At 35.7% G+C, this 70,706-nt stretch overlaps 1 protein-coding gene across 1 annotated transcript; it reads right to left on the bottom strand.

Moving 5' to 3' along the window:
* Positions 1-17,723: 17,723 nt before the first annotated feature.
* IGF1 (insulin like growth factor 1) lies at positions 17,724-66,473 on the bottom strand. The gene is made up of 4 exons (XM_050324655.1): positions 66,165-66,473; positions 61,763-61,919; positions 26,661-26,842; positions 17,724-19,857 (listed from the first exon to the last, which is right to left on the bottom strand). Exons 1-4 carry the CDS (start codon positions 66,225-66,227, stop codon positions 19,798-19,800), a joined length of 462 nt encoding a protein of 153 aa, XP_050180612.1. The 5' UTR covers positions 66,228-66,473; the 3' UTR covers positions 17,724-19,797.
* Between the last annotated feature and the right edge of the window lie 4,233 nt (positions 66,474-70,706).

Genomic DNA, 70,706 nt, shown 5'->3' with positions numbered 1-70,706 from the left:
GTATTTTGATTTCTGCCACTAGAAGGTATGTGTCCTTTCCCATAATAAGCTCTAGAAAAATCTTGTTTTGGTTCACCCTGTTCATAAGACCATTTCCCCTTGGTTCAATACTCTGTTCTTCACTCCCTCAAAATGGCCTAAAAGCATTTCCTCACTCTGGCTTTTCTTGCATTTCTGCATTACTTTAGAAAATAGTAATAATAATTAAATCTCCAGCCTAACCTTTCTAAATTACAAAACCACTGACAGAAGCTATCTATGTTTTTCCTTAACCTTTTTTTTCAGTAGCACCTATCATATTTCTGACTAGCCCTCCTTATTCAAAATTTCATTCCCCTGAATTAATTTGCAACTTATAAGGATAAATATTCTCTAATTGCAAGTTTGCACAGATATCTAGTCTCCTCTATGCACTGAATGAAACAAAAAAAATCAATAGTTGAACACTTAATTTTTTTTAATTTCAATATGACTTAAAAAACAACCACTATTTCATACAAATTGCAGGATATAAAAATAAGTAATAAACACATTACTCTGAAATAAATCAAGGTGTTGATCAAATACTCAGGATTAAGGGTACCCCATCTCCCGTTGAAATACACATTGATTTCAAAATGAAGATATATGAACTCCATTTAGATGTTAAGAAGAAATTTTTCACTGTGAGGGTGGTGAGGCACTGGAACAGGTTGTCCAGAGACGCTGTGGATGTTGCACACCTGGAAGTGTTCAAGGTAAGGTTGGATGAGCCCCTGATAAACATGGTCTAGTGGAAAGCATCCCTGCTCATTGCAGGGGTGTTGGAACTAGATCTTCCTTAAGGTCCATTCCAACTTAAACCTTTCCATGTTTGGCTATGGAAATAGAGGGGTTTTTTTCTATCTTACTGGTTTGTCCCATGTGCTGTTCTCCATGTTAACCTTTTCATTTATCGAATAGAGCTTCATTTAGAAACTCTCTTAAGATAATGGTTAAAATCCTAACATCCTTTATTCCCCCCTTTCCCTTTCCCCTTCCCTATGTGTTTATGAGCTTTGCTATTGTGGGGAATGTTACATTATCCATACAATATTTTTCAGTAACTGCACGATACTGCAGATCTTGTCTTGCATCAATCATACCAAGCCAAAATCTATGATTTATAATCAATAAATTTCTTGACTATAGTGGGAGTTTTGCTCAATTTAAGACCTGCAGCATTTGGTCTGTAGTTTTTCCTGTACTAAAAGAACTTGATCATGTTTTCATGAAATAAACCTAGTGTTCTTTTCTATTGGTTTTTCCTTTCCAGGATCTCGTTTCCTCTAAGACATCTGGCATGTAAAATTGGCTGACAGGAATGTTGCCTGGTGCATGAGCCTTGGAATGTTAGCACTCTAAAGCTCAGTGCCATATCATGAGCGTGTTTTTCATAATGTTGGGGAGGATAAGTTTCCAGTTTATTCTTGTGCACAGACTCAGGATTTTTCTTCTAACAATGTCTTCACCAGTTATATGTAGGAGCTAAACCTGTAGTTGGTAATGTACAGAGAGCCACTATGTGTTCAGTTAGCCACTCTCAAGACATCAGAGCTGAAAGGCTTGATTTCCTATCTGAATTGAATCCCATGAATACATTCAAAATTATTTTAGATGATTTTCCCCCAACTTGTGTTTTTACTTATCTGTTACAAAGTTGATGGACTGTAAAAATGTTTGCTTTGCAGAATAGTCATGCTCTATGTCTTTCTAGCAAAACAAACAAAACCAAACACCAGCTGACCTGAAATCATTCTTTGCTTCCATTAATATGAGAGATTTCCATTGATCATACTATGTCTTGGATGGGGCTCTTAGGCAGGCTTATAACTGAACTGTTTTTAGTTTTCTAATATAAAGAATATATAATTGAAATATTCCGAGCTTCTGTCATCTGCTGCACATATATGAGTGGTGTTCCATTAGTCGGACTTGCATCGTATATGAGCTGTCTTTCAGATGTACTGAAGTCAGAGAGCTGCAGCTTCTCTCAAAACCCTCTAAAGGTTCTGTGTCTGTCATATTAGATGGTCAAGTGAGTGCCAGGTTCACTGAAGCTCACTGAAATGAGTACACTCAGGTTAAAATGGCTGCAAAAATTTAGAAAAGTAAAGCTACGGAGCAAACAGCGGCAGAGGAATAAAAAAACAGGGCTGAAATCAAGCAAACAGAAAAGGACTTGCTAAAAGGAGGAAAGAAACCAAATGTGCACTGCTTAAGCTTCCTCAGAGGTAGTCTGGTCAGTCATCCCTGGTATACTTTCTTATGCACCAATTTCTCAGGCTCTGCTCTCCTTGGTATCATCACTCTTTTTTCTTGCTCTTAGCAGGCTGATGCTTTCTCACGTGTAGGTTCCCACTCTGCTTGCATATTTGATTTTCCTTTCCCGTATGGCTTTCCTTGATTCTGCATCATGCAAAGATTTGTCACTTTTGGCTGCTTTACCTCTGTGGAATTCCAAGGGGAGAAGTCAGATTTTTTTTTTTTTCCCAGTCAACAACTAATATAACAGTGAAGCATACTCTACTAGCTGTAAATATCTTCACACTGCCTCTGCAATAAGTGTTTAAACTTCTGGTATTTCCATTGCTATGAAGGTAGGGGACTTGATATGTGTGTTAATGAAAGATAGCAAGTCACCAAATTATGCACTTTTTAAAAAAGTCTTATTTTAGAGAGCTGAACATTTAGCATACCAAGCATAGCCCTGAGTCTCTGCTGAGAATTTGCTCCAGAGACAGAACCTAAAATAATATAGCCACAGAAAGGATACTGCATGAATCTGAAATCTCTGTCTGCTTCATATTTCAGCTACTGATTTTACACAAAGGAAATAGTTTCCTATTTGTCAGGTATAAAATAAGGCTTACTATATTACAGACGTGTACAGTTTAGTGGAACATCTTTTAAAAATTTGAAGGTAGGTTATTTATAATTTCCAGTAAATTACATAGTTTTTCCGAGTGCTGTGTACATAATGGATTTCCAAATTTACAGTAAAAGCACATTTCAACAACTTCTCTGCAGAATTAAAAAGAAATGTGAAGAATATGAATTTTGACCTCAAGTATGCATATCTATAATATTCTGCTAAATTTTTAATATTTCTTCAGCACTGTTCATTATTATCATTCATTAATATCACTTGCCTGTCAGACAATGCAGTTAATGGGATGCAACAATCTTTTTAATGTGTTTTGTTTACTCTACCATCTCTTTCCAAGACTGAAGAAACCCCAAGCTGTTCATGTTTTCTTGTATGTCATGTTTCCTAGACCAACAGTCATTTTTGCATCTGTTTGGTATTTTCCATTCAACACCATATATGGACCTTGATGCAAAAACTGAGTACAGCACTCCAGTGGAAGCCTAATGCTTCTGAAATTGCTATATTTTCTTTCCGTCTTCCACTCCTCCTCCCCTACTTTCAAAAATGCATTTTACTGTGAACTAGCTCCATCAGAAATTAAAAAAATAGTTAAGTAAATTTAATTTGTGTAAAGATGGTTATTTCTTCTCATACAATTAAATTTATGTGCAAAATATAAGAGCCTTTTGTTTTCTTCACTGTGATCTTTTAGTATTAGAATGTGAGAAATTCATCACACAGGGGTTGTAATTTTGAATCTAGAACATGATGTTACATGAGTGAAAGTTGTTCTTTGAAGCTGATAAATAAGAAGGCTTATTAAAATTTCTCACTCCTTGATTTTGGACTGGTAGAGAGGTGAAGCATTAATATTTAAAATGGCTCATCCTCTATAGCAGGATAAATTTATGACACTTTCAGAGGGCAATTTTCTCCACTGTTTAAGAGTAAGGCTTGAAAACTGAAATTTTCAGTAGTTACAAGTAGTTGTGATGAATGAGTGCAAATTCACAGTGGAGAAAGATAGAAATTTCTTGGAAATTCCTCTTGCTTTTTTTTCTCCAGTGAATCAAGCAGATGCTAAGCTAAAGTTGGAAGTTAAAGTTAGCAGAAGTGACATGTAATAAAGAAATCAGAAATCACTTGTTCAGTGTTTCTCTATGTCTAGATATCTACAGAGAGATAGATGTTCATTTGTTTATATGGATGACCTAATTTAATACTTTAACCCCAAAGATGTAACTGGGTCAGCTGGCATTCTTTTTCAAGTTTCTACTGTGGATTAACTCCTCTGTATGCCCCAGAACAACAAAATGAGAACGTTGAAACAAATGTTTTCATCTCAAAATGCTGCTTCGCCAATACAGCATAAGCTACGCACATAATCTTCTATATAAAAACTTTTTTTCAAGGACAAGTTTAAATTCTTGAAATGTTCCATAGTATATTTTCCAAATATAAGTTTGAGGCAGTCATCTGAAAACCTGGTCTATAATTTCTTTTGTCTTCAGATCCTGAACTAAAGTGAGATGAATGGCTTTAAACTGAAATAGGGTAGGTTTAGATTAGATATTAGGAAGCAATTCTTTACTTGAGGATGGTGAAGCACTGGAAGGTTGCCCAGAGAAGCTGTGGATAACCCATCCCTGGAAGTGTCCAAGGCCAGGTTGGATGGAACTTTGAGCAACTTGGTCTAGTGAAAGGTGTCCCTGCCCATGGCAGAGGAGTTGGGACTAGATCAATAAGTTACCTTCCAACCCAAACCATTTTATGATTCTATGAACGTTTCTTTTCAATCAGTGAGGTGCTTCCATGCCTTTACTGCTTTCTTCTTGACACAGTATATAAACAGAGATGTCATTACTAAGCCCATAAAACAACCAAAATCTTAGTCCTCTCCAGACCAAAGAGCATGACAAATAATTGGCATGTGAATTTAATGTATTGACATTTCCATATTTAAAAACTTCCCAAATCTCATTTGATTAAGCACGAAAAACCTCTGTGAATGCTATTAATGGTGTTAATGAATATTCAAATCTTCGTTGTCTCCATTTGGTTTTGATAAGTCATTTTTAAGTTGCATGTTAGTCTTTCCTCTTATAAGAATACATTTTTATTCTACAGAGACTGAAGGTATTGCATTCACAGTGAGATTTTATTTAAGTACTCCCTTTTTCAACTGAAGTTGAAAACTTTAATCAGCTAGTAAATGAGAGACTACTGTGACAGCTTGTTTGTCTGAAGATCTTGCATCCCTCGTAAGTACATTACAAGACCTTTAAATCTTGCTGGGGTCTCAGTACTGATTCAAAACATATTGGTTGAGTATTTTCTTGAACTAGCTCATTTTTCTTATTTGTCTGTTTTGAAGTTTTTGCCCTTTTGACAAAGAGTAATGTCTGTTGTGCAGCCCTGTGACAAAGCAAGGGTTGAAACATATGTACCCATTGCTGATTCCTTCCAATTCAATTTCACTTAATTCCTGACATGATTTAAGTTCTTGTTTTGATCTCAAAGATTTCTCAAGAGATTTTTAGGGAGAGAGACAAAATCCTCTCACCATCTCTTTTGACAGCTGAATTTCTATCTGTGTTTTTTTCAGGAGACCAATGAGACTATGTTTTGACAGAGGAATAACAAAAATAAACCTGTTATGGGTACATATATAGTTCAGATTGTAATTGAAACTGGTACATGGTAAGTGTTTACACTGACTGTAGAAACCTATATCTGTTTTTGTTTACAATCCTATTCAGAAGTCTATGAGGTCCAGTCGGAGGACTGTACTGTATAGTATTTTCAGTAAGATTTCTATGTTGATGTCAGGATGCCTTGCTGTCTTTTGCCTTCTTAATTTGCAGCCTGGTAGATTCTGATGTCTGAGACTTAACTTTTAGGATGTTGCGTTACAAGTGGGATAAACATATTCCTCATATATATACATATATATTCCTTATAAATATATATATACACCTTTTATATTTATCTACCATTATGTTCAAATGAATGTAATAGCTTAATTTTTCTTCCAAGTTACTCTGAAAAGTCTGGGTTAACTTCATATATATATTTTACCACATGAGTTAATTTTTTCAACAAATAAAGAATTTGAAACAGAGATTAGGAATGATTAAAAGGCAAACTTAAAGACATAGGCGACAAACTTAAACATATGATGTAACATTGCCCCATGACATAAAGATAGATAATATTTTTGTAACTGGGTAAGGACATCATAAAAATTTTGAAGGCCTTGACAGTACTTCCTCTTGGTTTCAGTACCTTTCTCATCAAGTCTATCCTATACTGATGCTCTACCAAATCCAGAATAATAGAATGGCTGCAACAAAATATTTGATTTTAAGAGTGAATATGAAACCAGAGTTGGACTTCTTGAGTGCTACTCTTGGTTTTCTTACGGTTTAACTGTGTGTTTTTTAGCAAGTTAGCTATAAGAATTTGGTCTTTCCATTTTGTTGGATGCAAAATGAAGATAACTTGGCTTCATTTTCTTCTGAAAAACACTGTAAGATGTTCCAGAAGTAGAAAGAATTATTCATTCATGATCTCATAACATAATTACCTGTTCTAGTGACTGTCAACTTTTTTGTTATGTTCAAATTATCTGGCTTACCACCTTGATAATGTGTTCAGGCTTCAGTAATCTGTGGTACCACATGACACATTTCTAAACCGAGAGTTTTAGAGGGACCTTCACCACTGAGGATTATATATTAACTATTATATTTCAACTTTTACATTTTTACTTCTGCCTTTCAGTTTCCTGAAACTTTTTAGATAAAAATTTTGCAGATTTATTTACCTGAGTAGTATCTGTAATTGTATGAACACTTTGAAATTGGGCAAGTAATAGACATCTCTGCATAAGGGGGCAAACTGGGTAGGAAAGAACCCACTGTATTATTATAAACTATTGAGGATTGTTTTTAGCCAAATATTGAACAAAATTTTTTTGAATGGAAGAGACATTCCAAATAAAAATTGTCTTTGTTTATTCCACTGTTTGTGTTGAGAGATTGGGAACCCTTTTAAAATTGTATATTGTGGTTGGGAGAGTTTAAGAAATGAATATAACAGGTCAGGAAGAAATCACAAGATACTGGAGAGGCACTGTGATGTCATTGGTTAAATTCTGATTTTTTAATCAGAGTGACAGGGAGAATTTACCTCTATCTGGCACTAGTGTGCTGAGTGATATTGGAAGTTATTCTGTCCAATCTGTAATGAAATGAAAACAATGTGATTAATCTTCTACATTTTGGAATGTTAGAGGCATAATGAAGGTGGTTTTGTAATGTTCTTTGGAACTTTATCTACTGCTGCAAAAGCTGAAGGAGTAATAAGCACTACAAAGAGGAATACAAAAGTTCTTCCTTGTGGCCTAGAGTTACTCTCACATGGAAGAGAGATAACATGGAAAATGCTTTCTGAGGTATCCTCTGGATGTATAATTACTAGAACATGAGGGATGGAGAACAAACATTTAGCACCGATATTTTTGTACAAAGGAACTTGTTCACACAGAACACAACAGCATGTATTTATGTACTGATTCAAATACCTTCCTGAGTCTTGGCCAAAGACTTGGATGGCATTTTAGTACTGCTAATTCTGCTGCTAAACTGCACTGGTGCTTAAAACAAATAAGTTTTAATATTAACTGGTACAGTTTTTCTGGCTGGCATGGCAGAGAACTTGTAGTATTTGAATGAAGATTGAAAGATGGGTAAAAAATTATAAATGCTGTTTAAACAGGATAAGAACAGCAGGAAGTATGTTTGATAGTAAGTTTTATTTGCAGAAAAGGCTAGTTGAAGTGTTTTCTCTGAAGTCAATTGCTTATTTATTGATTACTAAAACAACAAGGAAATGTGCTTGAAGCAGTACAGGGTTGTTTTCATCATGTTAAACTACCACAAAATTTACTGACTGATTTGGCTCTAGTATTGTACAAAAAAATATTTGAAGCTGGGAAGTACCAGCAATGATAACAATATCCAGATGAAGATCTGCAGAAAAGGCAATAATATGAAGCATTTTTTGAAAAGCAGGGATTTGAAAAATGTGAAATGGAAAAAACTCTGTCTTGCACAGTATGAATACTCATTCTGGTAGGGATTCTGCAGTCAGGTAATTTTAATAAAATCTGTATGAATCCAGACACAGGTAACAAATTGATTATCTGTAATGTGTACTGGAGTGCAAATTATGAATGTGACAGAAACATAAATTATTTGAAAGAATTAAGGAAAGTGATATCTGAAATATCAATGCCTAGGCCAAAACAGAACAAAACTTGGCAACTTCTCTGCGGTCTGTTAATGGTGGAAATAACTGATTTTCCCTGCTCCATCTGCTTGTGAACCTAAAAGATCTTCAAGTGATTACAGTTGTGTAGCATGTTTCGTGCCCAGAGCCATACCATGAGAGGCTGAGAACATGCTTCATGGTGTAGTACTAGACACCCAAAAAATGCTGGCGCTGTGGCTATCACCTTTCCCCTCACACACACCATTTTAAGCTAATTTCATGCTAATTATGTGTAGAATCAGTGGGAGATCTGGCTTGATTTTCATGTTTAGCCTGGTGGCATTCATACCTTTTTCTCTCACTTCTTGACAGCGTGCCCAAATAAGTAGACTTACCAGCTTTTTTGGTTGCAAGGACTGGGAAGGCATTTGCTGCTTTTCCGATGGCACTGGGTTGCGATGTAGCAAGAGTAGGTGATATATGGAACAGAAGGAAAAAGCAAACAAAAAGAGTGAAAACATTACTTAGTAGAGAGAGCACACGCTGAGAAGTGAGTCCTGGAGAGCTTGGAGTCTGATCCAAAGACAGTGCATTTTAATCTAAATGGTCCAAGCGCTCCCCAAACAAACAAAACCAGCCCAGTGGTAATCTGGAAATCCCGCTTTAATCTTTGTTTTATCTCAGTTTGACTAACACTTTTCTTCCTGTTCTGTTCAATTTCTTCTCAGCGTTTTGGTTGTCAAAATACAGAGATGACAAATGACTTCTTTGCAGAAAGCCAGCAGAAAATCTGTGTACTTCTGATGCATCGCACAACATGTGAAAACTGTTATGAATGTTAATAACTCTGTCACCCTCTCACTTGGTAAAACATACTTCTCCGAGGTAACTCCTTTTAGCAGAGATGAAAGACTGGCTTAAAATGAGCACTAATTGACTTTATCTAAAAAGTATGTACAAAACATAAAAGTAAAAATATAAGGTTGTAATCCAAAATTAAGGCAATAATGTGTGAATAAGGGTATTTTTAACCAAGTGTAAAGCAGTATGAAAATACAGGACAAAACCAAACATAGCTAAATGAAGTTACCCATATATAAAAAAAAAAAAAATCAGTTTAGTTCTCCACACACAGTGTAAACTTTGCACTAATAAAATAAGAACATCTTCCATTAATTAATTAATAGATATAATTAACATCTTATGTTGATAGTCCTAATTTTTAATAAATTTCCACAAGTCCTCTGGCTTTCAAGTAGCAATGGATTTCTAGACTGATTTTTGTCTTTAGTTGTGATCCAAAAACTGTTCCAACTTAGGGCAATAAAGACTATTATTTCCAAGTAAGTCAATATCCAGACTTGGTTAATCTGCAGCAACTCTCCCATAAATTAAATTCTTTGTATCTGAGGAAGTGCACAATTGAAGAAAGAAGGTGACTACTGAAGTTTTTATTTTTCTTAACTATTAGTAATTTCTTAGATATTTCCTCAATCTCTGTGGAGTGCTTTTATTTTGCTTGTGCTACCATAGCTTACCATACAGACTTACATATTTATTAAGAAGTAGATGTTCTTCAAGCAGAATTAAAAACTTGTTGTAATGTATTCAGTGATGATAAAATGCAATATGATAATGTATGCAATATGATAAAAACTTTAAAAAGTTGTGATTAAGATTACAAACTAATGACTTTTTAAAATTTTCTTTGGCCATATTGCCAAAACCACAAGTTGTGGTCTCTGTTAACTGCTCCTCATGAGAAAGTAAGAATGAAAATATGTCTATTATTGTTGAGTGATTATTTTTAAACGGAAATCTCCATAAATTGCTCAAGTAGTGTGATAAGACAGTGTGGGTTTATGCATTATTGCCTGTGAATTTTTAAATACAGAGAATTTTGTGTGAAGAGTATTACTTCAGGGACTGTGCGCTTAGAGATTGTGCATTTGGAGTCTAGAAGGTCTACTGTGCCAGCAGGATAAAAACACAAGAACGTAAAGATAAGATAGGGAAACCAGTCCAGGAAACTGTTTTGCCCTGTAGCCAAAATCAATATCTAAGGAACAATGCCAGAACAAAGCAACATGTAATAAAACTCCTACCCTCCCCTGATGTACAATTTAGGGGCTTCCTCAGCCAGAGACCTTTTTTTGTCTGTTTTTTTCAGTGCTAAGGCTGTCCTCAAGCCTCCCAGAACCACGAGTTCAATGGCAGAGAGGAGCACTTCCCACTACAAAAGGAGATGGAATTATGAAGCACTTCAGACAAATGGAGACACACAAGTGTTTAGGACCACGTGGGAAACACAGGAATCTGGTAAGGGAGCTATGCACCATTGTTGTGAGGCTGTTCTCTATCATATTAGAAAGATTATGGCAAATATGTGAGTTTAGTGACTAAAAAAGGGAAATACTGCACCTGTAAGAGAGGGCCAGGATCTGTGGAGATGTAAGCTGGCCTCAGTACCTGGAAAATTGTAGAAAAAACCTTCCTGGAAGTTGTCTTGAAGCACATGAAGGACAACATGACAAAAGGGAAGAGTCAACATAGATTTACCAAGGCATCATCATGCCTGATCAATCTGATTGCTTTAATGTCACCTATAACCTTTGAGTTCTTACCTTCCACTCCTTCTTCTGCTCATTTAGGAAAAGGTTGAACAGGATGGGTGCTAGAACAGACTGAAGCAAGATTTCACATACAGTGCCCCTCCACTATCAACTGACCATTCTTACTGATTTATCTCTTCTGCTTTTTAATCAGCAGTGTGGAGGTATGAAGAACTTGCCTCTCATTCCATGACAGTTTAGTTTTTTTAAGCACTTTGGGTGAGGGACCTAATTTACAAGAATTTACAAAATCCAAGATCACCCTGATCTTCCTTGACTACGTACTTATCCCTTCTTCCAAAGAACTCCCAACACGTTTCTGAGGCTTGACTTCACAACAACCATCTGCCTTTTCCTGCAAGATATTCATTGTATAGTATTTATTCACATACCCACCTATTCTGTTCTTGAGAACAGAATAGAAGAGATTAAAGGCATAGCAGTTTGTAGTTCCTTCAATGATTCCTTGAATATTTTTGAAATAATCTGTATACATTAGCTACCATCGAGTTCTAATTGAGCAAGGAGCTTTTGGGTGAGTGGCTGTATACCAGAGTTCAGTTTTCTTCACCTGTGGGTGAATACAGTTCCTGGTCATTCATTTCTATTAATTTTATCTATAGGTTCCACAATTTCATCTGCTGATACTTCATCTCATTGAGGCTCTGGAGCCGCTAGTTAACTTTCTATGTCGGTTCTATTTTAGGATGAATGAAGCCTGCTCATCCTGTTAAGGTATGTCCTGATTTTGGTGTATTTTGAGAATTGAAATGTATATGCCAGGGGAGAGAAAGGAAGAATGCAAATTGCTGCAAAATCTATGTGGATGAGGAATTTTCAACGCATTTTTTATTAACCATAATCCTTTATTAGACCTCACAGAGGTGTAAACTATACATACAAATACATTAGAAAGATACCCTCTTAACAGTAATGCTTCACATTTTGGACCTGATACCAAGAGGGTTGCAAACATTTCAGTACATTCTACAAACCAAAGGGTGCATTAGCCTTTATGTATACAGAGTGACAAAGCCCTTTACTGAAATCAAAGTAGATAAAAGTGAAAATCAGTCAACTACCTCTTCCAGCCTTTACCTACCATAAATGCGTATAAAAGCCTTTAAAAGCATGAATACACTATTATTTATGGAGCAAAGTTTACTGTTCTAGACAGCTCATAGAGAGAGGGGAAGAGAATGGTCAAGATGGCATTACATGAACTGCAAACTATCAAAACTTCTTGATTTTTTTTTTTAATATTTGTACATATCAGCTCCATTTTTGTGATTTATTGGTTGTTACTAGAAAAGCTTATAAGTGCTAAATGGGGACAATAGCGCAACAAAGACATTGTTGAGGTATTTGGGGGATTCTGCAACACAATGATGTTACATACACAGTATGAAATATTATTTGTCATCAAGTAGTGACATTGTATTATGAGTAAGCACAAGAAGATAAAAAAGAAAGAATAAATCCAGTTAGAACTTTAATAGAGAGTTTAAATGGTTTTTAGCGAATGAACATTTAACACTTGCCACTGTTCGGTTATAATGACTTGAAATGTTAATAGTAGCATTATTCAGTAGTGAAATCAGAAATTCATGTATCCACATTCATGCTTTGCATCATGGAACCCCAGTGTTAGTCAGGATACCAACTGAACTCCAACACTGAAGAAAGGGAGGACAGTTATTCCTATTGGAAAGGCTGTCCTCCTGAAAACCAAGTGCTGTTGATCTCTTCATTTAGCATTCTGAGTGGCTTTGCAGATAATTTTGAAAGAGAGAAAGGTCATATACAATTTGATCCCCGAATCACAGAATATGCTGAGTTGGAAGGGACCTGCAAGGTTCAGAGTCCAACTCTTAGCCCTGCACAGGGCCATCCCCAAGAGTCACACCACGATTATTGGCAGCAGGTGGTGCTGCTTCTTCTACTTTAACTTTGTTTCCTATAATCCTTAGGCTTGATAAGTATGTTTAATATTCACCCAAAGACTCCAAGGATTAAGAAACTATGAAACAGAACTATCAAATTTTGATAAATGCAACGTGAAGTGACAGACTATAGGTGAAGCTGTTCAGATGCTTTCAGTGGAGCATTTTATGACTCATGTTTGATGAGGCTTAGTTTAATCAGGCAACTATTATCATTATACACTTTTGACAATTATTTTTTCACCTTGCACAGAATTTCTATAGAATTCTGTTGAATTAATTCCTTAGAAATGGCAATAAATGAAAAAGCACAATTTATATACTATATCGTGCAGCGTTGTTTGCATGTGCTTTATTTGAACTGTAATTCTTATGCAGTATTTATACCAATTTCATTTGAAATTCTAAACTGAAAAAAGAAATTAAGCTAGAATTCGTCTCTGATGCATAAAATAAGGAGATTTCACCTCTTTATTGGTAACACTTTAATCTGTTGGTCTTGGATCCTTTGTCTTTGACCATTGTTAAAGTGAGCTTTTTTTCATACCACAAGCCAGGTTAATGGCAGTAAACCAGGAAGAGTGAAACATTATTTTGATTTTAAATTTTAAGAAGTTAAATATTTCACTAAAAAATATGTATTTCATTTAATCAGTTGTATATATAGTTATCTGGTTAAACCTTTTTCTTTAACATGAGTACATGAAGCATGATCCTATTTGTCATGATAGAGTCCTTTTTGTTCCTTAGGTATTTCGATATTGTTTTAGAGGAATGAGATGATACTAATAAATGAAAAATGCAGTAACTTGAAATGTCTCTGATTTAGTCCAAAAATGGATCATACATTTAAAATACCAACTGTATTTGTTTTGTTTCTTAAGAGTATTAATCAAGTGTGAATATGTAAGTATTTCAGGTGGGTGTAAGTATGTTAAATACTTGTGGGAAAGGATGTTTAGCAGCAGAAGTCTCATGTTGATGCTTTGTATGACTTAAGTGAGCCAAGCTGGCAAAATAAAAAGTTACTGAAGAGCACAGAAAAATCAAGAATTATCATAAATAATTTGGGATATAAGAATTTACAGTGCTAAGTCTTTTCCACTTCTGAAATAGCTAAGGGTGCTGTAGAGAAATATGAATTATTCTTGCAAAACCCATATAATTAACAAATTAATAGTTGAGGTGATGACAGAAATTTTCATTCTGCTCTGTTTATATTACCCATTATTCTTTCCTTGAAGAGATGCTTACACTTAAAAAATCTCACTTAACAGAAGTTATCTGGAGAAAAATGAAATAAAAGATACAAATTTAATTTATGTTTTCAAAATGTGGCTCTCAGAGTTAGTATTTTATATCTGTACTTAAACAGATAAATATGTTTGCCTGATGACAGCAAAGAAGTGTCTTATGGTTCAAATATCAGGTCATTTCTTTAGGTGTGAAAAACAAAGAGAGGATCTAAATTGTGACACCCATATTATACAATGTTCTTCTAAAATTAGATTCCAGTTGGATTACTGAATATAATCCATGAGATTTGAAGAGTAAAAAGCAAGAATTTTAAATTTTACTTGACACGAAAAAGAAGAAAAGCATAATATACACGTGCACAAACACACATGCACATAGACATGCACACATTATAACAATATGCATATATATACAGACATATGTCTATATATGTGTGTATATATATACATTTACACACCTACACACACCCTTTATGCAACTAGAATAAGATTTCCTAATGTAAGCATCAGGGAGGTCCTCATTTTGATTTCTACTAGAATGGTATCTCTATACTCTACTACATGTAATCAAGCTTCAGACATTCCCATAACACCCTTCATGTAAAAAATCAAAAGTTTATATATGTCAGATACTGTGTGTTTGGACATTTATAGTCCAGCTACAATATTCCAATGCTGTGAGAAGCAAAATGTGTAGTGCAGGATTAGAATGGGTAAAAACTTTGTGTTAATTTTTTTTTTCCTTCTTTCAAGATAACTTTAGTCTAGTTGCTTTACTTAAGGCTACTTCCACACACGAATTAGATAATTAGTAATCTCATTAAGAAAAATTCTTTATTTTACGTGGATTGTGCCCGAGAGGAAAAAAATCTCAATCACTTGAAAACTTTATCTCCTCCTCCTTACCCCTCCCCCCTGGAATCAAAACAAAGTGAATCAACACAAAACATCCCCCCCCAAACAAATAGACAAACAATAAAATTATGTTGCAATAGTTTTAACTCAGTTTGCGTGGGGGAGGGAGGAATAAATATTGGGTTTGAATAGAAGTTGGGTGTTTGGAAGACTTATTTGCACTGAACAGTATCCTTAAAAGAGGGACCAGTATAGGTAGAGTCCCCCAATAAATTATTACTATTCCTTTTCAGACTAAAAATAAAACATTTTAAATATATTGATTATACCTTCATCAAAACGTAAGTATTCTATCTGGCCTATAGGTTCCAAGAATCTCTATTTGGGCTTAACTTACCATAATTTCAAAACAAAACAATGAAATGTGAAATTTTGCACATTAGGATGTTCATAGTGACCACATAAAGTAATAAAAAAAAAATAATTCACAGACTCTTAGCCATATATTTCAACTTTTTCTCACAGTTTGAAACTGATGAAAATAATTAAAAAAATCAATTTCCTGTTAGGAATATTTTTTTTTAATTATTATTATTCCCTGTTAAAATCAGATGTGTTTATGTCCTTTGGGGCTTTTTGAAGAATATTAACTTTTAGGGAGCATGTCATGAGTGAGAAAGTAATCAGGTAAAAATTAAAATGTATTCTCAATGAAAATCTCAGTCATATCATACCACTGACTAAGCCACACTCTCCACTGATTTCAGGCTAGAGTGTGGCTTGAAAATCTCTGGTATGACATAGGACTCTCATTGATCTGAACAGGCTTTCAGTCATATCCATTGTTCCCTGACTTCTGATGCTTTTCTTCATCTGTATTTCTTACTTGTAATAAAGATTCAGAATCGCATTTAAAGTCTATGAATTTTCGGGTCATTTTGACTCTTATTCCAGCCCCACCTCCATTGATACAAGATTTTTTTTGCTGTTTTCCGAGTGACAAAAAGTTGAAAAGTTATGGCTAGTTTTATTTCTATTTTAATAACCATACCTATATAATTGTCATTTTCATACATTAAAAAAATATTTATGCTTTCTTTTATATTTTAGTCAAGTACTTTCTTAAACAAAACAATAGCACCACTTTGGCATTGTTGGCCAAATCAGTAACAGGTAAAGCAAATATGCATACACTTTTCTGCTCTTGTCGTTTCCTGAACTTGATAATTAAAGGGAGAGCCAAGAAGACACAGTGCTTGGCCTGAAGTCCCCATTAATCAATTTTAAATATTGATACTGAGAGAACAACAAGCTCATGGGGCAACTGAACATAACCACTAGTTGTGTGTGAAATTCACTTCTGGAAAGTCCACCACTAATTTATTTACTCTTTAATCTTACAGAAGGAATTGACACTGTAAACTGCCTTGGAAAAAAGGAGCCTATTTTGATGTGTCTACAAGGACTGGATGCAACAACCCATAGTTTGATTTTCTTCTCTCTCTTGTCTGAATGGCACAATTGAGCCTCATACAATTCTTTCACAGAAATGTAAGTGTAGGTTTGTAAGTACATTTTGAGCAAAATAAAGAATTTATTCATTTTCTATTTAAACTCTTAATGATTAATTATGTTTACTGTGGAGATAAGGCTCAACTTTTGCCACCTTGATGAAAGAGATATATTGACTTCAGTGGGTTTAAATCTGCAGTGCTTTTTGAACTGACTGAAAATAATGAGGCTTAATTAACTTTTTCTTATGCATTTCAGTGACATTCCATGTAATAATTGGAGTTTTAAGTCTACTCTAGAATGCAAAAATCTGTTACCTCTCTCATGTGACTTAGACGATAGGGAAGGATGGGGAGTGGGCTTTTCTGTACCACTTAAGTGATTTATGAGAATCAATGGCATCCAGTGGGAGCCTTGTTCCTAAATATCTGGAGTGCTTTTGAAAATCCAACTGAACCTTTCAATTTCTCTAATTAGTTTTTCGAGTCAGACTGCTTTGTACTTTTGGGAGGGAGATGTTTTGGCTCATGCTTCAACTTCTTTAAGTAGAGGATTTATTAAGATTATTAAGCTAATACAGCCCTTTATCTTTCACACTAACTGGTATATCATGTGCTCCTGGCCATATGACTGGATATTTCTTATACAAAATGCATTTCCCATCCATGTATTTCTCACCTCTGTGGGGCTGGAGCTACTTTCCGTTTTGTGATACCATTTGTTTGCTAGTAAAGCAAAATGTTGCCTTTGAAGTTTGTAGCTAGTCATTATTTATTTTAGTTTCTTCCAAGAATTGTTTTAATTTGTTTAGACAGTTGTCGGGTTGTGATGTTAGATACTGCTGTGTCTGAGTGACATTTTCTAATTATGATTCCTCAAAAGGAGAAATATGGTGGCATGAATGTGTGTGAATCTCAAGATAAGACAAAAAATTTGAATTAATTCACAGGAATTAATGCAAAGTGATGTATAATTATTCAGTTATGTTAACAGTGCATCAGTAAAAAAGTTATCTGCAAAGAAACTTGCCACTACAGCTATCTGCAAATTGTTTTCTACATTCACATCTTTCTTCCTTCCTCCTCTTAGAACTTCAGAGGATATAGGGGACAGAAAGGGTCATGGGACATGAAATGGAAATATGTATTATGCCTGTGACATAATAATGGCTTATTCTTTGATTGTATTTCAGAATTCTTACAGCCATTAAAGTAAAAGTACTTCCCTCTCCATCCCCCCGCCAAAAAAAAATGCCTGTAGGAGCTGTGGCAGGTATCAGAATTGCTAACTCTGTCTATTGAATTGGTGGTAAATAATTCAGGCTAGTTTTCACACCTGTTTCTCTTTACTCCCTTTTTCAACATAACTATCTCAGTCAGTGTCAGCTGTGACATATTCTTTTTATTCATTTACTGTTCTACTTTTACATTGCTATGGCAGCTTATTGTGCATATAGATATCCATCTCACAGAAAGCCGAGGGTTTAAGGAATTGCATAGGAATACATTGCACTTGTTAAAAATACAAACCACAAATTTTCTATGGGAATAAAAAAGGAACTATAATAATTTGTTAGACTTTAAAGACCTACCTTGTTTCACAAGGAACTATTGAGGAGCTGTATGTATGCAGTCTGCAGAGAACCTTTTCTTGTGTTTTAGTCAACACTTCAGTTATCTACTCCCCTGGATGTGGTAGAAAGGAAGGCAGATTTGAGCCCTGTAAAAAGGGATGCTTCCTTTACATGTCTAATCTAACATCTCCCTAACTGCTCACTTCAAACAGTATTGTCCAGGTTCTGAGTTCACCACATGCAGGAAGGTGAGGAGAAGTCAAGTGGAACCACATTAGAGTTCTTGGACAGAGTGGGACAGTGCATTCCCCCCCCAAGGCCCCTTTCACTCCACCCATCTAGTCTTCCATTCTCTCACAGAGAAGTTTATTGCTCACCTTGGTCACTGTTGGCTACCCATCCCCCTTCACTGCATGGCCAATCTGGCATTCAGTTGATGAACAAAAATGGAGCATAGGACACAGTGTTATTCAAGGTAGAACCAGTGCAGTGCCTAACAAAGTTATGTAACAGGGGATTATAAGTAAGGAAGTAAGGATTTTATGGTTAATCTCTTCTTGGGGACTCTTTCTACACTGTAATTTGGTGATTAGATCAGCTTTTCTGATTTGCAGAGAGATGCAGAAGCCCAGTGAACAGTCATTTAAGTCACATCTGATTGTGAGAAGAATTAGAATAGAGGGGAACTTGAGTACCTCTCTATTATGTTTGAATAGAATGATGACATTTCAGGAAGTTTCAGGCACTGATGGACTAACCCTTGAAATCATTTGAGGGCTGGTTTTCAAATTGTTTTCTTTGGGCCTAGACATCTATGAATTTGTGTTCCACATAACCATAAGTGAAAAAACGTTTTCTTTTGGAGATGAGAAAGTTATTACCATATTGAAATCTGAAGCCATTTCAGTTGATTTAAGCTGAATAGTTTTGAAACTATTTTGTTATTTAATCTTTGGCTTGGTCCTTCCACATTTGCTTTTACCTATTACCGTTTTGGCCAGACCCTTTCATGTAACAAACTATAAAATAGCACCGTTGTACTATAAAACAGAGATTTTTACATACTGTTTGATATATGTGTATTATTGATATGCTAAATTTTACATACTGCATTATATGGAGGAAGAAAGAAGTTACCTATACTGTTGCAAAATAATTACCTGGAAGAATCATTACTGGTTTGAGAGCCTATGTATGCTTTAACTGCTTTAAAAAATCTTTTGTCTCACAAATTGCAATAAATTGCATGTTTGTAAGAGAAGGAAGAATAAAACTGTTTTAAAACAAATGCATCTATAACCCATATTCTGTTGAAATGCCACAGATGGAATTAATGGATGTTTAAAACTGTGTATGTTACCTTACTGCTGCTGTTACTGGGAATGCCAAACTGTGCAAATATGAAGGGGTAGACAAACAATGTTATCAGACACTGTAAAACAAACAGCTTGTTGCTTGTATAGAAGTGCAAATAAAAAAAACCACCACTTAGACAAGGCTGATGAATGACTCCAGCAGCCAGTGTTCATAGGTTAATTTAGTGCAATTGGATCCATCAAGGGCCCATAAATTTGTAAGCATTTGAGGGGCACAAGACTTTAAGAGTTTTTGTGCAGGACATTTAAAACAGGTTAACAACAGTAATATATCAACCACAGAAATTTTAGCTCTGGGCTGGTTAAAATGTTCTGTTCTCTAAAGACTTAATATTGGAATGTTTAGTTGCATTGTTCACTGGGAGAATGCCCATTGGTTGAGATTGCATCAAGCTTTTTAAAACAAAGGTTTTTTTAAGTCTTCCAATGTTTAACAAATAATTTATTTACAGCAAAGTATCCTGCAGATGGCACATTCATTCTTCATTCTTGTGGATGGCATGTTCTTACATTCTGTAGTTTCTGTTTCCTGTGTTCCCTCTACTTGTATTCTTCAAATGCACTTCCTGAGGGTTTAGAAAGAAAAATTTATTACAGATAGGTTTCAATACTTTGTATGATCACAAAACTTATAATAGTGGGAAAACAGTTACCCAGAATGCTGGAATTGTTAGACCCCCTTCTACCAGTTCACAAGGAATAGTCTGCAGAGAATCTTCTCCTGTGCTTTCTTTAATCAATAGTTCAGTTATCTACAGGGAACTTAGCAAGGTAGAACTTCTGTACCCTACATTTCCAGTTCTCTTAGACATAAATGATTGCTGTCATTTTTGATTCTGGCAGAGGAAACATCTGCATACTGGAATCTGGATGGGCTTAGGCATACAGTAGGTACCAAAGATTTTCTTTCACAAGTACATTTGCAAAAGCAGGATGTGTAGGGGCCGAGGAACTACGGAGTTGTAACTGCAGGATTTATAGAGTCTCTTGGGCTTTGGTATCCAGTGTTTTCAAAACTGCACTGCTAACTACATATTGCATAAATGGCTTATTAGATATGTTGGATTTTGTTGGATAAGACCTTGAGGAGGATAAAAAGTGTTTGTTCAGTGTAGGAGCTACAGTCAAATAATTTGTATTTTAAAAACAAGACAGGGTGATGTGCCAGGCAAATCAAGAGAGCACTGGAATGAATAATGCCCTGAGTTCACTGTCAGTCCAAGCACAGGCCAGTTTCCAGCAGCAGTGATGGGTGTGGCAATACACTTCAGTTTATTTCCTTATTTGCCATGCTGGTAAGTGTTTTCTGGGCCCAAAGCTTTGTCCATTCTGTATCAGAGTAAAGGCAGAATTTTTAAGTGACTCTCCATATTCATAATCCTCATCAGAAGTCAGATTCTTAGTTAACTGAAATCCATCTGTTCTAAGAAAAGCCAAAAAGAAAAAACTATCTGTGAAATGTGTAGCATGTGTATGCAGCTCTACCACTGCATCAGTTGCTATTAAAGCCCTAAAAATAAGGAAACATAACCTCTAAAATTTAAAAAGTAATAAGATATGTCTGCTTTTCTGATGGACAGAAAAAAAAAAAGGAAACTAATTTGGAGCGTTACAGTTGTGTGGGGTTTTTTAGTGATTTCCCAGATAACAGCCTATTCTAAATTCTTTTCCATTTCCTTTCAGTATCTATTAAACATAAAAGAAATCAGAAACTGGCAAAGGATCACAAAACTTGAGCTCACTTGAGCTTATTAATTTTCTCTGGATTTGGATTGGATTCTCATGGGTATGAGTTTAATTATTATTTTAAGTATATAAAATAAAAATGAAGCAGTACTAGTAATTGTTAAATTAGTTATACCAATAGCAAGTAAAAAGACCAAAACATTAAGCCAAACTAGAACTTATCATCACTGACAAACCAAACTTGTTGATAGCAAAGGATTCATAGTGAAGAAATGTCTCTTTTAGGAATGTGCCATTCTAGACTAGATTAATCATCTAGTCACTTTTCCTGTGAAAAGTTCAGAAGGATACTGGTTTGTCTTCATCCAGTTTTGCCAATACTGCTGTAGAATGGCTTCCTTAGCATCAATCAAATACGGAAACAGAAATGTCAACAGAATTCTGCTTATCCATACACTAACATATTTTTTGCTTTTCATTGCCTATTTCTGCTCCAGCTTTTCCCAAACTACCTTTGCTGTCTTTGGTTTTCCCTAAGTTGTATGTTAGTTTTCACCCTGAAGTACTCATTCTAGGTCAGCCCTTCAATTTTCATTGATTTCCACAAAGATCATCATTGCAGCGTTTCACAGGAATCTGCCAGTATTAAGGATCCTGCCTTATTCTACAAAGGCTTGTTACAATGAACTAGCACAGCAACAAAACAAAATATTCTCCTCAGTGCTGACCCTAGGTGCTCCTCTTTGAAGATAGTTTATCAGCACATAGGAAAAGTTATATGTTACATTATATTTCCAAAAAGTCATACGTTCTTAAGGACTGAAAACTTGTGATCTATAAAATGGACAGTGAGAGTCATAATGAAAGAACAGCCACTTTTGCATTGCAGTGACTTTCAAAGTGTATTTAGATAGAAAATTACCTATATTTTTCTGAAATGAAAATACAAATTATCTCCACTACTCTTGTTGTCTGACTTTAAAATGGCTTTGTCAACCAAAGAAAGCAGATACTAAGATGCAGCAGGGTTTCAGTTATAGCTTTTAATGCTGACATGTAGGTAAAAAAAAAAAAAAGCTGTCATGATGCACAAACTAGCTTTGAAATTGAAGGAAGATGGCAGGTTACTTTTAGAACATTTTCTTTTTCAGATTCAGCATTTTGATGAATAAGTACAAATAAATGCCACTGGTGGTAGTAGCAGTAACATGCATGCCAGAAAATGCTTTGACTCACATAACACACTTTTTCATGTATGCAATGCTGAGACTGTTGGGAAAAACAAAACAACACAACAAAGTTGTGAATGTTTGAATCAGGTTCTCAGGCCTGCATTTGTACTGGTATATCAAAGTTTGCCTCATTTCTCAAGTCCTGGAGGACAAGGTACTTAGAGATAAAACTCCACCTGTGATGCTTGTTTTATTGTCAGATCCTCTGAACTGATATTCAGACCCAGATGAATAAAATCATCATTTTAAAATGAGAGGTGCAAAATGTGAACGTTTTGTTCATGTCAGCTCATGAAAAGAGAAGCACAGACTTCTAACCCTTCACCTACAGCATGGATCTTTGGAGAAAAGACAAAAGGTTAACAACTACCTCAGTCATGGTAATAGTCATTTAACTGAGGTGGAAGGATATTGGGAAGCATACAGCAGCATTCTTATCCTATTAGGACAGACATTTAAACCTCATATTGGCATTGAAAGTTCTCTTGCTCTACTGGTAATAAATGGAAAGTCTAGTGTTTGTAGTAACAGGCATGATACCTTAGCTATGAACTCTCTGGAGGCTCTTTGAAATCTTTTCAGTTCTGTGGGCAGTGTGATCAGTAATATAAAAACAAGGCTGGAAGGTAAACAATGGGAGAAAATAACTATCTGAAGAGGCCAAGTCTTTCTATCTGTTACACCTAAAAGTTCCCTCATTGGCTTAGTAATGTGGCATGGCTGCAACAGAAATTAGGATTGGTGCCATTGTGCATACTTTGGCCTGTAAATGTATCTGTGAGTTGATACTGAGCCAGTTACAGAAGAATCTACCAGTCTTAGAAAAACTAACTAGAAATAATGCAATACTTTCTCTGTTTTCTTAAAAGCATTTTCTTAAACTAAAAATTTTAATATCTTTTCCCTTTCTCTCTTGGTCTCACTCAGTATTTATTTAAATTTTGAAGAGTAGATAAAATCAGAAAAGTATTTTTGTGAGAATCTGCTTCCTATTCATACTTTGTTGGTAAATATATTCATATGTATTTTTCACATGTAGGCCTAAATAAGAATAAGGACTGAAAATCTGAGGAAGAGCAAAATTATATCCAGATGTGCACCTCTTTTCCCCTTTTCCTTAGGATGCAAGGGAATGGCATGGCATTGTGTTCATGAACAAGTTCAAGTTATGCCAGGAATGGTTTAGATTGGATGAAAGGAAAAATTTCTTCACTGAAAAGGTTGTCAAACGCTGAAACAGGCTGCCTAAGGAAGTCCTGGAGGTATTTAAAAGATGTGTAGATGTGGCACTTAGAGACATGGTTTAGTGGTGGAGTTGGCAGTGCTATGTTAATGGTTGAACTCAATGATCCTAGAGGTCTTTTCCAACCTAAATCATTGTATGATTCTCTTTTACTAAATTTTAAAATCAGCCTTACCAGTGTTTACATTCATGTAGTAGTTTTCAAGGTAAATTAATAAGAACTTTGTAACATTGATTCTGTGACACTGCTTCATTTAGAAAGGTCGCAGTCTTTCCTCTCATATATAGTTGTGGAAATTGCTCAGTTAGTTCTTTTCTGGAAGAGTTGTTTTTCAAAAAGTTCTACTCACTAATTTTCCAAATTACTGTTAATACTTAGATCACTTTTTGACTAAATTTTTATTATCATTTTTCAGAAGAGAAAGATGAATGGAAGAAAAGCTAGATGGGGCCATGACATGAAACTCAGGATAACTTCCCTTCTTGCTCTTGTTTTGCACTTTAAAACTCTAAATATAAACTTAGTGTAAAAATAGGTGAAACCATTACTTTGCTTAAACCAAAACACAAATGCTGGATTTGTCATTTAAAAAGTTCTGAGGAGATTCTAAATAAAGACTATATCCGATACATGAAAGGCATAAGAAACTGATTGTCTATGAAGTCTGAGAGTAACTGCACAATACTTTATATATTCCATTTAATCCTACCTTAAAGCTTGCATTTACTAAGAAAATTTTAAAGAGGTCATATGCAGTATCTCACATACATATATTCACTTTCTATGTATAAGATATATATCTCATAGATAACATATAGTATGAAGAGAGAAAAATATCCTAAAGCAGAAAAAAATTGCTTAACTTAAAAATAATTTTACTGTATCATAACTATTTTTTAATTACGATCAGTGACACTATGAACTACCTAAATACATTCATATTGGGAGACCCTATTTAAAGAAAGTATGAACATAATTGCCTTTCCTAATGGAGGCATGTACAATTGAATGCAAAAAGAAAAGAGAAAGAAAAAAAATCACAGGAGAATATGTACCTGACTTTTTCCTAATGAAGTCTGCTTCTTTTCCTTTCCCTGTATTTTCCTTTTATCTATCAAAAATATGAATAATAGTTTCTCCTACTCTTTCTGTATTTTTGTTTCCTCAATCTAATTTTCTCCATCCACAAATAATAATGAAAATTTCAGTTTGTTTTCCCCATCAGATTTCTGTTATTTTATTGCCAAGTTCCTATCAAGAAGCATTTATGGTTTTTTTTCTTCTGTTCAACTTTCTCCTCATTTTCACATACAGTTTCTCTAAAGGTGTTATTTTCTGTAATATTAATTTTCCCCTAATTTTATTTTTTCTCCCTTTTTCTCAAAGTCTCATGCTTTCTGTGTGATGATGTTGGTTCATTCAGTTTTTCAATATTTTACATCTTCTCAGACTCTTTGATCTAATTCCCTCCCCTTTCTGTTCTTATGCTCCTTATTGTCCCTTTATTGCTCTTCTCGCCTCTTGATTCTTTCACTTTTTAATTTCCTGGATGGTTTCTTCTGCAGCTAGGCTCTCTCAATTACTCAGTTACATGCTCTATTTTTTTTCTACTTCCAGTACCCCTCTGGAGCACCACCTCCCCTGACGCTGGAGGAAGATGCAAGGCCTTTCTTCTGGTCCTTCCTGTTTGTAAGAAAAGTGTTCTCCTGCCTGAGTTTTGAACTGGGAAGAGGATGGCTGCCTAAAGTATGACATCATCGTTCCTTAGTCCTCCAAGGAAAGTGGTGTGGAGATCCATCAGAGAGCTGGCAGGTATCTTGTCTCCTTTACTTGAATGTTTTACCAATCACCTTAGCAACAAGTATGGGAAGGAGAACACAGATTACTGGCCAAGACTGTTTTCTTCTTTTCCAGCAAGCCTTAAGTTTATGTGTGCCCAGATAGGAATAAACTCACAGCATCTTCTTCTCTATAGCTCTAGAGCTCTGAGCTCTACCTGAAGAGGTCTTCACTCATCACCCTGTGTGCCCTTTGAGATATTAAGGGCTAAGGTGATACTTCCCAGGAAATATCACTCAGACACTGCTTTAAAAGCTTGAAAACTCTTGAGGAAGAGGTGGAAGGATTCCATTCTGTGGATTGACTTATGGAAAAGAATGGATGCTGGAGTGATTGCAATTGTTCTTTTCATAAACATGATATTAAGGAAATTATTATACAGTACTGGTTCCCTTAATTCCTATGAAACATTAGGTTTTCATACAGTTCCATTTCTTATAAGCAAAAATTTTCAGATAACTGCAGGAGTGGGGCCAACATATGTATAGGACAGAGGGGGTCAACAGCAATAAAATAAATCAATAGAGACTTAGAGCAGAAGACAAATAACATGTAAAACAGATGTTCAGAACTCAAACAGGAGAGAGGGTTGTACATGAAATCAATTGCAGCCTAGTTTAAGATGGGTTTTCTGAACTATAGGCTCTGTTGATACATATATATATACAGTATATCTAGTATCACTGGAACAAAAATCTGGATACTCTGAACTCCACAACTATATAAACAAATCAATTAATATTTGAAGTGCTTGGAGAATATATGTATTAAACTTTAAATACTTAAAATGAAGCATGTATTGAATTGCAGTGAATATCCATTTGATTCAGCTCTGATAAATAAAAAAAAAAATCCAAAATAATGAAGAAAGAAAAAAATTTGTTCATTACATGCAAAATAAATAGCAGAATAGCTGTATTTTCTTTCTTGAGCACTCACTCTACCTCTGCCTGAAAGGGAAGGATGAGTGAAGAGATTCTGGATAGATGAGTTGTTAAACATTCAGTGTTTGGTTTCTCTTTTGAAAGTCTTAGGTGCTATTTGTGACTGGATGACGTGAGTACTTATCACTTACTACTCTATAGCAGGATAAAGCCTCACAACTACTAGCTTAGCAGTTCTATGTTTTATTCAGTGTTTTAAGAGATAAGATGAAATTCACCATTTCCTACTCATTTTCTACCATGGAAACTATTTTCCAAAACTCCACTAAATCTAGTGGGCAGAACACATCAGTTGTCTTCTACGTTACCAGCCTTGATAGAATTTTCCTTCCCTAAAACACATTGGGTTTTCTTCGTTGATATTTTTTTTGGTTTGGTCGGGGTTTTTTGTTAGTTGTTGTGAATGTTTCCCAGCCTGGCCTACCTTTTGTGCTTTTGGCATATCAGTGTGGCGCTGAGCACGTACAGACCGTGCAGACTTGGGTGGCTTTATTGGAGCACAATACATCTCCAGCCTCCTCAGGTCACAACTCTGGAAGCAGCATTCATCCACTATTCCCTTGTGGTGTAAGCGTCTACTGCTGGATCCATACCCTGTAGGCTTATCTATTCAAAACACAAATGGAAAGTTTTTTGTTAGAAAGAAAGCGCAAATGTCTCAGAAGCAGTCATATCATCAAGTTGCATTGTTTTAACTGAATCACCAATGACCATTGTAGAGCCTGTCTGTATGCATCTCTTCTAAGACCCTCTTCTCAGACACACTTTTAGAAGAAATTCTAGCTTTTGTCTCTGTCTATGGGTGTTCACTATTTAAGCATTTGAGCAAATATATGCATTCTTAGAAAAATATTATTAAAATATTTTCCTGAGCTGTCTTAGCATTGAAAATGGAGAGGGAGGAATCTGAAATCTGGCATTCAGAAGCCTCACAAAGGAAATTTGCCCTTTAGCTTTAGGATGAAAACTGATTGTTGAGCCAACTGAGGCAGCTGGTGTGTAAAGATCATAGATCATGACTGTGTTGTAGACAAATATTTCCTAGTAAAAAAGGCTGCACCGAGGTACTATGTGAAGTCAGAATGTGTTCCAAAGGGGAAATAAATACTGCATACAACTGCACAGGCTGTAAGATCTGCAAGCTCAAAAGCTAGTGGGAAGCAGGAAATAAGGTAACAAAGCAACAGATGAAATACAGCAAAAATAGGAAGGTGGGTGATGGAACAGATAAAAGTAGAAGATTTTATATTCCATAGATTTGCACAAGATAGGAAATGGGGCTGACATAACATGGTTTTCCTCTGTTTTGCACCAGGCATCTGTAGAAACTACTTAATTGGCAAATATTTTCCATTTTTCACTCAACTCCAATAAAGGGCAACATTTTCATTCATACAACTCTTACACACATATTTTTGTCTTTTTTTCCCCAGTGGTTTTTGATTTCCTTAGTAGCTGCTAATTTCTCTGCTATACTACACAGAGATTAAAGACCCATTATTTCCTGGGCTTGTTTGTGTGCAACCCAGTTGGATATGTAGTTGCCCTGTCATGACTAACTAGAAATGAAAGAATAGTCAATTCACAAAAAGGAAGTACCTGCTTACTTTCTATACCTATTTTAAATTCTGATAGAATTTGATTTCACACACTAAAATTCTGAAAAGATTAAGTGTTTTGTTTTGACATTTTTCAGCATTAAATGTTTCCATTTACAGGATGATCCACACTAGTTAAGAACTAAAAATATGGGGGAAAAAAAAAAAAAAAGGAAAGAAAATTGCACCAAGAGCCAAAAAATGAAGTAACTCAGTCAGCTCTACCAATTTCTTTTCATGTTTTTTTTTTCTTTTTTTTCCCCTTCAGTTTTATCACTGAGACCAAAAATCTGTTATTCACAGAGTTTGACAAGGGTTTATGTTTTAAGAATTACTCAAGCTAGATAAAGGATAAGGGTATCAAAAATTCAGTTTCTCTTTGGGAAATTATTGCACCAAATGCTTACACAGCAAATTTTAGGTTGATGTCCATGTACTTGTCCTGCAGTTGTTGATTTGAGAAGACGACACTGCATTTTGCAGTACTCTGTGATTAAAAAATGTTTCCATTGATGAAGAACCCTTGAGGCCTTAGAACATCAGTAAATGAAAAGAACTCTAGTGGTAAATTATGTCACATTTTAGCCAGCAATACAACTAGCTAAGAACTAACTATCCCTATGAGCTTTGTGAACTCAGACAACAGGTTTTTAAATGTTTTTTTTTTTTTTTTTCTTTCCTGGGACTATAAATTAAATGAAAAGAAAAACATGCTTACTTAGTATATTACAATCCACTGAGGGCCTCTATATTGTACATTGCCTGCTAAATCATTTGTTTCATAAGACTAAAGAGAAGAGCAAGCCAGAAACAGATTACAGTAATATTTTGGTTTGTTTGTGTGTGTGTGTTGTTTTATGTGTATCACTGAAAAGTATTATAAATATTAAGGTGTAGAGTTCTGGGGTTTTTTTCCAAACTATTTTCCCTCACTGACTTATAATATAAATTACAAGCTTTCTGCTGAAGATTTTTCCTGAATTCTGTTAATCTAGTTGTTTTAGCCTACTACTTTTAAAATTTAGCAGTCAAGATAGTGTGTGGAGTGTCATTAATTTGCAGTATACCCAGAGCTGTTCCACATTTTGTCTTGCTCCCATTTAAAGAAAGGTAGGGCAAATTCTGTTCCTGGATATGCAGGTGTAACTCTTGCTAATAGATCTAGCTGAGCTATAGGTACAAAGAACTCACTAGTTAAGCTTCCCTTTCTTTTCTTAGTCTGTCAATTTTTCATAATCAAACACACCTTAAAAACTTCTGTTCAAGTTATTTTATCCTTCAGTGTCTGAACTTAACCATGAATAAATATGTAGGATCTCTGTAATTCATGAAGTTGATAAAGTACCTTTAATAAGCACTGCCTACCTTGTTTAGTAATCAGTGGCAACATTTCTCCTCACTATCATATTCATAAATATTAATACAAATCCTAAATCCTGGAATCTTTCTGGTGCAAATCTCAGTGCACTTCAAAATCATTTTTAGTGTAGCCAGACCAAAGACATCTATGAGTTACTTTTCTTTCTGACAGAGCAATAATTTTATGAAGGATTATATAAAGTCTAATAGCCCTTTAAAAAGCCTAGATGGTACATGTTACAACACTAGAATGGAACGACTAACACATCACTGATGTGATCAGCTACGAAACTTAACATTTATTTATTTATTTATTTATAAACTTAAATACTCATGTATCACATAGCATACTAAATGCTCATCCTTCATAAAAAGATAACATTAGTACTGTGAAGTTAGACTTTTTCTCTTTAAAAATGTTTTCCCAAGGTTTTTGAAAGACCTAAGCAATCGAATGTACTTAAGATATAGAAAGTGCTGTACAACAGAGAGAACAAATTAATAGAAAAAATATTCTTTTTCAGTAATCATGATTACTCAATTGAGAAGTATCTGATGTCTAATGTAATTTTAAAGCAATAGATTTTAAATTGCTCATGTCCTCTTAAATGCTGCAGTTTACAAAGTACTGCTATTACAGAGAAAGCTGAGATAAAGAATTTCAAGGAGATACTACTACCACTTCTACAGATGTTATCATTATTTGACCCATCTGCTTCTGGAAGGACTGCAGGAGCAGATGGTCCCAGTTCATCAAATTACCAAAATATGCATTTAGATCTAGGTAAATGTTCAAACTCCTTTATAGTGTGTTGGACTAAAACACATATTAAACAGTGAGCACACATCTGAGTGCTCTCCTACATAGGGAACACTGATGTAACTTAGCACTTACAATAATTTCTAGACCAAAATCCATATTGGTAAATAAATGGCTGGTGGTTCTGCATTTTTAATAAGATTTTTGTTCCCCCCTTTTTCTTTATTTTTTTTATATAATATTGCCTGCAGTATGGACTGGGCCTTCTGTGTCACTATACTGTGAACCCATATAGTTCTTTCTCCTCTTTCTGATATAATTTGAGTGCTGCCTTCCAACTGTTATCAAAAAGTTCCTTATATTTACTCAACCTTCAAAGTGCTGCCTGTGGACATACAACAGTCTTAGGCATTCCTTTTTGCTAACGTACACTGATTTTCTTGGAGGTTTCTTTCCTTTTTTGTCAGTTGCCAGCTCAAGAGAATTTCATATCATGTAGGTCAAAGTTTACTTAATAGAATATTTGGCACTTGTTTAATCTACTCTATCAAATATGTGAATGTTTCTTCCAGTGTGTGACAAGCAGATACAAAGTCTAGTCACACTATTCTGAAGTCCCCTGAAAGGAGGCTAAGGTACAGAACTGCAGTAGTTAAACAGCTGACTTCGGTACTAGCAACACTAAGTAATGCAAAGTCAGTGGAGTAATTCAACAGGACTTGTTTACACTTGATTTCTCTGTGTCTCCCCATCCCTCCAAAATACCTTACTGGTATAGGTGGACTATAGAACTATCATATATCAAGTTATCTAGGCATTCTGTGTAGAATCATAATCTACTATTGTAGTATTAACATTAGAAATTACATAAGAAATAGCCCAGGATAAACACAAAGCTAATCTACTCTTTAGGGGACTTTAGGAAGAGCTGGGGATATGTGTCCTGGAACTTACATGTGACTCTTTATGTTTGTTGTACATTGTGTCTTTTTTTTAGCCAAGCATAGAACTTGAGAATGCCATGTAGACTGTAATTCAGAAATACATCATAAATCTGAAAAACAGTGACCTTATTCCTAACCTGCTATTAGAGTCAATCTTCAGCTGTAACTAAAAGCATTGCAAAAGGCCTTTAGTTTTGCTCTACTCTTGTAGCAAGACACTCACAGTGTTTCCATCAAAACATCAGGGTAGTATAACTTGTACAATTTTGAAACATTGATAGCAGCTTACAGTATTGGCATGTATGTGAGCATGCTATAAGGCAGCAGGTTGATCAAACAGAATTTTTCTGTAACCTGAACAACAAGATGGAGAGTTTGTGGTGCTATATTATAATTCAGTAGCTGAACAAACTCATCCTGTCTGCTAGATCCAGTCTGGGAGCTGGTGGTTAACATGTTTTTGAGTTGCTTGTGCTGTCTGCCTTATAGCGGCACAGACAACAAGGATGCTGAGTTTGAGGTTCATCTAGCTCATCTTTGCTACCTGAAAATTAGGGATCTAGTTTAAGATAGTGAACTCAACAGGGAGGTGTGCATACAGAGTGGCTGATCCCTGTATTGAATGCTTTACTTATAATTAAACGTATCCTTGTCCTCTGAAAGAGGCAGTGTTCTTTCATGGGCTACAGATAAAGCTACTTGACTGAGTCTTAGCAAACTCCTTCTAGGAGTTCTTCTTGAAAGAAAATTAATTCCACTCAAAATTGTGATTTGTCCTAAATCACAAACTATATGCCCCTGGTGGAGTACAAAGCCATTCCCTTTCATTTCCAATTTAACAATTAAATATAACGACAAATTGTTCTAAAAAGCACACCAGCCATTGTACTGTTTAATTATATGTCTCCATAGCTCTTTAACTGTATTCTGTATGTTAGGCTACTATTCTGTGTATTTTTGCATTATAAACGCATGCATATGCAAAACAAGAGATTGTTGATATCACTTTTCATCTCCTTGTAATCTTAGACAAATGATTTAATGTTATATTGGTGATACTTCTTGAGGGTGCTCTGAAATTTCTAATCTGTATTTGGAAAATTATGAGTCAATGTTCAATCAGCAGGAAATGCCTGGGTTTTGATACTTCTATGAACTGTTAAAACAAACAAACAAACAAGAAAATAACAAATCTTGCAGTCTGTTGTAAAGTCCCTTAACAGAAATACCTCAAGGTTTAAATGTGCAAAGTAGGCAATCTGATTTTCATGTAAATAAGTTGCATGCATTTTGAAGCGACAATATTTAATATTTAGTTTCCGTTTTCCTGCAATGTTTTGTTAATGCCAAAAAATAATTATGCTTAGACTGATTTTTGTTTGTATTCATCAAAATGAGCATATATTAGCATTTATAAATGCTCAATGAATGGATGCCCTAGCTCTGAAATCTAATTTAATATGCATGAGAATAGAGGATAAGCTTTATCAGTATTCACAAGTAAAATCTTTATGAAAGCATATGCATTTGTTAATATTGAGATATTGCACTAGAGCGACTGCTTTGTGGAATACTGGATTGCATTAATAACTGAGTCCAAAGCACGAAGAAGTTTGCTCATTGCTCTGAAATCATAAGCAAGTAAAACTGGGAAAACATAGGCACTCAGTTAGTATTGATCTATAAGAGAAACCTATCAAGAATTCACAGAGGGTTTTGCCTGAGTAAGTATGATTTCTAAGCTTCCCCTTATGAAAAAAGGATAACCCTTTCATGTTTCAAATGGAGAGTAAAATAATTATTTCACTTCTTTAAAGTAAGTGAGACAAGCGTAGCTTTATTCCAGGTGTCTTAATTTGTAATTTGTATTTATTTAGTGTTTAGTGTATAATAAACACTAAATCTGTGTTTATTTAATCTGTCACATAGTTGAATAAGGTATTTTTTTCTCCTAGAAATATGCTTTCAGAAGCATTCTTTTTCTTCATTGTGTATTTAATTGGGAAAAAAATTCTCCTCTTCCCCTAACTTATTTCCAAAATACAGCACTTGTAACAATTTCCTCTCACATATAGGTGTGCTGCACTCTGCCTTTTTAATGGAATGGCTGCTTTGGAGGCTGTCAAGCACACTAAGCATGTGATAGAACCATTACGCTTCACACAGTAGTTCCTAAACCATTTGCAATGTGTGAAGAGAAAGACCTATAGTTTTGAGTGTTGCACTGGGATATGAAACAGGGATTTCGGAGTTTAGAATTCTTTTGAGGGAAAAAAAATTGGACAAAGAATGGGAAACAATATAATGTATTATTTTACACCAATTCAGTGCTCTAGAGGGTGAAAACCTTGCCGACCTAGCACAATTTACAAGCCTACGTCAGATTCCAGGGCTGGAAAGTGCCAGATGCTGCCAAAAAATATATACTTTGGCAAGGGAAATGCTTTGCTGAAAGGAAATTCACTATTGCAAGAATAGCCAGGTTTATCAGGGTTTAGGACAAGATAATTAGAAGCCAGTAGGTCATTGTTACATTTGAATATTGCCCTGTATAGTGCATCAAGGAGGACAATGTTAATACAGACATCTGTCCATAATGAGAATACATTCTCTCTTCTTCTTGTATATGCTCTCATAGTAAATAATTAGTGTTTACCTTTGTCTGTGCTGGGAGGAGCAGTCCTGACAGGACCTTTCATATCCTTCTTATCCCATAGCCAATGTAAAGCTGCCTTTTATTTGGATTACCAAATAAATAACAGTGTAAACCCCATAACTGGGTGAAGTTCTAACATCCCTGAAGTCACTGGGAAATCTTTCAGTGCAGTCAGGATAATGGCTTGATGAATCAGGTGCCAGAAGTTACTTATAAATAACCTCACCCGAGGTGTATTAAAATAAATGGAAAGCCTTCTATTGACCTTAGTAGGCTTTGCAACACGCTGATAAAGAATGAACACTTGCTTTTCCTTCCAATCTTATGGTTCAGTGAGTAAAATGCCATCTTATTGGCATCTAGAGTGATTGCAGGGAATGGATGTGATGAGGTTCCTTGAAGGAGGTAAGAAGAAAAGAATACTGACATACAAGTAGAATGACTGCTATGCAGTTGATACCACTGACTGTATAAGAGGTGGTACTTTGCTTTGCACTGTGAATTTTAGCTCTGTAGTTACTCTTTCTCAACTGTACACTGAGAAATTAAAGCAAATAAGAAATAACAAACATGGTTTGTAAACTCTTGCTCCTGCATTTTGACATAATCCTCTGATTAAAGGCAGAAGGTGTGAATGCCCATTATAAGTTCCCTCTAATACCTTTCGCACCACCCAGGAGTGCACAAATTGACACACGTTACAAATTTTATTTTTATTTATACAGCAGTAGCCCTTACAGGACAATAAGCAGGTGAACAAAGCCTCCTGTCACCTACTATTGCAGTATACAATTTTCATTCCTTTATTAGAAGTGAGTACTGGCTGACAGACGGCTGAAAACGAGCCCAGGTGGACAAGAAGGCCAATGGCATCCTGACCTGTATCAGAAGCAGTGTGGCCGGCAGGACCAGGGCAGTGACAGTCCCCCTGTACTTTGTTTTGGTGAGGTCACACCTGGAGTACTGTGTTCAGATTTGGGCCCCTCATTACTAGAAAGACATTGAGGTCCAGAAACATGTCCAGAGAGGGGCAGTGGAGCCGGTGAAGAGTCTGGAGCACAAGTCTGATGAGGAGCGACTGAGAGAGCTGTTTAGTTTGGAGAAAAGGAGGCTCAGATGACACCTCAATGCTCTCTAAAACTACCTGAAAGGTGGTTGTGGTGAGATGGGGGTCAGTCTCTTCTTCCAAGTAAAAAGCGATAGGAAAAGGCCTCAAGTTGCACCAGGGGAGGTTCGGGTTGGCTTTTAGGAAAAATTTCTTCACTGAAAGAGTGGTTAAACATTGAACAGGCTGCCCAGGAAAGCGGCAGAATCACCATCCCTGGATGACACTACTTTAATTACTTAAAAAATTACTTTAAGTGCGGTAAGGTGACTTAATGCTTTTGGTGAAAGTTCAGCATGTAGTTTTCTTAAGGCCAACATTTTAGATCTGAATTATTTCCCAGAAAAAATGTTTTTGATTGTCTGTTACTTTTGCCATATTGGGATACTTTTACTTGTGAAGATTGACTTGCAAGATTTCTGATTAGAAAGGGCAAATTAACCACTACATTCAGAAAGGGAATTAAGACACAAAGATTAAGACACAGATTCTTTTATCTTCTCTGATGTTAAACAGTACAGTCTCCTAAATTACAAGAGGTCTTTGCAGATTAAGATAGTATTAATTTGAGTAATATTTATGGAATCTAGCTATCAATTATTTGCACAGAAGAAGGCTGTGTCAGTGCCAGGAACTGAACCTACATCAATATAAACACTAGACCAATGCTTTAACCATGTACCTGTCTTTCCTTAACCTTATATTTGAGTCAGTACAGCATGTAAAAATCTAATCTTGAAATGAAACATTCATTTGAGGTCATGATGCTCTTGTTAAATTTGTCAAAGGAGATAAAAGAAAATTGAAGCTTTCCAGTGGAGTACATAGTCATTAGGGAGTGAGGATGAGGTCATCGAGATGAGAGACAGTGAATTGTGCCTGGAAATAAAACCAGAACTAACCTAGCTAAAATGTACTGTCATGATTGATTCATCTTACACTGGTTTTCTACCAGTTCTAGCCCCACTCTTTAGTGATTTAATATTATAATAGGAGCTAGGAAAGTCAACTTTAGTGACAGGACATAAAGAAAAACATATATGTGCTGAATAACAAATGAAACTGCACTTTCTCTCCTTGTCCTTCCAGTTCACCTTGTTGTCACTGAAGACATGCAGGGAATTTTTAAGGAATACTGGTTTAGTGCAGGGAGAAATTAGTTCCAGTATAACACTTAAATACCAAAACTACAGTTTCTGTAGGATCCTTGAGAATGGAAGTGCTTGTAGGCAGTAGAGCTGGTTTATGAAGCAAATAAGAAGTAATCCCTTTACGGGGTGGACAATGCCCTCTGCAGTCACAGTTTTTAAAAGGGAATGTGGTTTCTGAGTAGTTTGGTCTGTTTTTTTTTTTTTTTTAAATTTCTCACTTACTAAGTTTCAATGGCTTTTCAGGAAAGTTCAAAGGTTTTAAAAGTTCATTTCCATTTAAAGAGAAGTTTTTCTAAGTAACCAGAATTATTTCTTTCTTTTATTATTTCCTTTCCAACTCATTTAGGCTTGATTAATGATTGAAACCTCTGCATCAGTTAAAGATGTTTTTCAGTGACTTCTTTTGTTTTGCAATCTTGCCTTTCTTTTGTTTCACCTGGCTTCTTCTGTGGGTCATACAGGAATACTATAAATGTTAAAAGGGCTATGGCAATGTTGAAGTTGATCTGGCCTTTAAATTACAGGTACTCACTGATGTTTTGAGCCAAAACATCCACAATTATTTAAGCAAAGGAATCCAGTTCAGCAGAAAAGCAGGAGGATGAATAAATATGCTTGCAATGGTGTAGAGTTTTTCATTTTTCTTATTGGTGTAATATGTAAGCCCAATGGTGACTCTGTAAAATGTAACTGTTAGATGCACTTTGTCTGCAAAAATCATTGTTCCCAATACTGGGACAACGATTTTGCACATCATGTCATCCATTTCATCAGTCTAAGCCTATGCCTGCTCAGGATCTATGGTGGTTATTAAAGAAAACAAAGAAAAAAAAATTATTGTAGAAAGAAGCACTTAAGTGTCCTTGGCCAGTGGAGGGCTTACATGGTATCACAGAAAATGAGACAGAAGAACTAAGTAATTTCTATGAAATACATTTCTAAAGAATCTCTTTTACTCCTGTATTGGTTATTAGAAATCACAGCCCTTTTTAGTTCTCAAGTCTTCAACACCTGTGATTCAATTTTTGTTCCTTTAAATGATAATAAATCTCATAGCCTGGAGGACTTTGAAGAAATCTTTTGATCATCTGAAAACATAGATTCTGAGTTGTGCCTTGGACATAGGCATCAGTATTAAAGCCTTTTCAAATATCTTTGTTGTGAGTCTTTAGACATTTAGTTCTGTAGTTACAAGTTACTTAAGTATTTGAAATTAAGAATCGGGTATTTAAATTAAGAGTCAAGATGTAAAAAGGAAAATGACATTCTGGCATACTCTGTTGGTACCCAAAATGTGACTTAATAAAATCATAAATATTTTCAAATAACTATCCTTATATAGTTGATTGTAGTTAATTCTACAATTAAATCTGATATTGATACTCATAAACTGAATCAAATAGGTTAGAAAACTATATTTCTGCACAAGAAAACCTAAAAATCCTTATAATTTTTCCTTGTAATTTAACCAAAATCCTTGTAATTTTTCTTCTTTGCTTTCTAAATTTTCTTCCTTGCTTCTTCTGTACAATTTGGTGAAACTAAAAGAGGATGAATATTTCCAGGTAAAGTTAAGTAATTTTCAGATATTATAGATGTGCAATTGAAGAGGTTTTCTTTTAATAGCATATCCCAATTAACTTTTTCATTATCCACTCAAATGTTATTGAAAAAATAAAGAAAATAATACTTGCAGCCTCCTGCAGTATTAATATTTATACACTTTCAGTGTGGAGTAGATGCCAGCAGTACAGTGTTGCCTTCTCTTAGGCCTTCTGGAGCAAAATGTCTTAGAGTTCTTTCCGTTGAGAATGATTTTTTGGACAAAATATCTCTTCTTGAACAAAACATTGCTCTCACTGAACCTTTGGACAAAACGTATACCAAATGAAATTGAACTTTCTGTGGTTTGGGAAAGTTGGATTAATTTTTTTCCCCTTGTTTTTTTGTTTTACATTCCTCTGAACTCCTCTTTCCTGGCAGAACAGGAGGTGCCAAAATAATCCGAGGAGGCTGTGCAGCCTCTCCGGAAGTGAGAATTTCATCAAGTTTGGTGAGAGTGATTGTTCATGTAAGATTTCCAATCTAAGGGCCTTAACCAGGATGACGCTTTAATTTTGCCGAACTCGTTTTTCCCATTTGTGAAATTCAGAAAAGTTCCAGGTCTGCATCCAGGATAAAATCCTGAATGGAAGTACAATGAAGTCACTTTCACAATTCTGCTTGTCTAAAATGGGTCTGAACTTCCACTTCTGTGTTTCTAAATGATTACCTAAACTGCATCTCTTGTGATTTGGCTTAATTATTTGCCATTTCTCGTCATCTGTCAGTTGCTTATGCCTCTCATAGATTCCTTCTTGACTTCTTCTGATGCTACTTCATAACTTTTCTAATGAATTTTCTAAACTCATTTCAGCATTCTAGTTATTCTTTGTTTATCCCTCTAGCAGTTAGACAGCAGGGCATTAAACAAGTTGTTGTCAATTTAAACTTGATAATTGTGTTGACTTTCCATTCAGTGTCATAAAACTGCTATGCAATCAGCTGTGATCACTCTAAAGATACAAAACACAAAAAAACAAACTATTGCATATTGTTTTCTTTATGCAACTTCAGAACAGTATCGGTTTAGATTAGATAAATTCAATGTAGATCTCGTTTAGAATTGGTGACAATAAAATAAATTGCATCCTTGCTATTTTTTTCCTAATCTTAGTGATACAAAGCATGAAACAAAAGTTTCTTACACAGGAAATAGCTTCATATTATGGACCTATGTGGGATGGAATATCTTTCTCTTTTTATGTGTGTGTCTCTCTTTACTTGCAGGTGGATCTTTTGCCAGCAGCTAATCTGCAGAGAGTTCATAGCATACTACAGGTACCACAGAGGCATATACTGCCTCTCCAATGGCTTCTTGTCTCATCAACAGTATATATCATGTGAGTATTACATGAATTACAAGCTGTTGTGAAATACAAGATTTTTTTTTCTGCCTGTATTTTATGAAATAGAGTGGTGGAGCTGTTGTAATGAAGTTCTATCATTAGCAATTAGATTTGAGCACTGGAATTTCCTGGATGTGTTTATATTATAGGGCAAACCAGCTATGTCTCTGGAATATTTTAATGATTCCGTGATAATTGATAAAATTTACCATAACACATAAGTTTTACGAAAAGGCTTTCTGTCCTTTAAATATATCTTGTCAATTGTTCTTAAGGTCAAGGTCTATTGAAAAATTTAAACAAAATATTTATCTGACAGGGGCTGCCGTTTATTTCTACATCATTCTCAAGTTTTTGGATTCCTTTTTCAATAACCACTGTCTTTATGGTTGGTCATACATTAGCCTTGAAATCACATCATCACATATATAATACACACCCCTATTTTTTTTCTTTGGGGTTGAGATCCAGGAGGTTTTATGATTGTTGAATCTCCTGGGCAGTGTGTGCTGCTGAAGTGCCTGGAGACTGACAGCGGCATTGTTTGTAGTTATTGTTTCCCTGTGTTATTTTTATGCAAAATATGGGTAGTAGGTCCATTTCTTCTTCACACTAGAGGGCTCCTTCACACTTGGTTAGCAGTGTGGCAGCACCTACAAATCAGAGCAGCAGAAACAGGCTGCAGTGCAAGGGTTTGCCTGCCTTGTAGGACATAACAGGCTCACTGTGTCTTCCCTTCACAGAAATTGCTTCTGTGTATTGTAATACTGTCACCTCATGAACAGCGTCAGAGTGACCTGTGATAATTTTCCCTCCTTCTTTTCACATAAAGTGGGAAAAAAAGAAACACTACGGAACTATATCTGAACAAAGAGAGGTTAAGATATGCTCCCTGATCAACTTAAAGATACTCACGAGAATAACAAATGTCGTAATCAAGCCATTTTACCTTGAATGTTTCCTAAAATTATGGCCACTAGGTAAGATTGTTGGAGGCTATTGAAAATAATGCCAGCTCGTCTTTCTGCTGTTGGACTGGCTGAGTTGATTTAATTTCGGTAGTGGGACCAGTGTTTTTACAGGTTGAAGAAAATGCTTGTGCTAGCTCTGCATGTTGCAGTAGTTTTTCCTGTCAGTATTTGGATCTTGGACTATAGTGGCTCACATAACAGACAAGAACTAGAAAATTAGAAAAAAGCTTAATTGTTGGAAGAAGGCCACTGCCATGTTTAACTCTTCTTGACCATTTTTCTGACCAGAATAACAGATCATTTTGACCTCTAGATACAGCTGTGAAATTGGAAAGATAAATTGGTAAAGAAGATGTGCAAATCAAGAAGTAAAACACTTCTCAAATATCTGTCTTGTTCTTTCTACTTTGTCCTCTTTTTCACAATAGTAACAGCTTTCTTGATTCCCTATACAGAAATTTCTTAGTATTAATCAGAGTAGGCTTTTTAAATGTCTAGTTTACATGAAGTATTAGGGTAGAAAATCATGAAATTTACTGACAAAATAGCTGTAGTTCAGTAACCTTTCAATTTTCTAAAATAACTGAACTCTTTTCAGTGTGAGAGGTTGTATAGCAAACAGTGTCAATTCAAGTAACAGTGTAAGAAATTGTTCCCAAAACACTGAGTTATGTTGATATTTTAAAGTATTGCTACTGTTCTCACAGCTTCAGCACTTCAGCTCTGCCCTCTCCTTGTCAGCTTCATGCTTGGGAAATGTCACTTGAGTGACACCTGGTAAAGGCAAAGAGTAGAGAGGAACCACTGAAAAATGCTTGGGACGTGTTCCTGTGTTGTAGGGAGAAAAGATATCAGAAATATAGAAAGCAGTACATGGCTTTTTAAATCCACAACATGTCCCATCCTATGTAAAAGACTGTTCAGTATTGGTTGTATTTAAACATACATGCACGATGGGCAGCATATTTATTACAACTCTTTGCCATTCTTCAATAATGCAGCAACAAGGAAGATTATCCTTCCTCCTACTCCAGGATGACGTCATTGAACTGATAAGTAGGACTTAGGAAAGGTTTATGTTCTTAGCACTAGATTTAAAGAATATAATACTCCTTTTAATATAGTAATTTCCAGCTCTATTAATTTTCAACGTTTATCTTGCAAGATCATTAGGAAATTCAGAAATCATTTCTCTTGTTTGAGAGAAAAAGGAGTGGGGTGATTTAAGGATAAATAAGCTCACTGCTGTAGAGCTCCTCTATCACTATATCACATCTGGCAAGTATCCACAAGGTCTTTCAAAGTGATATGCTGTAAAATTGCTAAAATATGCAGTCTTAAAAAATTCAAACATATAGTTAAAATTTTAGTGTTGAAGCTGGTAGTAATTATTGAGTACTTGATTTGTTCCCTAATAGAACAGATGTTTTTAATTTATTATTTCATTCACACTGTATATTTTCACATTAGATACCATGCTGGATCAAGATAAAATATCAATGACAGGACACTTATTCTTTCCTTTAAATCAGAAGAAAAAAGATATTATTGTACCATGTTCTGCATCTTGCTCGGATTAATTTTGACTCATTTCCTTACAGAAATCACTGAAACCTCTCCAGAGTTCTTCACGGACCATTCATTCATTATTGTCTCAGTGCTCTGGCACAATTCTATGAAGTTGTATTTAGTGGATGTAGACGAAGAAAGATTAAGAGTTAGCTCTTCTGGATGGGCTTTATGGCATCTGGTATAGCTCAGGCTGGAATCAATAGGAGGCAGCCCAATCCCTAAAGAACAATTCATCCTGACTTATTGCACAAAGTTCATACAAGTGTTTGAGAATTAAATACTTCTGCAAAAGCAAACTAAATATCCCATAACAGTATCATCAACTGAGCAGCAGAACACAAAGTTTGGTAATCACACGTATAAATTCTGATTGTTTGGCACGGTAATATTGCCAGGTAATTGTTGGAACAGGTAATGACACGTTATCTTCAGATTGCCTGACACTTTCTAATATTAATCTTTGCCTTAATGCTGCTATAACTTAACCAAACCTTAACTATTCAGGCTTCAGGTTTTGTGAATTGTGCATATTTGATAAGTTCTTAAGTTTTTTGTTTTCTCCTTGTAAAGGAGGTGGATAGAGAAAGATGTAGCTAAAACCATTGAGTCATTTGGTTTTGAAGAAGCCATATGGTTTTGCCCCTGTTAAAATGTAACCCTCTCTTCTCTGAAGTGTATACCTGTTTTACTGAATAACCCTTGTGATTCCATCATGTGAAGGTGGAATTTGAGGAGGAGGCAAAAAGGAATCACAGAATTGTAGAATGGCTTGGGTTGGAAGGGACGTTAAAGATCATCTACTTCCACCCCCCAGAAATTACTTTGTTCAGATATGTACACTTGTGTTCTGCATGTAGAAAGTCACTTAAAGATTGCAAATTTCCAAATTTCCAAGTCAATAAAGGTAGGTATAGGTATTTATCAGTCTACCATAAGTATTTACTGGTGCAGTTTTCTGAAGAGTTGGGCTGCTGCTAGTGTTTTTCTTATTATGCTCCACTCATGATAATTTCAAGGAGTTGTCACTGTGGTATCTAACTCTCCTGCTCTTTAGAACAGCTGCTATCATTTGTTACTGCTACCATAACTGAACCTGCTGCCTGATATTGCTATTTCCCCATGTAAACATTGAAATGAGGTTTCTCTTAAAAGCATTTTTGTCTTGGACTCTACTGAGACTGAAGTTAAACTAGATGTGGCTGCTTTGTGGTTAGGTGAGCTGGTGTGGCTATTTCTGTAGAGATGCTTCACAGTCTGCGCTAACCAGGGCTGCAGAATTGATCTCCCTGTAGCTGTCCACTGACATGCAATTGCTGCCACACAGTGCGGTCACTGCCCAGCCCAGACCTGGTGAGAAAAGTTTGACAAAGCTGAATGTGCTGTGCGTTTGTGAGAGGAGAACTGTCCTTGAAACCTGGTTCAAAGATGATTCACCCTCAAAGGAATCAAAGTCCTAGTTCAGGTAAGGTAGCTGCCAAACACAGAACTCTGCTAGCAACTTTTAAAGGCTCCTCTGTCTTAAATAACTTTTTCTTCTGATTCATCGTTTTCACCTCTTTCCAGATGAAATTTTTTCTGCCTTTCTTGTAGCACCTTTCTCTTACTGCTAATTCTCACCTCCCTTTCTTCTGTGTGCAATTCGGTTGTGTAATGACTGTTTTTAAAAGAAATATACTGTATTGACTCTTTAAATTCATGATGGATATCTCAAAGATCAGACTAAAGGATTTGGTTTTTATTGTTTCTGCATTAAGAATACTGGAAACTTTTGAACAGAATTTCAATTACATTTTAAAAAGTAAGACTTTTCTCAACTGATTTTTGCAAGTCAAAATTACTATGCACTTCTGAAAAAAAATGCTTTCATCACTCCCCAGCACAGTATTGACCCAGAACTGAGAGATATCCTACCTACAGGGAAGCCAGTGACTTCAGGAAATTAACTTTGTGGGAATATTGATAGAAATGGGGCTAGGAAAAGAGCATGCAAGGCAAGTATCTTTTCAATCTTTTAACTTATTGGCAGAATGTTGTGAAGAATAAAAGAAATTGCTTACTAGGCTCTACCACTTTATTGAAAGGATGCAAAGGAAGTGTGAAAAGTGGAATGTGTGGGGAATTAGAGTGAGAGCACAGTATTTTGTTGCTGGCAGATGTGTGCTAAGCTTTACCATTTCACCGGGGTGGTACAATTCAGTTGTTATGACACATCCAGGAAGAAAAACAGAAAACACGAGCTGGAGGCTTGGAGAAAATTAAATGGTGATGACTCAGAATTTACACCCCAAAGTAAAATGAAGATTAAACCACTGCATCAATTTGTTTAGCAAAGGAATATGAAGCACATATGAAGAAATGGGCTTCTAATTTATTGAAGCTTTGCACTGATCCTCAGATGAAGAGGGTAATGGTAGAGAGCTAGTGTCAAGGTGAAAGGCAAATATGATTACAGATAAACTGCAAGCTGAGCTTATGTTTTTGCTGTCATGCTCTTTTCAAAGTATTCTTTTTGTTCATTGTCAACTCTACATCTGCTTCTGCTGAAAAGCAAAGAAAAGTGTTTCAGTGCCTAAAAGTGTTATTGTTTGACTTGTTTGGCTGGGAGAATGAGTCTCAAGTAACCTATGAACTCTGTGCCATATCCTTGCAGTAAGCAGAGGGCCTGCTGGGGGGATCTATTTAACTTGCCATTAAGTTTTATGTAACTGTTATAGTATTGTTTAAAAACAGTTTGCGGGATTCTCTGCAGTAATATGACATATATTAACTTCTAGTTTGAAAGTAGTTGCCAATTTTTATCCCTTATGTAAACAGATCTATTTTTATTGTATTTACTGAATTGTCTTCCTAAGTTTGGTAGACTATCACCTATAATTTATCATCCTTACTGCAATGTGGTATTTTGCTTAAAACTTTAACCCTTGCAGTGGCTGAGTTATATGTGGGTAAGCTTCTAAAAAATAATAATTAGTTGGAAGTGAATTGTTACCTAAATCAGAGGATTTCAAAAGCGTTTCTAAAAGGTGAACAAATATCATTGCCTCATTTTCACACATGGTGAAAGTAAGACAAATACAGATAAAATTAGTTGGTTCAAGGTTATGTAAACAAGTTAGTCCCACAGCCAGAAATAGTCATAGCCCTCCCAGCTGCTTTACTCTCTATCCATTGTCTATCTAGAGAAACACTTGGTCTGTCCTCTGAAATCTAAAAGATGAGAGATGGTTTACACCAATTAGGCTTCTCATATTAGAAACTCTAATTTCTGGATTTCAACATCTCACCATTTCTTTCTCTGGATTCAAAATTTATAATTAAATTTTCTGTATGTATGAGGAATTGGTTAGCAACAAGATCCTCTTATACAGCATATCAAGAAATCAAGTGACTTTGATTCTGGAAATAATCTGTGTCAGGAATTCTTATGCACATAAAGCAGTTATAATTGCCATGTGTTGAAAGGCAAGATGGTGGTCTTGTTATTTGGTACCAGAGAAATTCAGGTCTTTTTGTCGTTGCCAAAGAAACTGTAATACTGACTACCCCAGATGATGATGTTTTATGGAGCCTTATCTTCTGAATGCAGAACCTCAAAACTCACTGAATGCAGGGCAGCCTGTGGGGCACAGTGAGCCTTTATTTCACATTTTTATGCATTGTAATGACAGTGCTAGTCTCCTTGGTGGGTTATCAAGAGGGCAAAGGCTACATTACACCACTGCTGATGACTGTGATCACAAAGAGGCACAATCAGTCCAACATTAGTGCCTCTGGCTTACAGCTCCAACATACTGATATTCTCAAAGGACAGGTAATAGATAACAGCAGCTACTCCATACTGCATGTCACCTGAGGCAAAGGGTACGTGTCATTCCCTTTACTAGTACCTGGCAATACTGAACTCTGTTTATCACCAGCCACTTGGCAACAAGAACTATTCTTGGTCAGTGTTTTGCTGCTGCCCTGCTCAGCAGCTGCTCTGGAATTTCTGCAGCTTGCAAGAATGAGGCAATTTCTGTGGCTCCAGTGAGAGCAGGAAGAGGCAAATGATTCTCTGGAAGGGCACTTAGGGTTTAAAAACAACGAGTGGAGGATTACATTCCCAATTTCTCTTACATGTTGTTCTCCATTGCTTTTAGTTGTTGGACCCAACCTGTACTAAGTTAACTTGGGCTGGTAGCTAGACCGTTTACTCAGCAATTTTTTTTTTTTTATTGACCACTTACATTCTGGTGCATTTTGGCCCATTTGTAATGTAAAAGCTCAAGTTTATTCTTGTCCATTAAAATTATCAGTATAAGCTCTCTTACTAGACTATATCACTGTGAAGTAGATTGGTGATGAAACATGTTCTTACTGTGTCTGTTGTCTGAATCCAAACTTCCAGTGCTAACATTGGCTTAACAAGCTTTACATTTTCTGTTAAAAAAAAAAAAAATACAAAGAGCTCATATTTCAAAATAAATCTCCTGATTTGTACTTTATTTAACAGCTGACACAGCTGAGATTTTAAGCAGCTGAATGCACATATAATGCATTTTAAGAAGTGACATTGCTATGGTTATGAGTTACACAACAATATGATGTCAGCCCTCTGATTGGTGCCATGGTATTTAGCAATGCCACTTGGACAGGAAAGTTCACACACAGAAGCCTGTCCAACAGTTCTAAGAATTTTATATCTTTTGAAGTATTCAGTATATTTCTTTATGTGTTGAAGCGCTGGCCTTCCAAATCCCCTGTTTTCATTTTCCAGCAATCTCAGTGAACTGGGGGTCATTGGATTGTTTGCTTTCTCACTGGCTGCACTGAAATCAAGCAGCCGTCAGCTGAATTACTATAGTTTAAATGCGTCTAAGAAGAATTCAAAGTGGTACCTTAAAACAGCATTATGACTGTGCTGTCAACACAGCATGAGGATATAACACAAACCTAAGAGGTAGAGGTGGTTCAAAGAAAAGGTGGATTTTCAGTACTGGCTCAGAGTAAGAAATGATGGGACTTCCAGTTTTCAGCTGCCTGCTTCAGCCAGAAGTTTTCTGTGACTATAATTGTTTCAGCAAGAAAACAATCTGCTTTAATACACATTAGGTTTTAGTTTTCCAAGGCATCCTTCCATCTCCTGAGACCATAGGAAAACACCAAAACAAAAACTTTATCAAAATATTATCAATCTATATTGGCATTATGGCAATGATGGCCTATCAATTCTTTGTCTAAAAAAAAAAAAAAAGACAAAGTGGGGCTAGTTAGGATGGACTTAACCAACAAAATCATATTTATCTGTTTAGATTGAGCAGAAACAACAGTTTTCCAAATGTTGTGTACAATGTAGTGATGCAGAATGGGGAAAGGAAGAAGGAAACCAGGTGACATACAAAGTGGTTTCTTATTTAGTAGATTACTGTCCATTTCAAAAAAGGCTTGTTATGTGAAAAACATTGTTTTTATAGTGACTGTTTAGAAATGCTCTGGCAGCCTCTGCTAGTATTCATATCATAAAATCACTCGAATGAATTCTCATCCAGCTGGTAGTTTAACTGACTACCCATGGATGGATAAGCCTAATTCATGTCATTACACAAGACAGGAAATTGCTGAAAGTTTTGCATGCAACTCTGAGCTGACAGAGTGCCCTTTCAGCCAGGAAGGCCATTCAGGCAAATAGTATCCTGGGATGCATTGGGAAGAGTGTGGTAAACAGGTCAAGGGAGGTGATCCTGCCTCTTTACTCAGCCCTAGTGAGGCCACAGCTGCAGTGCTGTGTCCAGTTCTGGGCTCTTAGTACAAGGAAGAAAAGTGTCTGTTGGAGAGGCTCCAGTGGAGGGCAACAAATATGATTAGAGATCTGGAGCATCTCTCTTACGAAGAGAGACTGGAGGAGCTGGGCCTGTTTAGTGTAGAGAAGAGACGTCTTAATGAGAGGGATCTCATTAATGCATATCAATATCTCAAAGGCGGGTGCCAAGGGGATGGTACCAGACTCTTTTTGGTGGTGCCCAATCACAGGACGAGCAGCAATGGCCATAAACTAAAGCACAAGAAGTTTGATCTCAACATGAGGAAAAACTTCTTTACCTTGAGGGTATCAGAGCACTGGAACAGGCTGCCCAAGGAGGTTGTGGATTTTCCCTCTCTGGAAACCTTCAAAACCCACCTGGATGTGTTCCTGTGCCACCTGCTCTAGGTGGCCCTGCCTTGGCAGGGGGTTGGACTGGATGATCTCCAGATGTCCCTTCCATTCTTTGATTCTCTGAACTCTGAGAGGTGTTAACACAATTGCAGTACTTGATGAACTTTTTGTGAACTGATTTAGGGTTTTTGTGTACCACCTTTTATGGGTTCCTTCATTAGCTGAGAAGGAAAATTAATGTTTTTATCTTCTTTCTTAATTGTTTTTAGCCTTTTCATCTAAAATCAGATCTCTTGACCAAGAGATTTCTAGAATTTAAAACTTTTAATTTTTCTGCACTGAATACTGTTTATCACGAGCCATTTGACAACAAACTATATTCTCTGTCAGTGCCTTGATGCTGTCCTGCACAGCAGCTGCTCTGGAATTCCTGCAGCTCACAAGAAGGACGCAATTTCTGTTGCTCCAATGAGAGCAGAAAGAGGCTAATGATCCTTTGGAAAGGTGTTTGCATTTGAACAAAAAGAGAGGAGGATGACACTGCTTTTGTTTCCAGCTCTTTTGGCAAAAGTGCTTTGTTAGTTCAGGTAGGATAGGATATATGCTGAAGCTGCTTTTGAGGTAGGGGAACACTTGCAGCTGCATGCTTTGGAGCTGGTTTTGCCTTTTTCCTTGAGTTTTGCCTGTATAAAGGGAAGGTACTACTTTACTGTATCTCTAGGTTAAATTAATTGACATTTGTATTCTATTTTGAACCTGCAAAGTACTAGAAGAAATGTTAAAATTATTTTGGAAAAAAAAGTCCTTGCCACCTCCAGTTGGATATGAAATCACTAGGACAAAAAAATTACCAATGCTCAGAGAAACAGATGATATTCTGGGATATTGTAACATATAATGCATTTGTCCAAAGGTTGGAATCAAATACTTCTGTGATGAGCACTTTAGAGGAGTTTATGGGGAAAATATTAATTCTTATTGTCTGCAGCGCTTGGATCTTGGAAGTCAACAGGGTATGAGACCACTCATTACATAGTGAAGGCAGAATAAATATTTGAATGATTATTTTTCCTTCTCCCAGAAATGTGTATTCTGCATAACTATTGATAACAATTTTTTTTAAAGACTTTACTCATTTACTGATTGACTGTATTATAACATAAAACTCATTGTCCTGTGACCAAAATTAAGGCTAAAAGTCCCTGATTTTAAGGAGTTCCTCAGACACATCTTCTGTTACTGGTTCTTTCATTAAGCTCTTCTGTTTGCATCGCAACACATTTAAAAAATAAGTTTAATTCATACATTCCTACATTATTTGTTGTTACACTAAGTAATACCTTTCAATAAAATGTACTGTCTATATTGCAATATATTCTGAATTATTGCAGTAAATTTAAGTGCTGTCAGATAGTCTTATTGCAGGGGAGACAAGGTCTAAGTCACAAGTACATGAAACTCCAAAATAAGACATCGTAAAGGAGTTTGAGAGAATTTAAATTAAATTTTCATGGTTAGAAGACAAAGAAAACAATGAGATATGCGTTGTCTCCAACTTCCTGCCATGATTATAATTTTCCTCATGTTCGATATTCATCCAGTACTGTTTGTAGTGCATGCTTATGCTTTGGCATGTTGCAAATGAGGTTAGTAGAAAGGTAGCATTTACAGTACTTATTAACCACTGTCTGTTCCAGAATGCCTCTTAGAATATTTATTCAAATTCAGCTATCATTATTTTTAGCTCACTTGGGAAATTATTAGCTTTCATCTGATGCCTCACATATTTATGCTAGAAATAAGAAGATTTCATACTAAGCGTATTAGTATGTTTAACGTCAGAGAGGAAGCCAACTCATTATGCCAATTCTTATTTTGAAGAGCTTTTAATAGTGATAGCTTTTTCACAAGTAGTCAATAAGGTCCATAAGCAAAATTTAGACAAGTAGCTAAGGACTCTGACTGGTGTTTCCAAAGATGCTGAGGCAACTAAAAACACAAGCATATGCCTAGAAGGATTAGAATAACAAAACAAAACAAAACACCTGCCTGGGATCACCTATCATAGATTTTAGTGGAAATTAGATACATGACTGCTTTTGAAAAATCTCTTGAGTGTCCATCTGCCTCACTAGTGCCTAAAAACCACTGGAAATCTGACTCAGATGCCTTTAGGAGCCTCCAAGGTCTCACTGGCTGTTCATGAGATTTGTGCTAATTTTTGAAAATACAATAACACTTCTAAGCAGTTAGTTTTCAATTTCTTAGACGTAGTCATCTACCTGCCACAAAATCTAGACTCATTTAGGCACTTCAGCAAACAGTTATGTATGAATCTCAACAAATTACAGAGATGGTCAATCACCAACCACATGAAGTTTAACGAGGACAAGTGGCAGATTCTGCACCTGGTATGGAGTAACCCTCGTTCTGTGTGTATAGACTGGGCAATGAGAGGCTGGAAAGCAGCACTGTGGAAAAGGACCTGGGAGTCCTGGTCAGTGGCAAGTTGAATATGAGTCAGCAGTGCCCTGGCAGCCAGGAGGGCCAATTGTGTCCTGGGGGGCATCAGGCAAAGCATCGCCAGCTGGTCGAGGGAGGGGATTGTCCCACTCTATTCTGCACTGGTGCGGCCTCCCCTTGAATATTGTGTGCAGTTTGTGCACAACAAAAATTAAAAGAAACCTTAAGCTATTAAAGAGCATCCAAAAGAGGGCTATGAAGATGGTGAAGGGTCTGGAGGGGAAGCTGTATGAGGAGCGGCTGAGGACATTTGGGTTGTTCAGTCTGGAGAAGAGGAGATTGAAGGGAGACCTCGCTGTAGTCTTCAATATCCTCATGAGGGGAACCAGAGGGGCAGGCACTGATTGTTTCACTCTTGTGACTTGAGCAAATGGCATGAAGCTGTGTCAAGGGATGTTTAGGCCAGATATTAGGGAAAGGTTTTTCACCCAGGGATGGCTGAGCACTGCAATGAGCCCTCCCCAGGCACATGGTGTGATTCTTAGGCTGTTCTGTGCAGGCTCAGGAGTTGGACTCGATGATAATTTTGTCCCATGAATAGTAGAGGAACTTTAAAATTACACTACAGACCTTTCAGGTTGGTTTGAGTAATGTTAAAAATGAGGAGTTTTTTGATGTGCAAGTACCCTTTTCAAATCAGAAACAAATAGTATCTATTGATTGCTCAAAAGCACTTTTTTAGCTATATTTATAACACAGAAAGAAAAATATCAGAAATTCAGCTGGTATTTCTTAGGAAAAACAGGTGACTAGTTAGAAAACAGTGGGAATCCAGTCAAGGGAAAATATTTGTGGTGCAATGACACATGGCCAAAAGACCTAGGAAAATCAATGATCAATGTTTTCTTTAGTGAGCGTAGAGAACTCATGGAATAGATTTCCTCAGACTGACTCCCGCTATCCTCAGTGAACTGAGCCGAAGCCAATAGAAGTTTACAGATAACCTTAAGTGAGTATCCATGGACTCCCAGTTTTGGATTATGAAGTGAATAAACTCCTGGACAGAGCCAGTCTGGATTATTAACATTACTATTTTCCCCTCCTTTGGCATCTTCTTTGTCCTTTCTTCATTATACTAAGTATCAACTTTTCCTTGCCATTGTCTCTATCCTCTGCCCTATGTGAGTGTAGAGACACAAAAAAAATATTACATCCTAAAAAAAAAAAAAAATCAACAAGGCGTTCCCACCTGTTTTGTAATTCAGATATGATTATTTGACATTTGAAATCATTCACAGGTTATTTGATTCTTGATTGGGGGAGGAGGTGTCAAGCCTTATTTATTAAAAAAAAAATGTTCTTTTTTCACTGATCTGAACGTCATCTGTTTCATATCAGAATATAAATTTCTATTTGAAAAGAATAGCAGACAAAAAGAATATCACCAGTTATGAATTTTGCTCATTTTATTAGTCTTCATGTTAGTGATAACAGGATATAGTTGTATTTTATTTCATCAAGTCTTATTGCTTTCAAAATAGAAATCAAATGACTTTGAAAGAAAAATTAGTGTAACTGACTTAATACCATTAGAGATGTAGTTGTAGAATTTCATTCCATTGTTTAAAAAAAGAAAGATAAGGAACAAATTCTACAAAATATCTTCCTATTTTCTTGAATGAACAGTTTATCTTGACAATTCCATTTTTTTAAAATGTTTTATCTTGGGATAGCTATATTAAATCTGCTGCATGTAATTCCTGAAACTCCTTAAGTGTATGAAAATAATTCATGTATCTCTTATGAGATCATCCTTCATGCATTTTAAATGCAGAAGTAAATAACTGTGAAGTGAGAGGATGTTGTGGAAACACTAGCCTCATTTCTATCCCATTTCCCTCAAACCAAACCAGCTGGGAATGGTACAGTGCACAATATTAAGAGTACCTTGAAACAATCTAAATTATATACATAGTTATTCATTATAAACTTAAATAATCCTTTCTTGTTTTTAGCGCTGTACTCTGCTTCAAAACAATACAGTTATTGAAAAGATTTATCAATATCTGAACAACCTAAAGTACAGTTCCTCCCCCTGTAGATGGTTTGGAAATTTTAACTGCTGTAATTACTGTTCCTTGCAAAGGGATCACTTTAGAGAATATCATAAAATGTGGTTATCTTTGAAGTGGATGTGTGCTTTTTCTATATTGCCTTGGGTGAAGGGGGGAGCTGAAGTGAGGAGATAGAGGTGCTTTGTTTTTTCGACTCATTGAATGGCTTACAACCATAGATGGTGTTCTTTCTTAATTCAGTCAGATTATTGCTTTTATGGATGAGCTCCTTAGTCAGCAGCCACTATTTTTTAAATCTTCAGATTCATAGAATAGTTTGGGTTGGAAGATACCTCTAAAGATCATCTAGTGCAACGTCCTGCAGTGAGCAGGGCCATCAACTAGATATGGTTGCTCAGAGCCCCGTCCAAATTGACCTTGAATGTTTCATTGCCTCAGTATCTGAAAATGCTATGAAAATGAGTGTCTCAAAGCTGTACTTGAGCATCATCTTGTGTCCTTTCTCTGTGATGATACCATGATAGAATGCACAGCATTCTAACAGAAAATGGTTCTCTAATAATGTCTTTAGTAACATTTAGATGCCACTCTAGGTTTTAAATGTTATTATTATTGTCTCAATTTCTTAAAAAACTGCTGGGAGATGAATATTATTAAGGAATAGAAATGAACCTGTGTGGACAGGAGTGTAAAAAATTGCTTCCTTATTTATGCGTGGATAAGTGCACCTTGTCTTATTATGCGGGAATAAAACATGAAGGAGTTTTTCTTATTATGGCATGTATGAGTATGTTCGAACTATTATATCAAGAATGAAAAGATAGATAAGCTTTTCCCTTGCACTTTTACTGTCTCAGGGTGGAGTGTGCTCTCCATCAGGATTTACACTTAGACTGAGGCCTGGGAGTTCTTTAAGGCCAAAGGAGCAGCTCCAGGTGGTGTTACCTGGACAAGGCACGTTCTGGGTTTTGCTTAACTGTATAATACCATAGCAGCTAAAATAAGCATGGTTTTGCTTTGAGCTGAAATGTGGTCTGTATGAGTACATCCTTACCTCTACAGTGAAGTTCATTTTGTGGTTTTAAATAGAATAATCTTACCAAAATTTAGGCTCTTAACGGAGGATCCTTACTCGACTGAATTAACAAGCATAAGGATACGATTGCCATAGCTTCCTTGCTTAATTTAGTGGAGAGGGAAAAGTATCTCCTACTGGATATTCATAAATTAGTGAGAGCTCTGAAAGTTTGTTAGTCCTCTCACTGACTGCAGGATGAGCTTGAGTAGGTTGCTGATTCAGAATCCTCATTTGAGTGTCCAAAAGTAGATGGAATTAATATGAACCAGAACATCCTTGTTTTGGATCAAACTCTGTTTAGTCTTTATCATTCAGAAGGTTCATTCTGTATGTAGATAAATGAAAAAGATGTATGTCTAGAAAGATCTGAATTTAAAAATCTTTTGTCTGAAAAGACATGAAGAGAACAATATAGTCAATAACGTAAAATACAGAGGAGAACTTTTCTAATATAGCTCTCCTTCTATATCTGAATCATGGAGGTATAAGAGCATCCTATTCTTCCCACACCCCTACCCTTCCTTGAAAAAAAGAGAAAAAAATCAAACAAAACCCCACAAAAAACATCATAAGGAACACTTTGATATTACTGAATTCCAAAATATAAGTAAGGTTGTAATACAAATTGTTTCCCTAGAACCTCTGTTTTTCATTCAGGGCCATTGATTTAGAGTAAATGCCAGAAACTACTAGAAAAAACCCAGAAATGTTCTAAAAGCAAATATATAGTGGCTTTGCATTTAATCTTAGCTATATATTTCAGAAATAAACATGGCTTTTATTCAGGACATGTATTTGCCAATAATACATCTGATTAAACTAGGAAAATTAGACATACTATCAGTAGCTTGCTCCCAAATTACACAAGAAGAAATTAGATACATTTTCAGTAGCTTGCTCTCAAATTTCTTCAGTCTATGAGTCACCAGATTCTTCCTGCCAAACTAAATATGTCTGTGAAAGGCTGGAAACTTTAATGGAAAGAAACATAAAACTTGAAATACGTAGGAAAAGCTAAGTTTTTTTCATGGAAGACCTGTTGACTAGTAATTCAGGAATTCAGGGGATGCAGAAACAAATTATTACATCTTAGTTGTCCACAGAAGTTTCAAGGTATGAAATGTATTCAGCTTAGATCTGCTGTGGTAACTTAAAATAGACGTCCTTATTAGCTTTTACGTAACCTGAAGTAATCAATAAGGACTTACAAAAGGAAGCTGTAAAAATTTCATAAAAGAGTAGGAACTCATGCCTAGTCATTTTGATGGGGCTGAGTTAAAAGAAACCTTCTGTATATTTAGGGCAAGTCTGAAAAAATCCCTTTTTTGTAAATTGAGTTTGTTATATGTGATCTAACGTAACTAGCAATGCACTCATCTTTTCAGATCCTCAAGCAGAATTGCATCTTCTCTACGGTTTTCCCCACAACACTTAACCTTTTTATAGCTTTGCATAAGCCATACATTTTAAAATAATCTTTAGAATACAAACTCATTAAATACAGAGCTTTTGTGTGTAATTTAAGTTTTATCCATTGCCTCAGTAGGATATGGCTGTTAATTAACATTCTTTTGAAGTCAAAACACTTTTCAGTAGTATTTACTTTACTTACAACTTGCTGTTTGTGGGATTTGGGTGTATTAAGTGTTTACTTTTTTGGAGTAAACTAGAAATAGTAGATAAGTATTCCTAGAATATTTATTTTAAGAAAGAAAACATGCATAAGTTTTGTTCACTGAGCTGGGTTGAGTCAGAATGGTTTGAGATCATTCCTTTTTTTTTTTTAGCAGACTCAGCCTTGTGTAAATTTCTGCCCAGCATACAAAGACACAAGCATCCTAAAAAATCAGTTCTGTATAAAAAAAGTAAAATAATTTCAGGTTTGTGTGCGAGTCATAACTTCCTAACAGAAGTCCTTTAACAGGGCACTCCTTCCCTGCTTCCATAGTTTTATGGGCATAAAAGGAAGCAGAAGGTTCTGCTGTCTGGAAGCATCCTATCACTCTAGAAGACTTAATTTACATAAATGGGAAGACTGGGATCCCAGCTGAATTTCAAAAGTAAGATGGGAAATATAAAAAAAAAAAAAGAAAGAGAGAGGTGAGCTCTAAATTATTTCTTTGATGAAAGGAAGCTATTCTAGGAAAGGATTTAACTTGAGGTAAGCAAACACCTTTCATTCTATCTCGTATGAGCAAGAACACTGAAAATATTTGAAGTTTGTCTGCACGTGGGATTCAGTCAGAAAACACAGCAAGTGTCTCAGACTTGAATCTGATTTTTGTAGGAATTTAAGTAACTGTTCATAAGTTGGAGTGACCCTCTGGCCCCTCCGGCCCCTCCAAATACTACAGATGTGTTAAAATTCCTATTTTCAGAACCTCATTCACTGATGCAAATATGAAATATACCTGTCATTACTTAACAATTAGACCCAGTACTCTGGCTTTATCTTTCATAGTGATTTTGCATTGAATGCACCACAAAGAAAGTATGAATTAATGGCTTTTTCTTCCTCTTGTCAGTGAAGTTCCTGTGGTTATTACCAGAGATAAATTTAGCGTAAATTCTTCAGTAAGTATATATTAGTGATATTTCTTTTGTCTTGATTTCTAGACTGAGGAATTAATTAACTGTTGGTTACCCTCTTGCATGTGTTGTCATACTTTTTAACAATTAAGCTTGTAGCACAGGGAAATAGTGGCATTTGGGTCTGGTTTAGTAAACAAGTTCAGATCCATCCTTTTTTAAGCAAAGCTCTGAGAAGAAAATGGCTCTATTAGATTTTCAGTGGTCTGAGAGGTTTGAAGCATGCACGAGAGCTGAAGTGCTGAATAAGCCCTAGAGAAATGGCTGCATGAACTCCCGCCTTTGGATGAGCACTCTGTATAGATCGCCATCAATGCACAAGCAGTCAGTGCGAAAGGTTTTAATTAAGAGGGTGTGTAGTTCTGCTAACCTGGATAATTTGCTTTGTGGCTTTTGCTGCTGTTGATCAAGCATTGCAAATGCTTTATTAATACCAGAACAAATGCAGAGGTCTATATGCAAAGGTTTTGGCCAATGGCATAAAGCATATGAACTGAAGTCAGAGAAGGGTTTTTCTTGGTATTTAAGATTCAGTGGAAAAGTAAGAGGGGTAGCTATGCCAAGAATTCATGCTGATCTTGCCAAGTGCTTCTTTGAGTGACTTTATCCAACATGAGACTAAACAATGTATTAAATACACATATAGCAGTTAGGGAATCAAAAGTCAAATAACAACTCCTGTCATTTGAAACCAAATCTGAAACTTGGTTCTAGTGCATAAAAAAAAAGGTAAACATCATAAAAAGAACTAGCATCTCTAACATCTAACAGCTAATAAAGACACATATAAATCGAACTTCTGGAGAAACTGTACTGCTTTGGTTTTGGTAGCAGACACTTTTTGCAGAGCTGTTTCTTGCTGAAATTTTGATCAATTATTTGCTTCCAGTCACTTCATTGAAATTATCATCACCACTACAGTCCCTCTTAATGAAAAGGTTGAAAAATTATTAAATCCTTGGTAATCTGAGGAACTAGCTGCAGAGAAGACCTGTTAGCAGGGTCTAAATTTAGTGTGTTTTAGAGCATAAATCCTCCTAGACTCACTCTGCGATCCATGGAGAAAGAAGGCAGAACCTCTCTGTTATTAAAGAGGTAGCTTAAGTAGATTAACCTCACTAAACTATGGTTAGCCTTTATGAACACTCCCTATCCTTTGTTAATGTTGTAAAAAATTAGAAAACTCTTTCAGAGACTGGCGCATTTTCAGAGAACTTCTTCAGTGTTTGCTACCGGGGACAACAAAGCACACATCAAACTTATGTGTCAGCTATTTGGCTATACAGTGATACCATTCCAGAAAACAGAGCTGTCTTTCTAACAGAGGTATGCATCAGTAAATGTGTCTGTAGTTCTGGTTCTCTGAGCACTAACTCTGCAGACTGGGCTAGAGCTTCTTTCCAGGTTAGTTTTCCTGTAAGGAAAGTAAGGAACCTGGGGATAAAGATTGACACACTCAAATCTTCCATGGATACAATATTTGGACATGAATGGGGCATGTAGCCAGACCAAGGAACTTAAAAACACTCTCAGATCTTGCTGTGTGAACACAGCCAAGATGACCAGCATTTGTTTGCAAAGATTTGTTAGACTGTCAGTGACACCACACTCTGTGTGTGTCCGTGGCAGCTTTTCAGCGTGCCTCTGCTGGGCTTCTAACATTAACGCTCCTTTCAATCAGGGATGCAGAGAGGAGCTAATGACTCATAGCTCCTACAGGTATGGAGTACTTAAAGAACTGAGTGCCATGCCATCTCTTGTAATTATGTTGATAGGTTTGACAGGCCTAGAAACTTTAATAACATCTTAAAAGCAGATTTTCTGAAGTAAACAAGGAGCTCTTAAGTAAAGGGAAATGGAAGAAGCAAAATGTAATTGCCCATTGCTATACCACTTATTTCCTCTTTTCTAAGGCAGCAATTCCTCCACATATACCTTAGTTCTACAAAGCAGTAAGATCTGATAACATCTCAATTATGTTCCCGTGTTTATCCTGATTTTCTGATGATTATAAATTAATAGTTTTACACTGTGCACATCTGGGGATTTTCCAAAGGACAACACACAATTTTTGTTGTCTTATTGGACAAAAAAATGTAGTAAAAATCCGCAGTGATTCTCCATAAAGAAGTTGACACAGGGAACATTAAGCTGTATACCAGAAAAGCCCATATTTTATGGTGTTGACTGTTTCAGATACAGAAGCATGTGCTAGATCATTCTCCATTCTCAGAAGAATACTAGAGGAACTCCATTGTCTCAGGTATCTAAATTCTGCTCCTTATTTTCTATGCAAGTGATACTTTAGAAGATTCAACATCAGAACAAAGCAGTTTTTTTAACAGAAAAAAAAGGTGGAGTTTTAATTCATGAAGTCGATTGTTGTTATTTCAAATAGATGTTGCCATCTAACTGGGCTTTAGAAAATAGAAGACCGAAAATGTCTAAGGAAATAAAAAACCTGTTTCTTTATTGGCACTTGTATATATTATTAGCCTGACTGCTATGTATTTATTGGAAAAGGAAAAGGTGTATTTTCAAAGGAGAATAAACTAGATAAAAAGGAATATAGCATTTTCTTCTTAGAGCAAACTACATGAGCTTTCCTTTCTCATGGTAATGATAGTCCTCAGGAAACAATATGAGCAAGAATTAAATGATTGTGCAGCAGATTCAACACATACAAAGAAATAAATAATTTTTTTGTCTAATCCACAAAGTAAATTCCTGTGATAAGACTAGACTATTTCAAGCAAAATTTACCCCCTCCTACGTTATCACATCTGTAAGTTTCGTGTAATTTGTCCTTTGAGTTTTTCCAACATTCTTTGCTCTCAGCAGTGTTTTGTAGTAAGTGTATCATGGTAGACCTTCCTAGACATTAAAATTCAAGTGAATGTTGAAGTCATCCCACTTTGCTTCATGACTGTTGAATCCAGAGGTTTTGAGACTAGGGAAACATTAATGGAGAAAAGCTGAGTTTAAATGTAGCCACTTGTGTAGTGGTGGCTGGGCTCTCTGTTGGCTTCTCCTAACAAAACCTACCACACAGGAACTTGAGTGAGAGAAGTTCTCCTAGAGAGATGTTCCTAGACAAAAGGTGGCAACAAACTGCTTTTCTCTGGTGAATCATGGGCGAAAAAAAAAGCTGTCTGAGGAGTAGCCAGTGCCTGTTGAAATTAAATGTGACCAAGGAAAAAAGCAAATACTCTGTTTTGGGGTTTGTTTGTGCAGTGTCCCCCCCTTAAAAAATCTTTAAAAATGCTCCTTGACAGTCTATCTCATGAAGAAAGTGGTAGAAACCACATTTGACTTCCTCTCGAAGTCAATACTTTTCTTTGTGTGTGGTAAGCAGCTGGGGCATCTCCTGAGAAGCTGTAAAGAGTTTCCTTTTATAGCTAGAAAGTTTTGCAAAGTAGACTATATAAAGGAAATTTCTGTCTTACAGTCCTAGCCATAGATATAGCCTTGTGGTTATGAAGTACAGAGTTTCAACAAAAAGTAAGACAGTTATTTCTATCTTCATTTCCACCCACAGCTCCCAAGAAATAGTCAGAAGCTTTGACCTTGACTCTGAACCAGGAGTTCCACCTCAGCCAAAAGGTATTCTTTATATTTGGAGTCTCTAGTGAAATATAGAATGATGGAAGAAAAACCTTCCCTCACAGCTATTTCCTGTGCAAGTTAATGGCAAATACTACCATTGATTATACTTTATTTAAAGGAACCAGAATATGAGAATAGAAAGCTTAAAATGCTACTTGAATTGACATATTCTTTACAACAAAAGAAAAATATTCTCTAGATTTTTACCTCTGTAAATGATGTGTCATTCTTCAAAAGTCCCAGGAAATGGATCAATATTTTTAACTTCCAATAGTATGCTGCATTCAGTAGTACATTTGATATTTTTTTTTTACCAGTGTTACTGGGCTTACTTTTCTCTAGTTATGTATTTTAGATTGAACTCTAACAAGAAGGAAAAGGCTAAAACAGATTAAATTGCTTCCTTGTGAATCAAAGTAGTCAGGTAGAGGACACACATCACTTAGCATCCAAGGGGCCACATACATATCAGCTTCATAAAATTCCTATTGAATGATGCAACTGCAATATGTTGATTACAACTTTGCAAGACTTTCCTAAAACAGGGTGGTCATTCGTAAGTAAAATCTTCCACAATTTTCCATATAAAACAAGGTTGACATTTATGGTGTGAACAGTTACATTATTTCAAGTGAAAACTCAGAATGGGAGAAAACAACAGAGAAAACTTAAGAGAAAATCTTAGCTGACAGCAGATAAAAAAAATCAAGATTGCAAGAATAATGATCTCCTTTGAAACTTTGGAAACCCATCCAGGTATTTTAAAGTAAGGATGATCTAGCTTAGGGCAGAGATTTGAAACAGATTGTGAAACCTTAGAATAACTGAGATTGAAAACAAAGAGATTTATAGATGATGGTTAGAATTTCACATAACCTCTTACCTTGAGGAACACAAAGTACACATAACAGTAGGTCTGACAGCTTGGCAGTAACAACTACTCTTGTGGTAAGCAAGCATGATAGCTCTGAACAAGCAGCAAAGACTTTGCTGGGAGAGAAGCATCTAAGATACATAGACAATAAAAGTAAAAATGCTATGCTGTTCTAAGGATGTAGTATACTATCTTATTGTTTTCTGGTGCAGAAACAGGAGTGGGAGATGTCAGCCTTCCTTTACATTCATTCTGGCCACAAAGTATTTGTACGACACTCAAATAACCCCTTAAGTGTAACTGAGCTGCTGATAAATAAAACAGATTTTGGTGTATGAATGAACACCTAAAGAGTTGGTAGAAAAATATAAACTCCTTTGTGAGAGATTCCAGTAGTTTCAATATTGTGCTGAGCACCAGAATACTAAGTTCAACAGCACCTTAGAATAGATGCTCATTAACAATAACTAAAATGTTAAATACAGAAAAGAAGGCTTCTTTTGTGAATAGTGAATTATACAAAAGTAAGGTGCCCAGTTTCAAAAGTGAACTTTAATAAAATGTACCAAGAAGATAGTGAAAATGTGAAAATGTCTGCAGTTTATATGTTGAAGAAATTAGGATTTTTTATAATTTAGAAGTGCAAGAATCTGAACTTCTGCTTTTATTGCAAGCAAGGAGAAAGTATGGAAAACAATAACTCCATGAATAGAAATTAATAGCAATAGGGTGGATAAGATAAAAAAACCTCAAAATGATAGCTTAGAAGACAAGAATTATTGTTAGACATGAAGGATGGGTAACTTAGAAAAGAACATCAGAGAAGCACATACTGTTATTGGAAGTAAATGCTAGCTTCAGAGGTTATAAGAACACAATTTCTAGTATGTTTTGAACAAACATGTTAATGCATGCATTCAGAATGAATATATATTCCTAGCTGAAAGTTTCATTAATTTTGTTATTTGAATAGCAAATAGCTGAAAATCAGAAATAGATTTCTATTACTTACAAGGTGAGTATTTCTTGATCCACACTATTGCAGAGTTAATTTTTATCTGTTGCCTGTACTGCTGTTAGTCTTTATTATCTCACCACGCATGAATTTTCATCCACCTGTATTTAACTGATGAAGCATGTGGATCCTTGGACGTGGGAACTTTCTGCTTGCTGCCGTCTAACTTTTCTTTTTTTCAAACCAGATGTTGAAGCTTAGTGTGTTTTTAATATGACACAATGTGTATTTAAATTGTTTACTGGTAGTCTGACATAACAGGTACATGCACCTCTGCCTCATGAATGCCTTAGGTCTAGTATGTGCTTTTGGTCATTTAATTTCAGTGACAGGTCAGTGGAAAACAGTAATATAGCAGGTGGAATAGCAGCAGCTGGAAAGTGGTTAAAAACAATAACAAGTCTGGAAAGCAAAATTTGTCAGAAACTCAGAGAAGTTGAACACAGGCACAACTTTATTCTTTACTGAGGCTTCACGGTAACTGAAGTCTTGAGTGTCTCTGAGATAAAGGAGACTAGTCATAGTTGGCAGCCTCGATGATCATAGCTAAGCTCATTTAGAGGAGTACCAGACTCCAGTGGATTACATGGAAAGATTTGGCAGTTGAATGAAAGAAAGGGTTGACTTACTGAAGTAAAAGCCTCTGTCTCCACAGACGAACTGAAGAGCATCAACCAGCTCAGCACCACAGAGTGTTTCTGGGCCAGCAGCAACAGAACTGGTTAAGGTAAGCAAACACAGCCCAAGGTAGAAGAAATGGGTGTAGGACACAGTGTGCATCTTCACCTGCCAAGGAATCAAAAGCGGTGTTAGAATTTGCCAACAGAGTCTTAAACAAAATGACTCTTGCACCCTTGTGAGTTGAGAATAAATATGTAATATAATTTCTTGGACGATAAACGTACTATCAGGAAATGTCTCACCATAATTTTGTAATGGTCTACATGTTCTAGTCCATGTATTTTGTGAACTGGATATTTCCTCTGGTGAATATTCTTGGTTCACATTCACATGTAAGTTCGGGAACTTAGGAATCATAGTGACTACGATTTATGGTTGCTCCTGCAAAAGGAGGATATGGGGGAGTGCAGTGGACAGGTTAAGGGAAGCCTGCAATGATAGGAGTAAGGAAGGCAACATGGGACTGGTTTGTCTTAGACCAGATAAGCTGAGGGAATACAAGAGCTGTCTGCCAATGTACTGTGGGAAATGGGGGTGGCATATCATTGAGAAGAGCTATTTAAACTAAAGGCCAGCATTGGCACAGGAATAAATGTCTGTAAACTGAATGCAAGGAGATTTGGCCTAATAGGAAGAGAGCTCTTTATTAGGACTTCATTACTCTCCAGCTACCTTAAAAAGGAAAATACCAGGACAAACCAAAAAAAGTTTCAAGGTACAGCTTGCCAGTGTTACTGGAACTGATGTGGGACCTTCCATAGTAGAGGACCACAATCAGTGACTCTTACAGTCTCCTGTTACTAACAGGCAAACATCTGGAAGCATTTGAGAAATGCAGCTATGCTTCATTGACCTCCATTATATCCTCTTAGTCAGGTATGGCTATAAGGTATACACAGAGGTGATAATTCTTTTCTCATTTACATTTGGTTACAAACTATCTTTTTCCTGTACTTATGATTGAAGAAAGGCCAATCCTCAATGGGAGTAAACTTGCACCATTCCATTTATCCACTTCCTTTAGTATCAATTTATGTCTACCAAAGATCTTATCCAAAATATCTAAAGAAGATAGCTTTTGTGGTTTTTGGGGTTTTTTGGTTTTTTGTTTGTTTGTTTGTTTTTTTAATATTAGGAAGAGCTATTTACCTATAGTAGCATGACACTGAAGAATGTGCTTAATGCATACTCTGAACTTACTCAGATCACTTGCCAAAAATGCTAGTTTCAAAAGGTGTGAATCCGAATTTAATTTCATTGTCTTTCAAGGTTAACGGTATTAGACTCAGGTAAGAAGTTACAAATCTGTCTTCTACATACAGTTAAACTTGGCTTAAAACTCCTTTGTATTAGCAAACTACTACAAAGCAATTGGAGTAAAATGATTAATCTTCCCCGAAGTTTCTTTCAGGGACCATTTAATCTTATTTCTTCACTGAACTTTTGAAAAACTGAAGAAATTATCTATTGTCTGATCAACTGGGATCTGTTCCAGTGGGGTATTGAGTCTTCTCTAGTCAATAACTTTTAAGAATTTTTATTTTCTTGGCAAGGGATCTTAGTACCTTGCTAGATGAGTCCCCTATTTCCACTATGAAAATAATGAATAAATCTAAATCCCAAGATGCATTATAAAAAAGAGTGAATAATTATTTTCCCATTCACAAGAGTCTTTAACCAACTTTGCCATGCAAAACCCAACAAGCTTGAATGCACAGACATGACTTCAATGGCAGATGGAAAAAGATCAGATTATAAATGAATGATGATAACATGAGGCATTATTTCCTGTAGTGATTCCATATCTTAACAACAACAATTTCTTTTTTCCTTGGCCATATTTTTGAATTTATAAGATAAATGTGATGCACCTGCAGTTTAAGATGGTTCCCAATTCTGAGGAGGTAAAGCAGAAAGCTGTTTAGCACACTGCCTCAGAAAGCTGAAAGACATTACAAATACAAGAACATTATGTATTTAGCAATTTGTTCTCGTATAACATTTGGTCCAGAAATAAACATAAATTTTAGGCATTTAACAATTTTTTATTTTTCAAGACTTCTCAGCTGGCTTGCATTTTCAGATAAATATCAGCACTGAACTACGACAAAACAGATTATCTACTGTTTTTCCTTTACTGGAAGCCAAAAAGGCTGCACAGTATAAACCACAGAGAATTTCTAACTTTATCTCCAAATTTAACAACAGTCAAGAACTTTCAAACACGTAAAAACTTTGCAGAAAAGAAAACAGACTCACATGTATCTGGGGTTCAATCAATTATTTGATTAATTAAGTGCTGTTTCATTAAAACTACTTCCAAACATAGTTTAAAACTTTACCTCATCATTTTAATTAAACACAACATTAATTGATTCAATATGTTTGTGATAAAATCAAAGTTCCTCTCTATGTCTAAGGGGAATATTCTTAAGAAAATACAGAGTTGTAATCCAATATTGCTTCAGGTTCTCTACAATCAAGCAGGATACTTACATTATCCCCAATTTGACTAGAAAGTTGAGAGCTTAAAAGAAAAAGCTTTGCCATGTGGGTGGGGTTTACTGAAGCATCTAATTACATTAGGAAATTGAATACAGGTTCAAGATGAGCCTGGTTAAGCACTTCTTTTAGTTGCATAGAATGACCATATTTTCACAGCTGGAATTTCCTTTTTTTTTTTTTTTTCAGTAAAATAGCCAGCTTTTGCTGCATTCCTCTTTTAACAGTCCAGAAGAGTGGCACCACAAAGGAATGTCATATATGAACACTCTACATCTCATTTACTTCTTAATTCTGCTATGTAAGTTCTCTTTGCCTAAAAAACTATTAGTTGACAAAAGTTGTGCATAAGAATTCTTCACATGCTCGGTCATTTTAGTAACATGTAGGAACATCTGCAATAATTAAAAATACCTGGGGTGGGGCAACATATTTATGGACAGTATACTCTATAGAAAGAAATCAAAAGATATATATTCAAAATTACATTTTACCACAGGGAGGGTGGGCCTGATTATCAAATCATAGTAGAAATATGCAATTATTATGCAATAACAGTATTTACTAGTAATTATTATATAAATAAAGACTATATACTCTAGAGTGGATCAAGGTTTAAATACTGTTAACTTTGAGTAAAGAATCTGGGCTACATGCTAACCTAAATCAATATGTTCAATTGATTCCAAGGAAGCTTGGCAGGATGCACAGCTGAGGAACTAGCACATTACTTTTATGTCTCTTAGTGCCTTACTCAATACTTTGAAAAAAATCATCTTTCAAGTATATTGGAAGGGATGCCCACTTATACATTAAGGGAATGATTTCATCCATTACAATTACAGACCTGTAATTAGGTCATTAAGGAATGAGATAAGTGTGTTTTAATTGTGAGACTCTCTAAAAAAAAATAATTAGGCCCTAAACAATTAAAACAGGATAATTCTTTCAACTGCATAAATGTCCTTGCAAAATATTAAAGAAAAAAAAGTTCTTGAAGGATATAAATTTGCTGATAATGGAAAGTTGAACTAGAGCCAATTGACAGAAACAGAGGTCAATGCACCTACTGAAGTCAAATTTACCTAAACCAGTTTATATTATTGTGCAGAAATTATAGGGTCATAACATGAAACTTCACATGCAAACTTTCCTGAAACAGCCCTCCCCAGAAGGGAAAACTTGGAGATGAACATGTAAGGGAATTTCCATTTTCTTTATGTACAATTGCTTAAGCTGTACAAATATGCAAGGTCAGCAAGAGTCGCAGCTGGTTTCTAATGTAGAAAACAAACTGAAGTTCTCATTTACTTTTAATTTATGAAAGCAAAAAACAGGCAAATGCTACGATGTTGCCAGCAAATTGCTGCAGTGACAACATCACTTAAAAGTTTCCTTGTGAAAGCTTGAGCATTTTCTCAGTAATTGTGCATAATAAAACTGCAGAAACTTAACATGTGAATAATACCTTTTTTCCTATAAAACCCTGCACCTGCAGAAAATAGCTAAAAGTTCTTGTTTTCAGAAGCATTTATTAACAATATAGACAATGATGTAATTGGACCTTTTAATAATGACATAACTGAAATATTACAAAGTTCTCTGAATAGAAGTGAAATTTAAGACATGTATCTTCAATAGTTTACCCTTACAGTTATCTATGTAATTGCAACTATTACATACAGCCATTTTCCAGATCACATAAAATTGCATGTTCAGCAATTTATAAATAATTCTCAGTTCTAAAATAATGTTATTGAAAAGTGCACAATACTCTTCAAACCAGAAGCAGACAATACACAGCAAAATAAAACTAAAAAATTATTTGAAATAGTAATAAAGATTTACCTTCAAGAAATCACACAAGCAGCACTTAACTAATTGTGTTGAAAGACTGTTGATTTTTTCCATTGCTTCTTAAAAGTGCAAAGTCTGGAAATGAATTTGTTAGCAGTAATGATGAGAAAAAAGAAATCCAGAGAGATGTGAGATGTTGAGAGCAATGTCACATTTCAATATTGAGGACTTTATTCCATTGCGCAGGCTCTATCTGCTCTGATTTTAGCAGTGACAGTGAGATTTAGCAAACAGAAGAGGGATTTAGAGAAAATCCTCACATTTATCTACATTACACAGACACTGTAGACAGGAAACAGCTGGGGGAGCATTTGCCTTCTCTCTCTCTCCCTCTTCTGGCAAAGTTACCGAGTAAGGACTTTTTTGGGCATGGTGACAAATAACATCATACCTTTGCATTTTAAAACTAGAGCACAGAAGCATATTTTTTTCCCTTTAAAAAAATGTGAATTAGTGACTGAGGGGTTAGCAGACAAAAAGAGCTTGTGCTGCCATGAAAAATAAGAAAATGTATTCTAGCTAACTTTCAGATAGCTATGTGCGTTTGTATTTATGTGTGTGTGTCTGCATTTCAAATACATAAAAACTTATACACCTAGGGGCAATGTTTGTATATATGCATACCTTTTTGTATGTACACACATTTTATTTTTGCATAGAGGCATAGGTATTTTATTTATATGGTACAGAAAGACAGGCAGTCATTTATCTATGTTTTTCTTAATGCGTCTTTACGTTTTTAAACTTGGCATGCCTGTATGCTGAGTAACAATTAAAACCTCCAGCTCTCTGTGTGATTAACCCTAAAATAGCAGTTTGTAATTTGCTAAAAATAACAGAATTGTTAAACACTACTTGTAAATAGGGCAAAATAGCTTTGTGATCTTTCAGCAACCACACAGGGGAAATCGTATAATTTCCTAGAATTTACAGTACTATGAATATAGTAGCACAAGTAGCCCAGTTTGGGGGGCTTCCATGATGTGTATATTAAATCTACTGTTATAATTATAATGTGATTTTCCCCCTTTTGAGTAGTAATCTTCAAATTACTCTTGATAACAATTTACTTGACACCAGGAAAGAGAGAATTCAACTTCATTAGTTCTGCAATACCTAAGTTTTGCCTTTTTTATTTTTCCTCAATTATGAGTATATTATAAATAACACCAGCTGGCCAGCAACATGCTCTCACGGGTTATGATGTCATTCAAATCCCTCAACTGTGTTAGTGGCTTGCAATGTGCTCCAAGCCAGCTGTTTTTCTATTTATAATGTATGCTTGCATTTCAATACTTAGCTATTGAGAATAAAGTTGGGATGTTGTTTTATAGATACAGTTTGTACTTGTTACCCTTTGGGTTTGGAAGATGGCATTTAAAAGTAGAGGACTAAACAAGAATGCATCTCCAGAGACCAAATACATGTCACAAACAGTGCATGATTTCCATAAAAGCTGTTTCAGAACATTGCATTTTGTCCCAGTTTGCTTCCACTCAGAGTTGCATGCTGAGGTGCTAGCTGTACTTCATGATTGAAAATAACAATTGAGATCATGTTGGCCCAGATCTGTTCTCAGTTTTCAGATCCACCTTGAACTATATGGTGCTTGCCAGGCAGAAAGGACACATTTAGTTATTTGTATCCTCTATGAATGGCTAATACTCTGCTCTGTGCAGTTTTAAACAGTGTGTGGTTTGCTAAGCTGATTAATCTTTGGAAGGGATTTCTTCTAATGTAACATAATGGCAGAATCACTGAGGGCTTTGAGGTAAGTTTGCTTAGGTCAGGTAATGCTAATAGTTCAAGTATTCTAATACACATTTGTACTGCAGGTGATGTATTTTAATATTCTGGTCTGTTTTATTCTTCCCTCTGCATTTCAGAGGTCACTGCATAGTGGTATCATTCTACACATAGCTTGATAAAGCCTGATGCTACTCATAGCACATGTATCACTTCTTTGACAAGCCTCGTAGAAAAATGTGGGATGACAAATTAGCAAAGGTCTGATAATATCTTTTCTTTTTTCTTTGCTTTTACTGTACTACAGATGGGTGCACATACTTCTGCCTTTTTCTTCCTGAATAACAGAAGGAATACGCTCATTCATAACTTCCCTGCTGCCTGAGCTGCAAACCCTTGTCTCACTCTGCACTGCTTTCTTTCTCCTAGGTTTCACCAGGCCTTTATCGGCATGAGAACAAGATGCAGTAGAAGATGCAACTTTTGGCTTTCAGGGTAACCAGAGAATCATAGTGTCTCTAAACAACTGATAATAGTCTTTGCCATTCTGAACACTTTTCCTCGATGCACCTCACCAGCCTAAGGTTCTGATATACTTCACTTATTTCTTTTGGTTCTTGTTTCGAAGTGCTTGTGCAGTTACATATATTCCCTTGAATAAAATGCACCTGTAAACTACAGAATTTATGATAGTCATCAGAATACAAAAGATGTCCAGGTAAAAAAAAAAATATTTAATTGGAATGTGTATAGCTATTCTACATTAAAAGAATATAGCAAATATATTTTTGTTTACCTTCTTAAATATGTCCTGCAGTGATGTAATAACCACAAAGATGTACTAAATGAGTGAGAGATGAAACCAGAGTATTTAGGAATTTATGTGTCCCGATTCTCATCTTTTGCACTTTAATACTCATATGACATCACTAATATGCTCTAAAGCTATAGAGTTCCTGTGTCAGTTTTTCCAGGGAAAACTCCATTTTGTAGAAAATAACAAAACTAGAAATAATCATTTATGCAAATTAATGTATTGTCCCTCATTAACTCCTTTTTAAAAGGGTAGGAGCATTGCCACAATGCCCGAAAAAAGTCTGAACTGTACTAAGGCAACCAGTGTGCATGCCTCTTGCATTCTTCTGTATTAGATCAATCTTACCTATATGCAGTTATTTGTTATTTGTAGCTGTTGTTTGTTTTTTACATTGGGATTACAAGTTTTCTGGAACCAAGATAAAACCACTATAGTAGATATCACCTGAGAGGATGACAGGGTTGAGAGCATGATGGGATAAAGGATGGAAGAAGACAATAAACACAGTGGCTGGTGAACAGCTGTTTTTCATTATATGAAAATAGCAGAGACAAAATTGTCTTTGGAGAAAGACTTGAAGGGGAGTATTTTATTAATATGAAATCTCTGCTGAAGTTAGTGATTAGTCAGGTATAAGGTGGAAAATTCCTTTCAAGTTAAAAGTTGGGAAGTCGAGAACAAAATCATCGTACTAATTCATTTGTTTTTTGTTTTTTTTTTTTTAAAAAAAAAACCTCAAACACCTTTTTTTCATGGTGACCTAAGTAGTGTTGTCACTAGATGAAATCCAAGTAACAAATTTGATGGGAAAGATGAGGGCATGCATTTTGAGCCGTCATTACATTGCCAGTATTGAAGAGACACTAAGGAGAGAGCAGTGCCGTGAAAAACAGTTTCCCACTTGGGTGAACAGGGAAAGTGCAAGCTTCATGATTGAATTTTAGAGAGGATCATGTAAAATAAAACCTTTCGTATTCGCTGATGAAGAAAAACATGAGTGTTTCAAGAGCAGAATGGATGTATAAGAAACTCAGTCCAGAACTACTGCTTGTAGGTAGTAGTGGTAGAAAGAATCGATGTTAGTAACAGCTCAGAATTAGTCCATGGACTTGTAAACTAAAATTACTGAGTATTTCACATTTTGTGGAGTAAGAATAATGGCTTTGCTGAGATCAAAAGGCAGCAAGGACTTTACTGCTTGCAGCTAGGATGCAGAGTGTATGGTGAGAATGCTCTGATGTAATAAAGTACCTCATAGTTTTAATTTATACTATAAAATAAAGTAGCTACTGTTTTGAATATCTCCATATTAATATAGTTTTCCCCTAGTTTTAGAAACAAGTGCTGCTAAAAATGATAAAAAGCCAAATATTGAACTTATTTTCCTACTCAAATGAGATATTCATCAACTAGATATGTTTTATTGCAATTTAAACACTTAAATTTTAAAAATGATAATATATTATGGCAATTACTCATTAAGTGGCATGAAATGAGGTATAGTTATGAATGTGATACAAAAATACAAAATATGAGAAGTAATTTTAAATAAACAAAACAAAAAAGCTCAAAGAAATGTGTTTCAACATTTCTGAAAGCATTTTTTAAGTGTTTTGTTTTTTTAAATTTCTGCTTTGTGGGAAATTTTGAAATAGTTTGTTCTGATTCAGAATAATCAAAATACCAGAATTTTCCATTAAACTGGAAATTCCCAGTTTTAGCTGTTTGTAGTCTTGCTCTCACTTTCCCAATGTTAAGCCCTGAATAGATGATCTTTGGTCCAAAAAAAGTTGCTTTCTTTCTTATTCCTAAAAGTAGTAAAAAAGTCAGAATTAATAAAGGAAGAAAATTAGGTGATATGACTGCATAAGCTCTATGCTTGCATGTATAGAAAGAAGGTAAAATAAGTGGAAATTGTGATGGGTAGCAATTTGCATATAGGTGTATATCTTCCTAGTAGATGAGGAAGA

Source organism: Myiozetetes cayanensis, unplaced genomic scaffold (genome assembly GCF_022539395.1).
Source record: "Myiozetetes cayanensis isolate MyiCay16 unplaced genomic scaffold, myiCay2020 scf3, whole genome shotgun sequence".
Lineage (NCBI taxonomy): Eukaryota > Metazoa > Chordata > Aves > Passeriformes > Tyrannidae > Myiozetetes > Myiozetetes cayanensis.
The sequence above is the reverse complement of the archived record's forward strand: the minus strand, read 5'-3'. Positions and strand labels throughout refer to the sequence as shown.

Excerpts from the sequence above, each read along its gene's own strand:
- IGF1 (XM_050324655.1), bottom strand. The coding sequence starts at position 66,227 with ATGGAAAAAATCAACAGTCTTTCAACACAATTAGTTAAGTGCTGCTTG. Across the intron at positions 61,920-66,164 it reads GCTTGTGTGATTTCTTGAAG|GTGAAGATGCACACTGTGTC; the intron begins GTAAATCTTTAT and ends ATTCCTTGGCAG. Across the intron at positions 19,858-26,660 it reads ATATGCCAAAAGCACAAAAG|GAAGTGCATTTGAAGAATAC; the intron begins GTAGGCCAGGCT and ends CTAAACCCTCAG.